At 41.4% G+C, this 71,295-nt stretch overlaps 2 protein-coding genes and 1 long non-coding RNA gene across 4 annotated transcripts; all 3 read left to right on the top strand.

Moving 5' to 3' along the window:
- Window positions 1–11,029: 11,029 nt before the first annotated feature.
- LOC310883925 (uncharacterized protein C6orf52) lies at window positions 11,030–53,935 on the top strand. 2 transcript variants are annotated; one of them, XM_083805012.1, is made up of 4 exons: window positions 11,030–11,171; window positions 15,672–15,867; window positions 16,394–16,439; window positions 17,258–17,684. In XM_083805012.1, exons 2-4 carry the CDS (start codon window positions 15,808–15,810, stop codon window positions 17,392–17,394), a joined length of 243 nt encoding a protein of 80 aa, XP_083661138.1. In that variant the 5' UTR covers window positions 11,030–11,171; window positions 15,672–15,807; the 3' UTR covers window positions 17,395–17,684. The 2 variants fall into 2 exon arrangements, with proteins under 2 accessions (XP_083661138.1, XP_083661139.1); XM_083805013.1 differs by lacking the exons at window positions 15,672–15,867; window positions 16,394–16,439; window positions 17,258–17,684 and adding exons at window positions 52,173–52,368; window positions 52,895–52,940; window positions 53,759–53,935 and having other exon boundaries at window positions 11,121–11,171.
- Window positions 35,351–52,260, top strand: LOC310884047 (uncharacterized protein; the record flags this gene model as incomplete). The annotated part of the gene is made up of 5 exons (XM_083805228.1): window positions 35,351–35,545; window positions 36,648–36,700; window positions 39,383–39,509; window positions 41,136–41,609; window positions 52,237–52,260. Exons 1-5 carry the CDS (start codon window positions 35,459–35,461, stop codon window positions 52,258–52,260), a joined length of 765 nt encoding a protein of 254 aa, XP_083661354.1. The 5' UTR covers window positions 35,351–35,458.
- Window positions 53,936–65,141: 11,206 nt separating the features above from the next.
- On the top strand, window positions 65,142–67,700 carry LOC310883929. Its single transcript, XR_014573941.1, has 3 exons — window positions 65,142–65,229; window positions 65,312–65,437; window positions 67,619–67,700. It is a non-coding gene; the product is annotated as an uncharacterized lncRNA (long non-coding RNA).
- The last annotated feature ends 3,595 nt before the right edge of the window (window positions 67,701–71,295 follow it).

The raw sequence follows: 71,295 nt of genomic DNA, 5'->3' as shown, positions 1-71,295 counted from the left end.
ATGACAGAAAACAGAAAAGTATGTCCCTTTTACGGGGTTGGTAAACACAAGTTTTGATGAAAACTCTCCCCCCCACACACACAATTTTTGTCATTTTGTTTAAAATAATTACTTTCTTTGTTAGAGGATTTGACAAATTTGATTTAGTGTTCTATCAGTTTGTCCTCAATGCTGAGTGAAGCAGTGTGCTTACTTTAGCCCCAAAATTTAACTGAACTGTACCCACAATGCTGAATTAGGGAACAACGTTAAGTAGGTGAGGTGTATTCAGGGCTATAAAATTAAAAATAAATAAATAAAATAAAAACCACAAAAAACCACATGAAGTGGTTGTTGGTACTTTGTGTATTCTGTACATATTCAGCTAAGTCTTGAACTAAACTTAACTTGCAGGGGATGAGAGAGAAGACTTTGCCTGCAGAACAGCGAGCAGAACCATCTGAAAGGTATGACATCTATTAATTTAAAACTTACTTGAAGAAAGAAAGAAATCTCCTTTTTCAGTACGGTCTGCACCTGAAAGGTGGTGACAGTTCTCAGTAAAAGGAATGGGAAATCCAATGAAAATTTTGTATTTTGAGGCAGCTGCAAAGTCTGGATTGTGTTTGAAGATCAATATAACTTTGAGAAAATTGTTGTTTTTATGAAAGGAAGGAAGATGAGCAAGAATAAAAGTACTGATACACCGCTTTTTATCCCAAGTTTATCTTCTGAGAAGGATACGAAGATGGGAAACGAAGCACGTTATAATGCTGTATCCACAGAAAGGATCTTTGCTATTGGAGGCCTTATTTTTTCCTTCTACAGGAAATATGGCTCATTTTGTAGTTTAACTAAATCTGTAGCGTTACAAATTTTGCTTTGACAGATATTTCATGGTTTATAACTCAGTTTACTTATAACAAAATAATTTGTCCCTCTTAATGTTCCCTAGGGGAAAAGCTATTAGTTTTAGCTATTTAATTGCTTGCAGTTTGAAAGCTCTGTCCTAATGGGATGATTCTTTCTGAAGCATTCTTTAGAAGGTGAAGTAGGCGAAGTGAGTTACAGTTCAGGAGGATGTTTATTGATGTGCTTTTTTCTTTATTTTTTAAGCAAAAACATGGAGGAAGATTTATGATTTATTATTCTTTTTTTTAATACTCCTTTCATGATGAAGTTAATTGTCTGCTTTGAGTTCACATGAAGACCATGTGTTCTTTAGAATCATTTGAGGCCAAATGCTAACTCATCTCTAAAATAAAAAAAATCCAGCAGAATTAATTGAATTTCTTCTTGAGGAGACTGCTTTGTGTTACACTGCTTTCTTGGTTTAGGTCAAATGAGTTATCCTCCAGATAATATTGATGGCTTTTCCTTCTGGGCAAATGGTGTTTTGGGTAATAATGCTTGAGTTAAGGGACTTTGCACTCGGTTTTTAGGGAGTCGCTCTTTTCAAAGAACAGTAGCAGGGAATTTTGTTGACTCTATGCTCATCTGCCAAGCAATTCTTAGGTGACCATGGGCATTCTTTGGCTTGCAGAAAGAACTCAACACTTTGTTTTGGCATCTAAAAGTTGGACTTCACAACAACCACCTTTTTAGGGGTGGAAGCGACTGGCTTTAAGGTTCTGGTACAGGTGCAATCAGGTGCTGGGTTTTAATTATGTTTTTTTCAAACTGTTCTAAATTGTCTTTGTTAGAACTCCTTTCTACTTCTCCATTTAGGAAGGAGATACAGAAAACTCACACTGCTTTTGATTTCGTTCACAAAGTTTATTGCAGTGCCCTACCTTTTGTTTGTAGAGTAGGTAGTGGTGGTAGTGTTTTTTGTGATGCTGGTCTCTGTTGGGTGCCATGTTCTGGAGCAGGAGCACCACACTGATCTGCTGGCAAGAGTCCCTTTGGACAGTTGAGTTGGAATACTCAGTAAATCTCTGGCCCACCAATGCTATATATCTATGCGTGTGTGTGTATATATATATATTTTATATCCTGAGTCCAATTGTAGATTAGACTTGCTTGAAGGCTGACAACTGTCGTTGCCCCCTTGAAGCTCACAGGTGTTAACAGAAAGAGGAATATGGGCTGTTATGGGCAAGCGATAGTTGTCTGAATGAAGATCTATTTTGATGTAAGACTTTTTTCAGAATTCTAATGGATTGACAGTTTGGATTAGAGAAAAGTCTGAGCATCTGCCTTAGGGATCTGTCTTCCTCTATGCAGTTACAGTGCTAAGCAGGCTGTTGTCAAGTATTTGACAAGTTTAGACCAGTTCTCCTCCTCAGTATTGTGGGAGTTTGACCTGGTGTCTTCCAGTGCGATCTAATGCACTTTTGTACTGACTGACTGATTGGCTGCAAGATAAGCTTTGAGGTCACGGTTTTTCCAGGCATACTTCATTTTCTTGCCATAGTACTTTTGTTAGAGTTATTCCCTATTCCACTTCTGGTTTGGGTTATTTTTTCCCCATTTGCTCTTGGATTAGGATATCTTTCTGGTTTTGAGCTAGGCTTTTTTAAGTACCAGAAAAACGCCTTTGTATGCCTTACAAAAGGGATCTGTATTCATGTCTGAAAAGACTTCTGGAATGTTGGCATACCCAAACACCTCTGCTGTTCCTGCTGATGGCCACATGAAAGCCAGAGCTGCTTCTGAAGCTTAGGCCATATTACCTTGCCACACAAGTCTAAGGCGTCCCTATTCTATCAGAGCTGTTGGCAGTGTTTCCCATGTGTATGTGTGCATATGTGCACTCTTTCTGTATTTTTGTGAGCTGTTCTTTTATATCCCTGCAAAAGATACACGTGCATCGCAGAATCAGAGAACCAGTCCTATTTAAAGGAAGCACTGGAAAATAACAATCTAAATCAGCTCTTCTATTTCAGGTCTTCTGGCTTAGTCATTGTTCCCATGTGAACGGTGCACTTATGTATGTCCTTTTCATTGCTGCTGTTAATAAAGTTTTTCCTATTTAGAACATCAAGTATTTACCAGCGTTTAGCAACTTGTGAGACAGCTTTAGTTTTTTTCTGATCAGCAGGTTTCAATTCTAGGACTAATAACAGCTCTAATATCTTGAAAAAAAATTTGGCTGGTGATTTTTTTTTCTCTTGTTTCCCCCAACTTCTGTACTGTCGTGTGCTAGCAATGTGACCAGCTACAAATTCAGTACTGCTGCGTCCAATGGTCTGTCTTCAGGAGTGAGTAGCGGAGGCGGCAAAATGAGAAGGGAAAGAGGAATACACTATTTATCAAGAGCTGTACAAGAACAGGTAAGTGACTCTTAAATTAATTGCTGTCACTGAGCTTACTGAAGTAACTAGCTAAGTGTGTCAGTTTTATTGCATCATAGTAAATTATAACAATACCGCTTTATTTTTGCATTGTTTTTGTTTTCTTGTGGGTTTCAGAGCAGGCTCCAATTGATTTCCTGTCTTTGAATACCTGAACTTTGCTTATGTAATTTTGAAATTTTTAATTCTCTTACCTTGGAGATTCTTCAAACTATAACATTTCTCGTTAGCAATTGAATGAATGAGTCCTAAGAAGAGAAGTAATGTTTTGGTGAAGGTTTGTATAGTTTTTCTACAGGAATGATACTTGAAACGAGTGCCAAGTATAAAAAGAAAAAAAAAAGCTTAATTTTTGGTTTCATATTTAAGTCATACAGAAAGATACAGGCCAAGAGTTTGAAAGAGTAGTAGAAGACAGCATTCTGCATGTCTGCTAACGATGACTCAGTTTTTGATACTCACCAAACTCATTGTGAGAGAGTTTTTTTCTCATTTTAATAGGAAAAATCTATTCCATAAAACTATGACCATGAATATTCAGATTAATTTTTCTTTTATTGGATGTTATATAAGCTGCCTGTAAGGTAATTTAAGTATTTATGTTAATATTAAGTATTTAATTAATATTAAGTTAATATTAAGTATTTAAGTTAATTTAAGTTTCAAATCATTAAATGGGACTTCAGGATGATGCAATATAAAGAAATCGTAAACACTGTTGTTTATTCCTGTAACACAAATAAAATAATGGTCCAAATATCAAAAGTTCCATAAACTTTTCAAATCAAAACTGTGAAACAGATGTAAGCTACAGGATGCACTGAATATCAGTAGTACCAACTTACATCCCTGCCTAGTCATTTCTAAGTAGATCATGATAGTACTGTACAAATTTTGGTCAGATTTCCTATGCCATTTAAAACATAACTCATCCAATCTTAGTAATCAAATAAAGTAAGTGGCAGGGATGAAAATTGAAGTTGTTAAGAGGCTGTTTTCTGATTTTTATATTTGCATCCTGATACATGGTATAGACTGTATTTACCAGAACACAATCTTCAGTGCTGCTAGTCTGACTTTCTTTGGTGCTTTTTGTGTTTAGTTTGGTTTTTGAACCTACCTGCTTCTTTAAACATTACCTTTTTCCACGTTCACTGCTGTAGTGACTTTAGAAACTTTGGCAGCTATCCTGCCTAATTTTGCAAGAGGAACACTTTCTCACTTGTCTTGAGAGTGTACTCTTAATTGAAGCCATGCGAGGGTAGTTAGAAAGGATGATGCTTCTCTAGAGCTTTGATGACTAAAGTACAGAGAAGAAAGAAAAAAAATGTGATCTGTGCATCTCTGTTCCGCACAGGTTTTGAGTTAACTTTCAGTGTTCTTGCTGTACAGTTGTTGAATAGAGTATAATGTGGAAGCAGGCCTGCCATAAATTAAAATGACGTGGTAGACAGAGGTGGGGAGATCGGGATTTCTTCTGGAAACTTGCTTTCTCTTAATTTGTATGGATTTTTGTTCTATTTAATTTTGTTAATAAATTGGGTGGGATGGGGTGAGAAAGTAGTATGTCTTGTATAAGAAAAATTAAAATTTGCAACTTTAGGAAGTGGAGGAACCAGTGCTACCGAAAATACCCCTACCCATCAGTGCTGCATCGCTGCCTCAGTTCAATTCCAGTTTCGTTGGTAGTAGCGCTGTCTCAGCGTCACCGAGCGCTGTTTCAACAGCAGCAATGAGCACGGCAACTCCAGCAGCTGCGACGGGCATGGCAAATCCATCAGAGGTGGAGGGCATGACAGATCCATCGGAGGTGGAGGACTTGACAGATCTATCAGAGGAGGAGGTGGAGGACATGATATATACAACGGCGACGTCAGGCATAACGTGTTCAACAGTGCCCTCAGGCTTGACATATCCAATAATGGCGGCGGGCATGCCATACCTGCTGATGACAAAGGACAAGGCAAAGTCAACAGTGGCAACGACAAGCGTGGCAAATTCAACGGAGGCGGCAGGCATGGCAGATGCAGCAGCGACGGCGGCGGGCAAGGTAAATCTTTATGCTATAAATAATGTTTACAATGAGTATACTGCTTTATTGCGAGTTGACTTTTTCTGTGGTGCTCATGAAACTAACAAATATTAGTTTCTACGCAGCTGAATGAATTGGGGTTGTATGCCAGTTTGGGGAAAAAGGCATAAATGTTTTGATTCTGCTTCTCTCAGTCTTAGAGCCTGCCAACTCCCATTTAACGTGATTGTATAACTGCTTCAAATGCTGTGGAAGTCTGCGGGGGAAGGGGGGTGTGGACTTTATGCCAAGTTATTTATAGTGGTTTTGGCAGGGGTAGAGTTAATTTTCTTCGTAGTAGATGATGCTGTGTTGCAGATTTGTGAGCAAAACAGTGTTGGTAAGGCACTGGTGTTTTAGCTGTTGCTGAGCAGTGCTTACACAGTGACAAGTCCTTTTCTGTTTCTCACGCTGCCCTGCCAGCGAGGAGGTCGGGGATGCACAAGAGGCTGGGAGGGCACTCAGCCAGGACAGCGGAGCCCAGAGGACCGAAGGGATATTCCACACCATTTAGCATCGTGCTCAGCAATAAATGCTGGGGGAAAGAAGGGGAAGGAGTGGGGAGTATGTACAGGGTTATGGCATTTGTCTTTCCAGGTAGCCATTACATGCGATGAGTCATTAATGCTACCTCAAATTTAACAACTTTACTTCTTTATTTCCAGTTCTTTTCCCTGTTCCACTTGGAGGGAGTGAGCGAGTGGCTGTGTGGTGCTTAGTTGCCTGCAATGGTTAAACCACAACTTTATTTAAGTTATTAAATTAGAGGTAACGTGGTCATATGAGCCTCACATAGAATGAGCCTAGGGTGCAATAATTGGCATATTATTGCAATAAAATAAACATTAATCTGTTCCAGAGTACTTGAAATATTTTTTGTACGGTTTGAAGTAGACAGCTGCTTTAACATGTTGAGGTGTTTGCTGAAGTTCTTGGAGTATCATTGGGCTGAGTTTGCCGTTCTTCAGCTTCCTGGCTTGCTTTTCCATGCATTTAGACCTAAGTAGCATCTCCAGCTTTTCCTCTCAGTTTCTGGAATTTGGTTTTGAAGATATTGTCCTATACCCACTTGGAAACTTCCCTGTGTTTTATTATTACTTTTATCTGCAAAATAACTCAAACATCAGGTTTTTCGACGTCACTGCGGGACTTCTGTTGGATAGTGAATTCAGGTAGTTGTTGCTCTTAAATATAAACCTTTAATTCTTTTGAAAATACAGATACAACCAACAAGTACTGTTAGCAGTCCTGAGTTTGCGTTTTCATCTCCAGTTGTGAAATCTACTGAGGCAGAAGTGCTACCTACGTCTTCTGTAAGTAAAATAATAAAGGAGCTTGACTTTTTTTCTTAGGCATTTAGTAGGCTGTTGCAGAACACTAAAGCAGAATCTGCCTTGATGGAGAAAAGTATGTAGGCTTCTGGCTTATAATTTGTCATTCAGCATGCGTGCTACAAATGTGAAGAGCAGCTTTCAGATTTGGTTTTGTGTGTGCATTCGATTGGAGTTCCTGTGGCTTGAGAATCTGAAAAACCTCTCTTGTTCATAGCAGATTGGGTTTACATTTAGTGTTCCCGTTGTAAAATCGGCAGAACTTTCTGGACCCAGTGGTACTCCAGTGACGCCCTTTCTTACCCTAGGTAACTGAAACTTTAGCACTTCAGATCTGAAGTGCTGATTTTCCTTTTTTTCTTTATTAAATCTTCAATCTGTCCTGTCTGCGCATGCTAGCAATTCCAGGCAGTGTTGGACTTCTGCAGTATTTTTCCAGTGACAGATCTGCTTTTATAATTTTTGTTTTGTTTTGTTGCTTTTTGTTTTGCTTGTAATCATAAAGCATTGCAAAGTAAGTAGAATTTGTGAAGATTCTTATGTGAGAAGCATGAAGCTGGAAATTCTTGTTTCTAACAAAAGTGAGTATAATCTGCTCTAACTAGGTCACATTGTGAAAGCTGTTTTTGTTTTCTTTTGTTTCAAAAGACACCACCACCTCAACCAACATCAACACACAGAAAGAGGAGGTCAAAGATTTTGCTGGTGGTCCCTTCACCACTGCCCACGTCTTAAAGGAAGGAAGCGTCTTAGACGTTCTAAAAAATCCTGGAGAGATAATGAACTCCTTTTAAAAAGATGCTGCAAAAAATACGCTAGCATTTTTTATTAAAAAAAAACCAACACACGACTTATGGTTAATAGAGTATCTGCTATAAATATGAATGTAGGAGAGCATTACATTAAGCGCTGCGTTTGTTAGGGTGCATCTGCCCCCTTCTATTCTAAGTGGTGTTTGTTGCTGGAAGTAAAACTGCAAGATGAAAAGCAGATGGGTTGCATCTCCTTTACGTGTTAGGATGTAATTGTAAATGAGGTACTAAGAGAATTAGCCAGATAATCGGTGTTTCATTTTAAGTAAATACAATTTGTGGAATTGAAAAGGAAATGTTTGTAAAACTCAACACTCCTGTCCCACCTTCAGCCCAGGTGAAGAAAGAATAGGAAAGAGCTTCAGTTCCAAATACATGGCGAAAGCTGCGAATCTTTGGGCCTTAGCTTACAATGGCTCCTGTGGATTAAAATTTAAACTGCAAACAGAAGTGGAGTGTTTTACGTTAAAAACCCTTTTCTGAATTTTGTTTTTAAGCAATTGCAATTGTTTTCAACAGTTTCATAAAGTGTGTCTGTGGAAAAGATATCTTTTAAGAAAAAGGGCTTTATTGAATTTGATCTTTTCCCAAAAGTCTTCTTCTAACTTACATACTTGTTAAGAAGGCAGCACATTTCTCTGTTGGAAAGAGCTAAGTGAGAGAAAATACATTGTGCATTTTGTTTAAGGAAAGACCTCTGAGTGAAGTGACATTCACTTTCTTTATCGGTTTAAAAGAAGCAGAATCTAAATCCACATTGTTCAAAGACTTCATTTTTGATTAAAAAAAACCAACAAACAAACCACAAAACAACTATGTTCAAGGTAGATTTACAAGCAACTTGAGCTGCTGTTTAAGATGCATTTCCTTTAGTCTTTCTGTATTAGTAGCTTGTCTTTTCTGTTAAAATTGCCACCTTTTAAATAAGGAGTTGTCCTAATTATAGAAAATTAGACAGTTGTTCAATTGTCTTGAGTTTTTATTATTTAATTAATATTCAGCATCTGTGGGAAAATACCGTATGGATTGCTGCTCCGAGTACAAACTTCTGTACAGTTACTGGAGTAGATTTGAGTCATCTGCTACGGAAGGAGGAGCTTTAGAAATCTGATTCGATTGGGCATCGCGTCTTAATCAAATTGTATTATTTCCATTCCACGTTGGACTGTCAGATTTCAGTCAGCTACTGTCTGTTTGTACTTGTATCGACCAGTGAAAATGTTGATTTAAAGCTTGCTTGGAAACAAAGAGTTAAATGAAGCTTTAACGAAATGTTCTGTTGTGACCCAGTGCAGCAGATGAAATTTCATCCGTTTAGATAAGATTTCTGGGGACTTCCTGTTGCGCTCGGTCTGAATGTCTAGTTGTAACCATTGGCACCTGAGTTGAAATTTTTGCCCTCTAGTAAAGTCACTTAGTTACATGTAGTGAGGTGCTGCGCTAACAGGAAGACTTTTTTTTCTTGCTTCCTAGACTTTGGATTGTTGAAAACACGCTCTTCTACGTCTGCACAACCTACAACAAGCACAGTGGTTTATACTAGGCCTGCAATAACAACTTTTTCTGCAGGTAAAGAGACTTCTAAACAAGCATCGTACTGGCAATCTGATACATGTGACCCTTTTCTGCAAAACAAAGACATAAAGGACAAATGTGTAACTTGTCAAGCTACTAAAGCGTCAACAGTTGAGAGTATGAAACAGACAGTAAGTTCAAGTCAATGCGACACCTCAAAGCCAGCAGCGCCCCCAGCAGGGATGCTGGGCTTTGGAGACAAATTCAAAACAGTACCTGGAACGTGGGATTGCGATACATGTCTTGTCCAAAACAAACCGGAAGCTACAAAATGTATAGCATGTGAGACACCAAAACCTGGAACGGGAGTAATGCCTGCTCTGACATGACCAGTGGTCACAGACAGCTCGGTGACAGTGACATCCTCCTCGAGCAGCACTGACACAACAGCCACTCTGGGCTTTGAAGACAAATTTAAGAAGGCGAAAGGCTCTTGGGACTGTGGAATATGCCTTGTACCAAATAAGACGGAAGATAACAAATGTGTAGCCTGTCAGTCTGAGAAACCAGGTATGGTCCTTTTTTTCCTGTTGTTTCCATCCTAGCCTCTGTGAATCTTGTACAGAATAAAAGTACGTTGCATATATGGAATATTTTAAGCAACACGATTCCCAGGTACGGTTGATGGGTTAGCGGCTGTCTGCAGGATTGGTTTACAGGCACTTCAGAGGTCTCAGCCCAGGTTCCAGCCTGTCGCATAAATTGAACTGATTGTGAAATGTATTAGTACGGAGCTGGATCAATGCAGATACCCCCGGCTTTGCAGCTGGTGAGGGAAGATGGCTGAAGTGGGTGACTTAATTTAAAAACAACATAGTGATTTTTCACTGGCGAAAATGAGAACTCCATAGAAAGAGTTAAAAATGACTGCGTTTTTCTCTTTCAAAAAATAAGTAAAAAAAATTACAGAATGTGGCCAAAATGCCTCTACTCACCGTTTGTATGTAATTGAGGGGAGATGTGAAGCCAGATTTCAAGACAGTGTAGTCTTAACTAGTCTTAAGCTAAAGCAGAGAGATGCCTATGAAGGTCAGTGGTAGGCTTCAAGAAAGCGAGTGACCCGCTGGGTAACTTCTTCAGGGCAGTACTGGGTTGTTTCCCATTGTGTGTGACCGTAATTGATTTTGAGCGTGGTTGTATTGTTTTTAAAATACGATTCTAATTCTAACTTTGACTCTAAATGTCATTTAACATGCCATTACATCGAAAAACACCTGTGCAAATATATCGTGGAAGAAACAAATTAAGATGGACTAGACCGGGCTTTTGTAATCATCCTGTGCGGTAAGACTGAAATTTCATGAGGTAAGATAATGGATTTCAGACAGAGTTGATTCTCTTGGACTTCCAACCTCTGAGCGGTCAGTCGGCATCTTTGTCTGAGGCTCTTGCCATTGCAAGGAGGAATTTTGGAAATGAGGGGTTTACTGTGACCATGGTGCAGTGAATTGCACGGTTACGTTGCACTTGTCAAGAGGAAGAGCGATGCAAGTAATACTAGGATAAAAGTTTTCTGCGTGTGCTGTGGAAGGGAAGAGCCATTCTTGTCTTTCCGGTTTTGAATTTGAAGCGTTATCTTCTGCTTCTCTCTTAAAAGGCACCTTTTTTTTAAAAGGCACCTGTCAGGCCTCTTTATGGAGGTTACACTGTGGTCAACAGCAGCAGAAGCTTGTGTGCTGAACAGAGTTGTGTGTTGTTTGGAAGCTTTGAGTTCCACTCTGGTTTTTTTGTTTGTTTGTTTGTTTCTTTGTGGGTTTTTGGTGGCTTTTATTTTTTTCAGGGGCGGGGGGGGGGGAGTTGCGGAGTAGTTTTGAACATTTCTGTGGGATTTGACAAATCAAATTTAAAAGTTAATGTTCATTTTATAGTTCATGTTCAAACAGGATGGTTAACTGTCTTGTTTGTCTCACAGAGGGTCCAACACCTGTGACCAGTAGCAGTGCATCTGCATTTTCTGCTCCTTCTGGAGAATTTCTGGATTTAGACAAATTCAAGAAGCCTGAAGGAAGCTGGGATTGGGAGACCTGCTTGGTTCAAAACAAAGCAGAGGCCACGAAGTGTGTAGCCTGTGAAAGTGCAAAGCCAAGCACCAAAGCAGAGCTCAAAGGTAATCCTTAATGATTAAAACGAGGATGCATATTCTGTGATTTATTTTTTGGTTTGCTCTGATTTTTTTTATTTTCTTACCTGTTAAGCACAATTATTTTTTCCTTTGAGGTGTGGCAAAATTATTCGTTTTTCCTCTAGGAATATTGCCTAGATAACATCTGTTTCCACACTTTTCCCCAAGAATAAGTTTATCCTTTTTAGAGAAAAGCTTTCATTAATGACGTGCTTGTTCTTTACATGCCCTACACGTTGTTCATTTGGAGTTCAGACTAAAAACATGATCTTTCAAAGAAGTTCGTATACTTTTTAAAGCCAGGTGGTGGGCAGAAAACACAATTGTGAAAAGTTTTATGTAGAGAGGAAGCATGGGGTTTTCTTGTTTGTTTTACTGTTTGGTGGGTTGTTTTTTAAACAGTTTTGACTGGAAAGATCAGGACTAGAATGTAGTTCAAACCTTCATGTACTTCAGGTAAACAGAATATCTTTTGTCTTCACTTGTGCGCTTATGTCCATCAAGTAAGACCTCTGAAACCATACTAGAAAAAATCTGCGGGATTTGATATGTTCATGTACTAGAGCTTTAGAAAAAGTTTAATTCCTATATGCAGCATGTCTTCTGTCCTGGTTATTGATACGTACGCAATTAGTAGCAATCCCTTTTTTGATCTCAACACTAGGTTTAGACAAAAAATTGCGACACCTTAAGGAACCTGTCCTGCATCTCATACAAGCACAGAAGTTGCAGTGTCTCAATGCTAGCAGTACAGTTGGTGGTAAAATCTTTAGTAGGGTGAAATAGAGGCCTCACACCTTTCAGAGAAAAAAAGAGATTATTCCCACGTACTTGCAACTATGCTGCAGAGTGTACTGCTGTTACTCTAGTGCTACAAAGGTCCAAAAATCACTGAACAGTTATTAGCCAGTTTTGTATTCCTTTAATTTGTTGAAAGACTGCAGTAGAGGATTGAAGTTTTTATTGAGGATCACTGTGTGGAAAAATTCTGATTGTTAAATGTCATTTGTATGACTTAAGAACCGCGTTTTGGAGTACAGAATTCAGTATTAATTCCAGAAGGGGTAAGGGAAAGGACATTAGCTAGTAATCCCGAACAAAAGCAGTGTATAGAGCTATACTGATTTTAATCGCAGTATTCTTACAGTTGGTCTGTTACTGAACAGATATGTTTTGGGGAGATATGGTGGCCAGGGAGGCGTGTGTGTTTGTGTGCTTCCTCTTCTAGTTAAGGTTCTGGGGTTTGGTTTAGTCAGGAAAATTCGATGAGGCACCTTGTGTAAAAGGAAATGTTAACCAGCATTTTTCAACACGGTGTAGTCCCTTAAAAGTGTCGTAGATGAAAAGAGGCCATAAACGCTGGGGGAAAAAGTTAGTGGGAAACTGAAAGCAGGATCACATTCAGTAGTGAGAGAGCAGCAGCCTAGGGAAAGCTGATGAATGACTGTAACAGATAGTTCTATTTTAAGTGTAAAACAACACTCAGTACTTTATAATGGTGGTCTTACCAGAGGGTTCTTCTCCATGGCTCCTAAAAGCACGTCTTGAAGGCATTCGAGTGCAGTGAACTTAAGCTGTAAGAGTTGGGCTGGTAAGCTTGGCCTGATTTGAAGCTGTAGGCATGGGGCTATAATTTCTGAACAGGCTACAAAAGAAACTGTACCACTGTGCTTTTCAGTGCTCCGTTTAGCAAAGCCATCAAATTGTTGCAGGCAATTGATGTTGTTCTTCTAAGAGCACCTGAAAGATATTTTTGTTTGAAGAGTTCAGAGGTACCGGTTAATACTGGTTCAGATAATTACAGCCAGCTCTTGGTGTTTGTGACCAATAAAGTTTGTGGCTCCAAAAGGAGTGGGTTAGTGCTAACTGATTAACTGCTGTATATGCAGAAATATGGAATCTGATTACTTACGCAGAGAGCACTTAAAATGTATTGTTTTGCTGGCTCTCAGTGAGTTGCATCTTAATGCTACCAAGGAATAAGCTTTTTGCTTCTGGCCCAAGTTTTTTAATTTGGTGAAAGCCTTTTCTGTGCACGTGCACATGCCAGAGAGGTTGCTTAAGTAATAGAAGCTATAGTAGCTGCTATCTTCTGTTTTTTGTAGAAGACAGAAACTGAATTTGTTAGCTTTGTAACTGTTATGCATACCAGAATTGGTTTTCTCCCTTTTGAAAATAGTAGAGGGTATGCCTATGTCAGATTTGGTGAGCAAGGTGATCAGATGAGGGCACTGCAAGACTGCCAGAACGCACCAGGTCTGGGGGGAAAAGGAATCCGGCTGAGCATAGGAATTTCTAAAAGGTAACCAAGGAGTTGTGCATTGATACAGTTATTCTAAATAATCAGATTCTTGTAGCTCTGCCTTTGGAAAGTCTGTGGCCCTTGCTGTAGTGGCTGTACACAGGATGCAGTCTACAAAACCAGAAATGCAGAAGTCCTATGTTTTGACTCCCTGGATTCATCAACCTGCTTCAGGATGGCTGGGGGAATCCAACTGTTAAGTCTAGCCAGACAGCGCAACTTGGGCTTAGCTGCCATTGTAACCAGCCTTGTTTCTCAACAGTAGCAAAGCTGAATGCATTGGTAAATATTTTCAGGTTTGGGCCTGCATAAGGTAGAAGGGACAAGAAGTGGTTTTATATGCTAGGGAGTTCTTGTTCTTAGAGCTTTCCCTCTAGTTTGAGAGAAGCACATAACTAGTTTTACAGTGGGTTGACAGGAAAGAAGTGGGGGGGAAAAATGGGAACGCAGGGAGATAGCCAAAGGCGTTATTACTAGAACAGGTTTAGAATGCTATTCTTTGCTTTTCATGAGCTTAGGGCAATGGGGAGTTTAAAGCTTAGCACTTCCTGAGAGGGTTTCTTACTCTACCGGCTCAGTTCTATCACTTATTTAAGGCAATTCAGGTCTCTGAACGGTTAAAGAATTGATACCAAATTTGATGAACTCTGATCCAGGATACTGACAAAACAGGACTTCATATAAACAATTTCAGTATGTTCATGAGGTTAGCTTGTGTGTTCTGTTAAATAGTAAAAAATGACACTTCTGTTTCTGTTTACCTAGCATAATTCTGCAAATGTTGCCTCCTTCTGCTTTAGAATGGAAATGCTCTTCTCCAAGAGAGCACTGTCCAAAATTCTTTGCCAAAATTTTTTGATTAAATTAATATTGTTTTATTTTGAAAACAAGAATAAGCCACAAACATGTTTTCTTGCTTCGGCTATCCAGAAGAACGTCAACAGTATTTTCAGATTTTCCTTCCCTACACAACTGTATGTAGGAAGAGTGCAGTTGGAAGCAGAAGACCTAAGATGATGTATCTTCTGTTTGTTTACTACAGTAACAAGACAATGGATTACCTCTTTATTAGAACTTGTGTAGCTTTGCAGTATTGAAACAAATGTAGGTATTAAAATACACATCAGTAATACGTTTCTGAATGGCTGAGTACCGTGCTCTCTTAGCATTGAAATACCCAGCCATTGGATTAGTTTGTCCCTCATGTTTGCTTAGTTTGGAAGCTATTTCAGAATGCCTTCAGCTTGTATTCTTCCCCAAAAGCATAGAACTCACTTCTCTGCATCCCCAATTCAAGTCAGAGAAACTGGGCACTGCAACCACAGGAGGTCTGCCTGTACAGAATCAGTGAAGACAAGTCTAAACAGCGGATTTTTTTGAATATGCAGCTGGGTTATCTGAATGTTCTTTATGCAGTGTACCTCAGTTTTAGTACAGATAGCACTTGTCTTGGTTCTTGTCATTAGTCTGAAGCTGCCCCTGAGAAAATCTTGAAAGGGAAAGTAGTGAAAGCTAATCAGCTGGCCCTTTCTTCTTAAGAACCAGTGTATTTTGTAATTCTCCCACTAATAATAAGGCGTCATGCTGGAGAATCGCGATTGTGTTGTTAAGCAAGACTGACTTCACCTGAGCGGTATAGTTGGCAGCTGTTGAATGTTTAATGGACTTTAAACAAACAAAAAAACTGAGCAGGTGGAGGTAGACATGGCAAACTGACAGGCAGCGTCAGATGCTTCTTTGAAATGGATAATCTGACTCCATTCACTTCTTTCTGGAAATAAGATCTAGTAATTAACCAAACAAAAGATAGAAGGGTTAAGACTGCATCTTTAAAGCAGCTGTGCTTGATAAATGTCTCTGGTCTTAAATCAATCTTTAGCAAAGCACAGAGACTTAGCAGCAGCTTGCTTATGCCAACGCTAAAAATACTTGATGTGTACAGGTAACCATGTCAAGGCTCTGGAGTTAATCCATGAGAACAATTCCTTCTGGTATTGGCAAAGGTGAGGATGCTTGCTTCTATAGAAATGAGGTTTTGAGCTGTGACTTAAGCTGTCACTTAGGTGACTGTTTAGGAAAGCTTCCTTTTAAGTTTTGAAGTATGTAAGCTGACAAATTGTTTAAGTTCAGAACTGGGTTTACAGTTTCTGTTCTCTGACTGTATGCAACTTCTCATGTTTCAGACTGAAAGCAGAATTGCAGCGGTACCAGTCATACAACTATAATGCTTATTGCCAAGATTACCAGAACTACCACTCGCAGAGGAGTTAAGATGCTCACGCTGACTACAACTACAGCTCCTATGCTCCCTATGACAGCATGCAAGCTGTTGGAGACTGCTCTTTAGGAGATTCTTTAATGGCTCCAGCTGTTTTTGAGGTAAAGATAGTGCACGCTTGCTGTAAAGAAAATATTTCACAGATAATACGTTGTACAGATTTGTGTGAATCAGCAAAAAGAATCCGAAGTTGAAAACATGCTTTCTGCTTAGTGTGAAGTTAAAAGAGCAGATTCCATTCAGAGGTGTTTGTATTTAAGTGCTTAAATAGTAAATCCATAGAATTAGTGATTTATACACCATTATTTGTTCACGCATACCAAAGAATGGTTTTGACAGCATAATTGCGTACGCTTCTTCTGTTCCTGTTCTTCTGATTTGCTTTGCTTAAAGCAAATTAAACAGTTGTTGTAAGTGGTCTTATCGTGGTCAATGTATTAGTTGTGACCTCCGGAGGTCCCTTCCAACCTGTACTGTAATATTGGCTTTCTTCTAAAAATAAGTAGATAAAATGCCATCTATCCTTGTAGTTGTAGGAAGAAGGAATGGGTTGAGACTGCAGCACTTTGAATCTGTGATGCTTTCTGAAATGAGTTATGATTAAACTTAGCCTTTTCTGTCTTTCAGGAATCTTCAGTTATGACTGCAATCGGTGATGACCTAATTACTGACGGTAATAAGGGTTCTATCATTGTCACTTGAGTTTAGCCATCCTTGTGCCTTTTAACAATACAAGCCAACCTCTACTGGATGAAGAACATCTTGAAAATTCAGCTGAGGTCAAACCTCTGTGGGGTTGATCTGCAATCAGCTGGGGTTTTAAAGCTGATACAGCATACACTGACCGCATCAAGTAAAACGGGACACTGTCAATGCTTCGCAGCAGGTTTCTTGTACCTGTGCCTTCATTCCCATTTGAAAATGGTCTAATACAGAATTTTGTTCTTTGTATTGGTTCCGCTAAACAGATTTTATATTAGAAACTCAGTAATATGCAAAAGCTTTGTTCTCCACCCTGAGGTAAAAGCTTATGTTGCAGATTCCAAAAGGAGGATTCAGCTTGCACTTACAAATACGGTACAAAACATATTTGTGTCCTGGAAGGTTTGCAAAGGTCCTCACGTGGAGGCATTTTGTGTTAGTGTTTAGAAACTATCCTATGTAACGTGTATTGCCGTAGAAGTGAATTAAATGACTCTTGGGAGGGTTTCATGGCTGATTATCCTTAAACGTTATCTTTACTATCTTAAACATTGTCTTTGTCTTTATCTTGAAAGACAGTTCTAGTCCCAGCCTTCTAATATACAAATTCCCAAAAGTTGGAGCTGTGAGGCTCAAAATTTTAGAGGACTAAATACCTCACTAAAATTAGTAGATCTAATAGCTTATTACACTTAGCTTAAAATACATTTTATTAGCCATTTCACGTGAAGTTTTTTTGTGCGCATGCCTCAGATTTGATACTTGGACTTACCAGGCTTTTATTTTCAGATCCACAGCTCTACTTGGATGTTGATGAAATGAACAGACAATTCACGGAGACAAGCGAAGAACTCTACGATTCACTCATGAATTGTCACTGGCAACCTCTGGATACGGTCACTTCTGAAATCCCCTCTGCTATTTAAGCGTCTTCTAGAGCATGACAGTTAGGACCAAAGTGCTAAAACTACATTTCTTCTACATTATTCTAGCTCATAAGTTTTAAAGCACAGTGATAGGTTGGGTTTTTTTTGCTATGCTTTTGACAGTTTCTGTAATCTTTTTGTTCATCACTCTCTTCTTGGAGCATCATGAAGTCATGTAAATATTCGAGAAATGTAAAGAGGTAAATGGGGTCTTATCTTAAAGATAAGACTTGCCTGTGTAAATAAAAAATTTGTATCTGCAAACCTGCCAGCAAGGGATTTTACTTGTACCTGTGTGCAGCACGTTCTCTTCCGGCTTATGGAATTTAACAAGGTAGTAAGGGTATTTCATCTGTCTTTATTTTTATATGGGCATTAGGACACAAGCAAAATCTAGCTTCCCCTTGTTTTCCTGGTTCCTTAGGTAAGCGACAAGCCAAGCCTTTCATGTGCTTGCTTAGACTGGAAGTATGTATGGGAGACACTCACAGGCCTTGCTATGGAAACACCTGTGCCCACTTTTTCCTGCAGGCTGCTGGCTCTAACTGTACTACTGATACATGCTAGGTCAGCTAAAATTGGCTTATAAATAGGGTATGTTAAGCATATGGAAGTGTAGACTTCAACTGCCATAGCTACAAACATCCCGTGGAATGAGGATGATGTCTGCTGGCACTCTCTGCATCAGCATTCAGTTCTCCCTTGCCCTTCTTACTGTTAGACTTCTCAGCTGACGCTTTACAGCGAAGAAATTGCTACAACATAATCCGTGTTCTTAAACCTAAAAAAAAAAAATCTTGGAGAAAACAACTTGCTGGTTTTCCCTCCTTGCTGGCAAGGAGAAAAATAGTCCACCAGGAACAACAAAAAAATCCTAGTAACAGCTCCTTAAGTTATACCCTCTGCTACCCTCTCTGATTGCTCTGGTCTTCCTTCATTCGTGGTAATGAAGTTTTTAAAGCTCTGGTAGAAGGATGACAGCACTCAAGTCAAAGGAGATGAGAGCAATGAGGAAAGCTTTGCTTTAAGCTAGAGCAGTCTTGCGAGTTGCTGCCTTTATGCTGTTCTTATCTTGAAGGGTACAGAGTCTTTTCCAGTCATAGGGACTCCATAACCCTATGAGTATGGAGAAATAGTTGCTAATTAACAGTGTGTATAATAAGTAAGTGAGGCTGGAAACAAAAGAATATTCCTCCAAGAAAAAAAAGGAAGCAGAAATTACTGTACTTAATAGCTGGGGAAGCTGTTAAAGCTAGTTGACACAGTTCTGGTACTGCCGTGTGTGTTTTGGGGGCAACATAAACCATAATTGCTGTGATGGCAGGTAAGAATCCAATTCTTTTTTATGGCTTAGTGTAGTCAGTGAAAGCAGTGGTCCTAAGCTGCATGCTGTTCTTAAATGTAATGCAAATTCTCTTTTGTGACTCCTCAGTACTTCCAGGTTACTTGTAGCTGATCACCAGCAACTGCTTCTGTTAGCTATTAGCTGTTGGGTTTTTGCTAGGAATACTTTCAGTCCTGAATTGAAATGATGACATCCTGAAACAGAAGAGGCTCTTGGAGTATTGTAGGAAGCACATTCTTCCTGGTTCTAGTGCAGGTGTAGACGTAGGAGGAGACAGAAGGCAAAGAACCTCACATAGGTGGAGGGGGTGAGGTGGCATCACAGTTAGAGCTGTTGCAGTTAACTCTTCCCAAAGCATGAAAGCAACGTGGCTGGGAACAGGGATTTGTTGGGTTGCTTCTTTGTGTGAGCCAGGGAGTCTTTTGAGGGGCAGATTAATAAGAATATGACACAAGGTAGAGGTGGAATAGATGAAGCAAAGAATCTGGGTGGGAAAAGGGTTGCTTGTACGTGTCTATGGAATTGTTTCAGGGGACTGAGCTGGGGCAAATTCAAGATGCAGCCTCCTTGAATTTGGATGGCAGTGCTGAAGCTTCAAAACCTTACAAGGTTTGATGCCACTTCAATTGCAGTGCATAGCTGTGGTACTTGAGCTCAGAAGTGCAAACTGCACAGGATTTTTTTATCTATTTTCTTCAATGTGAGCAGCAAAACATCTTCCAGGAATGTGCCTGGGTGCTACGCTGCTTTGACACGGCTTGCTTTGCATCACCAAACACAGTAGTTAGGTTGCATCGAGTACTTTGTGGAAACATTCATTGTGTTGTCACCCAGAAATGGGATGCTACAGATGTGTGTTGGCCCGGCAGTATCAGTGCTGGTTTTTGGCCTTTGAGAGGTTGGTCCATAACATGTGACCTGTGTAACGAGAGGCCCACATAGATTGGTGACTTCATTAAGTCTGATGCTGTGGTGGTGTGTGACCCAAGGCCCTGAACGTCAGAAAATCAGGCTGTGGCCACCTATTTTATGCAGACTTTGCCTATTAACAAGGTCTCTACACTGTACGTTAGAGACGTGCGCCTCCTTTTCCGGACTAGATAGCGAAAATACCAGTTTTGTAGTTCAGTGAATGAGATTGGTTGGGCTGTTTGTTCTCCAGAGCTGAAAAATGTTGGGAGTGTATTCTCTTGGAGTCCACAGAAATGAAAATGATGAGAGGAAGAGAACGTTGGTTGCAGCCCGTGTGCTGCTGTTATAAAGTAGTTCTCTGATGTCTTTTTCCCTCTGCTGAGACTTATCAGCCTATCGTCCTTTCCTGTTAGGAGCGCATACCTGGCTTGGGATGGTGTGCGCAGTGCAGATTCTTTACCGTAAGAGCACAGTGAATGCCAGACTTCTTCCTGTACTGCCGTGTTAACCGTGAGTCACAAATTCAGGAAGCAGTGATTGCATCGGAACTGCTAGAATGCTTTGCGGAGTCTTTTTACTGGGTAAACTTCACAGCTGCAGTTACAACTTCCAGCCTGTGTTAGCTGAACACATCGTACTGGTGCCCGCCATCAGTTTGACAAAGATGGGATTGCAGTAGGGACTTGCTTTCTTCCTTCTTTTTAATTAAACAAGTCTTTGAAGCAACTTTTCCAACACCGCCATACTTCACTTCTTCCAGTTATTTTCTGTTTTACTTAGCTGAAATGTTTTTTTTTCTTCCAAGCTTGAGGAAGTTTTCTACAAGAATGTCCCGTAATGATTTCATAAACTCTTTTCATTGTACCTAGCTGCAACAGAGAGTGCTTTTATTCAAAAACCTGCTGGTTTTCTCTTCCAAGAAGTAGTGGGGTTTTTCCTATCTCTTCACTGATGGGAAAGGCTGTAGGACAGTAGCTTGAGGGGCTGCTAATGCTGTCATCAGTGAGCCGGGAAGAGGCAGGAGTCCGAAACGGGTAAAAAGTACTTAAAAGGATACCAAAAGAGTAAACGGTACTTAAGCCGTGGATGTTTCTTTTTGCAGGGATGCTCTGGACCAACCGCTTCTTTCTAGCGCTACCTCAAAGTAACTTGCAGATAGAACTCACAGGGAAGGTTGATCAAATGGTGATGATCGCTGTCATTCTGCTGGACACGCAGATACTTGCCTTTCGTTTTGGCTCATTTTTAATACCAATTAACTTCAGTGCCTCGCGTTAATAGACACCGTTTGACTGCATCGGCAAATGTTTCTGAGTCGTGAGTGTCATTAAAGGCCTGTCACCCTATGGAAATCCTTCTAAATAAGAAAAATGGCATTTAAATAAATAAATAAAGCAGCGTTTGAACTTATGAGCAAACCTAGCGTAGCTGCCTTTGACGCTGATCTGGAGGAGAAAAATCACGTTATCACGCTACTATGGTTGCCTTAATAGGTTTGGTGTACATGAGGGAGGGAAGTATTATGTGATGTTTGCCTAGCTATTACATGGCCGATGCAGGAGGGGTTTTAGTCAGTTCCCTGAGCACGTATTGTTGCAGAAGTCGGTGATTTCACTGCCCAATGTCTGTTATTAAGGGCACGATTCATGTCCCGTTATCGTTTTTATTCTTTATTTATGTGTTTATTTTCTGGGGCGGCGATCTGTCACGATGCCCATCGTTCCCCTGCCGTGGGGTAGAATTTAGCGTGACGACTGCTTCCCGGACCAACGGGGCCACGAATCCGGCCTAAAACACTGCTTGTGCGTTGGTTGTCGGCGTGGGGGCTGTTGGTTGTCGGTGCGGGGGTATCGGTTGTCGGTGCGGGGCTTTTCTGACGAGCACTGTGGGCTCGGGGCGCCGTCCCACGCCCGGCGCGGTGCTGCGGCACACCAGCGGTCGGCGCCACGGCGCGGGGAGGCTCTGGAGGTGACTCCTAGCCCCGTGCTTACGGTGGCCGGGCCGGGGTTCATTATGGCGGCCGGGTCCTGAGGGCGGGAGCGGGAGGGCGGCGGGACCGGGACGGGACCGGGGCGGGGCGAGGAACGGGAGCGGCAGCGGGAGGGGGGGGCGCGCGTTCCCGTGAGGGGAGGGGGCGCGCGAGGGAGGGAGGGGGAGGGTGTGAGAAACACTCCGTAGCCAATAACTTGGGCTCAGGCGAGGAGCTCGGCGAAGCAGGAATTTATTCGCGATCGCAGTGGCGGGCGTCCCGTCCGTGCGAGGACTACCGCACACCAAATTTCCCTGGTGTATTGCCAAGCACTTCCCCGTGCAAGGGCTTACCATACACCACATTTCCCGAGACTCTTCCTTTCTCTCCCTTATCTCACGCTTCGTCCGTCTCCGGCCGCGCCCCTCGCGGAGCTGCGGAACCGCGGATCAGGACTCCACACTCGCTCCGTACAAAAGTACGTCTCAATCACACGGCACACAGAGTCTCACCCGACCCCCAAGGCAATACTTCCTATTTCTTACCTTGGTCTGTGCACAGAGTTACCGGATCAATTCTCAAAGCCGGAGTGCCTGCCTTCTTCCCTTCCCCACTCCTTCACGGATCCTGCCTCTTTCATCAGTCTCGGGCCCTCTGTCAGCTCTCCGCAGAACCGCCGCCGTCGATGCACAGGACCGCTGAAATCAGCGGGGCATGCCTTCCTGCTGCTGCGGCGGTGGGGCTCCCCAGTAGGCGACTGGCTCCCGGACGAGCCCCCAAATTGTGAGAAACACTCCGTAGCCAATAACTTGGGCTCAGGCGAGGAGCTCAGCGAAGCAGGAATTTATTCGCGATCGCAGTGGCGGGCGTCCCACGAGCAGGAGCGCCCCTGCTGGTTCCAAAACCCAGTTTATATACTTTTTGATGACGGGACCCTCCCCTGTTTCCCCGCTGAGGGGGTGATCCAGGCTCACAATCTGTCTGATGCTTCCCAGACAATGCATGGCCTTCAGTTGCCGGCCTGTTAAATTTCAAATTTGACTTTTTTACTGGTTGAAGCGGTAATGGTTCTTCACTTACCTGACTTGACTCAACACCGTGATTTTCCCCGAATTGTTCTACGGAGTCTGGTTGTCTGCATTTTACAAGGTCGCCTGCTAAGCGTTCTTATCGCTGCAAGCACACCTCGATACCCCATTCCTTACCTTTAAACAACGTAACTCTGCAAAAACAACATTTTTATTCCCACGAGGGGCAGGGCAGGCCCCGCGGCGCGTGGCGGCGGGGGGCGGGGGGGCCCCGTGACGGCACCGAACGCGGGGGGGGGGCGGTATGGCCTCGGGCGGCGCGACCGGTAGCGGCGCGACCGGCAGCGGCATGGCCGGCGGTGGCAGGGCCGGTGGCGGCGGGGCGCCGGGCGGCAGCCCAGGAGCCCGATCAGGAGGAGGAGGAGCAGGAGGAGGAGGAGGAGGAGGAGGAGCGGCCGGCGGCAAGGTGAAGAGGCGGCGCCACCGTTTGGGCGCCGCGAAGCCCCCCTGTGCCAGGAGCAAGCGGGTGAGGAGCGGCCCCCCCACAGCGGGCCCTTCCCCCTCAGCCCACCAGTTACCCCCTTACTTACCCCCTTACCTTACCCGCCCCTTTATCCCCTTAGTTACTCCCTACCCACCTCCTTACCCCCTTAGTTACCCCCTCGACCGCTTAGTTACCCCCTTAGTTACCCCCTCGACCGCTTAGTTACCCCCTTAGTTACCCCCTCAACGGCTTAGTTACCCCCTTAGTTACCCCCTCAACCGTTTAGTTACCCCCTTAGTTACCCCCTCAGCCCCTTACTAACCCCCTCAGTTACCCCCTCAGCCCCTTACTTACCCCCTTACCTTACCCGCCCCTTTATCCCCTTAGTTACCCCCTACCCACCTCCTTACCCCCGTAGTTACCCCCTCAACGGCTTAGTTACCCCCTTAGTTACCCCCCCAGCCCCTTCCTAACCCCCTCAGTTATCCCCTCAGCCCCTTACTTACCCCCTTACCCCTCTACCCAGCCCATTACCCCCCTCCTCCCCCTCCCCTTCACCCTCAGCCCGCTGCCCTCAGGACCCCCAGTGCCACCCCCAGGGCTTTCCCCGCTCCCTGCACCCCTCCTCAGCCCATCATCAATTCTCTGAACGTTACCTGCCAGGCTTTGCTTCTCGTTTGTGCTGTAGGGTACAGCAGGTTGACGGTGAAAGCGGTCCGTCAATTCGGGGTGTGAAAATCCCCGTGCTGGAGGGGGGACGCGCCGAGATCCCTCCCAGCAGCTCTTTGCTAAGAAATGTCAGGACGCCCAGAGAGATGCTCTGGAGATGCCCTCTGCACATGTTTGTTCAGCCAAAACCTCTCCGCTATTAAATGAGCAACGTAGCTGAGGGGATTGATTATCATATGCAAAACCAAGGGAGCGCTACGCATGGATAGCTGCTCAATTAGGTTTTTATCACTTGCAGAAATGCCAAGTCCCTTATACCACATATTGACAATCAATCTTGTCCATCTAAAGCTGGCCTGGAAGGGCAATGCAAACATTCCCCACGCTTACAGAGCAACCGTTGAAACCTCTGGCTTGAACAGTGCATTAATGTTGAAAGTGCCATAGCTTGCGTGTGCCGACACTGTGTAGCTAACTGATAAACCTTACACGTGGATTAAAAATAATCAGTGGAGATGGTTTTCTAACTTTTCCATTGTCTGTTATCTCTGCGTGTTTTCCAGTAGGTTTATTTAAAGAGTGTGCCAGAGCAAACACGTGCGTGGGGATATCTGGGGGATTCTGCACAGAGAATGGCTGCTGCACATCCAGCGCAGATCAAATTAACAGTAACTTATCGGGGAAGAATTTTAATGATTTGATAAATAGACAAACTGATAGGTGTTACATGTGTGCATTTATTATAGCAGTTAGCTTTGTAACCAGACGAATCGTGCAAATGTTCATAACGTAAAAGGACGAGCTTTGAGCAGATAGCTTGCTTAGAGCATTTGTCAATTAATTTCAGTTTATCTTCAATATCATGTCCACTCTGCAGAAGGTTCTGTGGCTTAATGTTAATTGTCTCTCAGTGATGCAGTTGGGGAGGCACGAAAGCGACCGATGCGATTTTGTGAGGTTATACCTCTGGTTCTGATCCCTACCCCGCTGTTTTTCTCATCCTTCCCCCTACAACTTTAGTCGATAAGTCGATTCTTAGAAATACTTAAATAGATGTGTTTTGTGTGCTTGTGATCCTAATTACAGCCCACCAAACCCTCTGTCTCTTACCATTAAGCTCTGAAGGTGCCTGGGCACTGTAGGCAGTATAGTTAGCAGCTTCAAAGTTCCTGGGAACTAGTCCTGGATCTAATTTACCTTTTTTTTTTCCCCCTGCCTGCAGGAGGGATGATTAGCAGGATGCCTAGCTCATGATTGTCAGCTTTCTGGATATTAATTTTTATTATTAATTTTTATTATTAATTATATTCATTTATATTAATTTATCTTTTATTTAACCGTAGTTCCTGGGGCTTTTGGTCAGGTGGGAATTCTCCGATCGTACCCGATGTATGCCGCAGAGTCAGTCTTCTACAAAATACAGCAACAGCTTTAGAAGGCTCTTGCAAGAGGAGGTGCTGGTGCTATAGCTATAGCTGTGTTTCTTCCAGGACATCTTCTGGGTTAGCCTGACTGTTGAGAGCAGAACTGTTTTTTGTGCGTATAGTCACTGCAATTCAGCATTACTAAAATTGAAAATATTTAGATTCACTGATTTTAATGGGTAGTATGGTCCTGACTGTCGCAGTAGATAATTGCTGAACTTCTGGTTTAGTTGGTTTTCACGGGAGGGTGCGAAGAGGAAGAGTCCTGGAACAAGTCTGTAGGTCAGGAGCTGTTCAGGCGTAGAGTTTCCTGATAGCCTTGCAGATTGACGACCTGCTGGTGAATTTTGGCAGAGGTTTCAAAACTTTGAACCTTGCCAAGGTCACTTGGAAGTGCAGAAAGTGATAGGTAGTTGTAAATCAATCTTAGGTGAATTTTAGGTTTACCAGAAGTGTAGCGATCCTATGCCAGGGATCAACCTCGTCGTCGTCTTCTGAATATTTGCTGTATAATATCTGTCTTCAAGGTCCGTGGAAGGTGGTATCGCAGCATATGCTGTTGACTGCGTTTCTGTAATTAAACAAGTGTTTTTTCTTTCAAGCAGGGAATAATTAGCAGAATGACAGAAACGGTGAAAAATATTGTACCGGCCTGGCTGCAGAAGTATTTCAATAAGCGTGAGGAGGAGTGTGTAGACAGAAATGAATCTGCAAACCAGGAGGAGACTCCGGTAAACTATCACCACGATTATTCAGATGAAGATACCATAATCGATGAGAGATTCACGCCTGAACCAGCAGGAATTAGTAGACGAGGTATGTGAAAAATCATTTGGAATTCTGGCCATCTGTATTTATTCACTGATTTCTAGTTTTGAATCTGAATTTCAAAAGGAAATTGGAATGAGGGTTTTGACAGAATGAAAGAAACCCAAAAAAAGTCAAAACAACTGTTTGTGAAACCGTCTTAGCTTTAAACTGTATACACAGTTACGAAGCATACATCTTATGCTCTTGGAAGGCATCAGTTAACTTTAGGTACTCTATTAGCCAGGTGCTAAATGCTGAAAATAAGTCATTTGCAAGTGTGCTGGGTTGCATTTTCCATCTTTTAAAAGATATGGAATGAAAATCTGTCTAATTGCCTAAGGCAATTAAAAAAATTAATTTGTTTTGCAGTCTTCGAAACAAAAGACTAGATGCTAGAATGGCAGAGGAAAATTCCGTCTCGTGTCCCGACTTTGTTTGTTTTGTTTTGTTTTTTTTTTGTTTTGGGCTTTGATCAATTTAGTAAAGTTCCTCGTTAACTTGATGGTGAACTGGGGAACTTGTGCACGGATGTGGTTTATGAGATTATTATCCTTAAAATATTCAATAACTTTAAGGTCTACGCGGGGGGAGGGGGTGTCTTTGAAAAGGTATTTGGACCGTTGGCAACGAGGTTTGCAACTCCTTTACCTCATGAAAGATTAATTTGTCTTATATCCAGTGCCCCTCACTGTTCCTGTAGTCCTGTTGTATAAATTTGCATCTATTCTTATTTGAGTTTCTCTTAAATTAGCTGTTTTGGGGAAGTCAGCTTTTAATAAGTAAAGAAGTTTTGTCTGAGCGTGCGTAGGTAACCATAGATAATGTGGAAAGTCAGTTGCTTCTGTTGTTGGCAGAATCAAAAAATAAGGAGGAAATATCTTTGCCTCCAATCTCATCTAATTGTAAACAAGGAGATTGATGGCTTTCTGTGTAGCTGTAGCTTGGGAATGAGTTTGGAGAAAAGAATAGAGAAGGTCTTCGTGACTGAGGAACACATGTTGGCTTTCCTATGTAACTGCGTGAAAGGAGCTTTCAGTAAGAACAGCTGCACTGCAAGCTTGCTAACTCCAGGAGATCAGGAGCAGGTGGACACCCTGGAACCTTTTGCAGCTTATGTTGCTGTCCGTGGGTGTTGCTTACTATGCTTAAGAATAAGATTATTTTTTTTAATTATTACTACATTTTGAAACCAATGTGTTTCTTCAGTTCTGAGGTATCAGTGTGCTGGAGCCTATATTGGGTGGCCTTCCGCCTGAAGAACTTTCTGTATCTCAAATGGTGCTGTCCTAAAAATCTGCTCATGGTTTGGAGAGCTAATTAGTGGTACTGCAGTGGTTATGAAGATTGAACTAACTAGTTTAAGCTTCAGTTCAAGTATCAAGAGGATAGTGGCTCAAAGTCATTTGAATTGCCCAGATTCCTGGGAGAGACAGTAGGCTTTCATCAGGCAAAATACCCATGAATAGTTCCATTCATTTAGCAAGATAGACTTCAAGGCCACCTATTCCAGGCCACTGGCATTGTTTGCAGACCCTTTGCTTCAAGAGGGAAAAATGCTCATCTGGTTACTTGGGTCAACATCCTTGTCCCTTGGGTCAAAATCCCAATAGTTAATGGGTAGGAGATGATGTTTTGCCTCTAACGTGAGCTGATATGGAAGAACTTGGGAAAAAAGTACTGCAAACGTTCATTTTCATGTTGTGTATTCAGATTAATGTAACCTTTGTTCCAATATTATGGAAGCTGCAGTGTTATCTGTAATTTACCGTGTAATCTCAAATTTTGTAAAGCTTATTGCAAGCTGTACATGGGAGAAGGAGTATATATGTTTGATTTAGTGAACGGCCAAGTCAGCGTTAGAGCATTTGAGCACGGGGTCAGAATGTGGTGTTGTAAAACCTCATAGTTAACTACTTCTGGATGCAACATTAATACTGTGTATCGCAAGCAGTGTTGTTGTTGTAGCCAGACAGTTAGATGCAACCGTATCTGGGTGAGGAAGAAGTTAAATTTGGCTTCTCTCTTTTTGCGCTTAGAACTTGGCAATAGCATGGCTGTCGATAGGAAACAGGTTTTGGCTTCTGTGAGCTTGTCTATAGCAAAGCTAATTATCTCCCTGTTCTTGTCTAGAACCATCCACAAGTAGATCAGCACTGAACTTCCCAGTTGTGTTAACAAGGCCCTCTCTTCATCGGAGCCGTCTGAATTATACCACGCTGGATTCTCCTGTCCCACCTTGTCAGCCCTCGACATCTTCTGTATTTGGCATTGGCAGTCCTAGGCTGTCCTTGATAAAAGAAATAGAAGATTCTACCTCTCAACAAGACGATGATAACATCTCAACAACCAGTGATTCCTCCTCTAGAGCATCTGATGAAGGTGATTTTTGTGTTCTCTGTTTAATTGACTTTTTTTTTAATGTGAAGTACCTTGCGTTCTTTAATATTCCACATCACCTTAGTAAATAAAATAGGTGAATGTCAACTTTGGATGCGAGAATTAAATTGAATTTTTAGTGTTTTAGAAGTATATAATCCTATCACCTTTTTAATAGAAGCGTGCTTTGGAATACGTTTATGATACCCTGATGTTAGAAAGAGTCAATGCTGAAATATACACATTCAGCTAGGTTATATGTAAATTTTGAACTGGGACGGTAGGAAATCAGGCTGACTTGCCGTAGCTTGACAACTAGGCTGATTGTCTAGAAGGAAGAGTGACTCAGAATATCTAACAGACAGCTGGTTAAATGTGAATAAGTGCAGGTGACAAATAGGAACACGAGATGTTTTCCTGTGTTTCAGCAAGAGAAGATAAAGAAACTACTCTGTCATAAGCTATAGGCTGTTTTTTGACCTTTCTTGGTAGAAGGCTTCAGCTGTCAATACTTTCATGTCTTTTGCCAAATTCATTGAGGAAAGCACACCATTTTAAAATAAAAAATAAGCATCGTGTCGATGTAGGTTGGTACGTAGGTCTTCTCGCTGAAAGGGCGAACAGCAGGTTTGCAGCTTTTTCTAGTCCCCCATATAGACAGGGACTGACGTGTGCTCAGCAGGTTTTGCAGAGAACTTTTGTACAGCTGAGAGTAGAGTTGCTGGGCTTTAGCAATATAACCTGAGTGCACTAGAACTTTCTGGTGTGTCTTCGTAAAACATACATGGGCAGAAGATCGTTAACTCTTAGAGCAGCCTTTGGGGAATCTTCCAGGTTTAAAACCTGTGCGATTATGATCTGTGCTGGCCTCCAGCCTTTTACCAACACAGAAAAAAGCTTTGTCCGTACAAATGCACTGATGTTTATGCGGTCCTCTTTTATCTTAGCCTGAAGGAAAAAAATATCTGCATTGGAAGCACAGTATTAACTTGGTAAGATTGCTGAAAACTACTTGCAGCTCTGTGAACAGTTTTCAAGTTTGTAGGTGATACTTGGTTTTCAGTCTGTACGTGAAGTTGATCTATTTAAAGAAGCTGAAGTCATGCTTATTTTTCTGTATTGAAGAACTTGAATTAGTGTGATCTTTATTGTTAAAGTTCTGTACGTACGAGAGGCATTTACATCTAGCATACGTCATTTTGGCAGATGTTGCAGTTTTAAAAAATACTTCATCGTCACTGCTCTGGCCCACACAAGATGAAAGAACTCATTCCCTCTCGCAGCATTCTGCAGCTAGCTCTAAGAAACCTGCATTCAGTTTATTTGTTTTTGGAGGACTGTGTCCTGTAAGTACTGCACAGTATTTCTTTTAATCAGTTTGAATGTGTACCTGTTTTTCTATCCACTTCTCATACTGTGTTTCCGTAGGTACGTGGAAGCACGTCTGTTTTTAAGCAAAACCAGCTTGGGTTTTCTCCATTTTACCCCGGAAAGACGGCCTATGCCGGTGGTGCAGCTGTAAGATCAAGGCAGCCAAAGACGGAACCTTATCAGGTATGAGAAAAGTAGTGTAGTGGGAAATAGTGATGGAAATAAAAAAAGCAGCACTGCCAAAGGAGCTTTGAGCAGGGAGCTGAATATGTGGTAACAGTTGCTCTTCTGCCCTCTTGGTCTACAAAAATAGACGTCTGAGATTGATTTCTGTTTAAATTCTTTAATGACAGTTTTTACCACAGGTAACACTTGTCAGAAAGAACAAGAATGACAGTTTGGGCTAGTTGTTGGTAGTTGGGGTTTCCTCTGTTGTTAGGTCTTTCAAAAAATTCCATTCAAGTGCCATTGTCTGCCTCTGACTACATTACGTTAAAATAACTTGATGCAAAAAAACCAATGACAGCATAACTTTGAAAACTTGTGTTTATGGTAGCAAAAGCTACAGTAGTCAAACCTGGCTAATATTTATCTGTGGATCTTCTTTTCCAAGCATGCCTACATTCATGCTATGGATATGTTGTATAAACCTGCAGTCTTTGAAAATATCTAAAATCAACTTTGCTGATCCTTTGTTCTTCTGGTACACAGAGGCATGCAGGACTAAATGCAGTCCCAAGATAAGCAGTAACATGCTTTCTGTTTTGAACGATTCATATAGTTCTTGGAGAGAGTTATTTGCCCCCAAGAGTTCTTGGAAATAGCAAATAAAAACTGCTGACAACTCTGATTAGCTAGAGCTGAATCGAAAAGGAAAGTCAAATCAGGTTTGGTAGGAATGTATTTAAATGAAAGTGACTTTTATCGATAAATCAAAAGGAATTTGAAGAAAATGAAAACGCGGGTTTGCTGGCTCTGTTCTGACAGTCCATTTGTGCAACGGAAAAAGGGCAGTACAAGTACCTCACTTACGGGAAACCTTGAAACCTTGTGGTGCAAAGCTGGGAACCCTCTTTGGTCGGCTATTTTTGTTTTTTACAATATTACTGCATTATGGTAAAAAGAGGAACCAAAATACTAGGCTTTTAAAGGAGAGAGTAGCTTGCTTCTTGCTGCTTGCTGTGAATGACAGCAAGGTACTAGAGAGTCCAGCGAAGGGCCACCAAGAAGATCAAGGGACTGGGAGCACCTCTCCTCTGAGGAGAGGCAGGGACTGCTGGGCCTGTTTAGCATGGAGGAGAGGAGGTTTGGGGGGATCTTATTGGTGTATATAAATACCTGAATGGATGGTGCAAAGAGCATAGAGAGCCATTGTGTTTTCAGCGGTGCCCAGTGCCAGGTCAAGAGGCAACAGGCACAAACTGAAACGTGAGGCTCTGTCTGAGCATCAGGAAATGCTTTTGCACTGTGCGGGTGATGGAGCCCTGGCACAGGTTGCCCGGAGAGGCTGTAGAGTCTCCCTCTTTGGAGGTCTTCAAGAGCTGACTTGACATGGTCCTGGGCAACCTGCTCGGGGTGGCCCTGCTTGAGCGGGGGGGTAGACCAGGCGATCTCTAGAGGTCACTTCCAACCTTAACCATTCTGTGGTTCTGTGAGTCTCACTTGTGTTTTTACATGCTGCGTGGTCTGCTTCCTGTCTTCACATCGTGTGATAAGCACAGTGTGGTTATTTGAGGGGTTTAACCTGGGAAGAAAAAAAGTCACACCAAAGGAAGTTTTTGACTGATATTTGAAGTTGGGTGGTGCAAATAAACAGTTTACTTTTTCAGTGTAATGTTTAGATCTGTTACAGTTTAAATCAGATCTTTATCTTTTAAGACAAAGATTTGCAGCCAACTTTAATCTTGGGGGAAGGGAGGAAGCAAGAGAGAAGTAAAACTAGTTCCTGGTTATGATTGTATACACTGATTTTAAGATGGTACACTTAGACCATCGTGAAACTCTGAGGTCTGTGTTGTTACTGAAAATGCTTTCTGTACCACAAGCCTTTTCTTGAGTTCTGTTTCCCTGATTACTGCTTCGGAGGCCTTAGCAGTCCTAGCATCATCCGTCTTGACCTTTTACAAGTACGGAGTTCTTTTATTGCTCGTGCAACAAGCACGTGCAAGATGCACTGAGGCCCAAGGTAAACTTCATTAAACTCCGAACGTATTCTCTTCTTTATGGCTTGAACTCCCAGTGACTGCATGTTTCTCTGTCATCAGAATATATTGATTGTATCATCAGTGTAGCCTTGGGACGTAAAAAACATGCCTCCTTAGCTGAGAATTGACCATTGTAACACTTAAAATGCTAATTTTTCAGGCACAAAAGAGAGCGAAAGCTAGAGAAGAAACTGTGCGGTCCCACGCTACCTTGAGTACCTCAGCGTGGTGCATCTTGGAGGCAGTGGAGAAGCTGTCAAGCCCTTTGTTGGTAAATAGCACTTCTTTTAATCTGTTTTTGCTTCATGTGTTTATAAAACTTAGTAAATGTGCCATCAAAGGATAAAGATAAAACTATTCTTCCTTACGTTGTGGCCGGTTTAATTTATTGCGCTGTTTTTTCAACAGGATGCTAAAAGAATGACATCTCTTTTGCCGCTGTGTTGTGTAAGTTGACCATGAACCCCCACATTTTTGTTGCAGGGAACCCTCTCTCTCAGGAGAAAAAAATTGCCCTCTAATATTTATGCTTTGTTTTTTCCCTCAGCCTCCGGACATAGATAAACCGGATATTACTGACTTCCAGTCCAAACGAAGAAAGGTAAGAACCAATAATGTCTTAAGCTGAGGTAGATAACTTTTTCAATGCTTTATCACTATTAGAAAAATTTTCTCAAACCTCAGTGACAACATAGACATCAAATCAAGTTAATATTGGCATGTATCCACAATAGATGATGGGCTGTGAAGATTACTCAGGTTAAGAATTATGTTATCTTTGTAAGTTGAGAGCAACAGCTCTAGAACACACCAAGTCGTTTTATCTTGTCCCCCAACTTGGGGTGAAGCTGCATATTAAAATTCCTCTTGAGGCAAGTTTTCTCTTGAAGAAATGATCACAAATAGAAAAATACTGCTTGAGTGGTCATATAGACTTTGTACAGACTTCCGTGTTCATTCGGGCACAGAAAACTAATTTTTCTGCTTTTTATCACCATTCAAAGTAAAGAGGAGGAAAATTGTTAATTTCCGACGCTATAAATCTTACGCTCCTAAATTCCTATTTGGAGGTAGCACAGAACTGGTGAGAATGCTGTGGTAAAGCATGATTTCCTTTCATTTTGTTTAAAAAATGAAAACTAGTCATCTTTTTTTGATGACTTTAGTTAGGGGTATCATTAAATTGCAAAACTGTACCAGGCACAATAGCTCTTGGTGTATTAAATGCCTAACTGGGGGAATTAATATTTTTCATTTTTACCTTTAAAACCAGCGATGAACCATCGTTGGAGTCTGATAAATTTTCCATAAAATTAAATGGGCATCTCTTTCTGCGAAAACATCTGTGTTTCCAGTATCAGTCTGAGTGTACAAATGACCACTTGTTAAGTGTATGGGCTTCTTAGGCTGGAAATCAAAGTGGACAGTAATACTGGTTGCTTATTGCTTTTAACTCTTTCAATCTCTGTATTGTTTAGCCAGCACAATCTCCATTTGGTAAAGTTCTAAAATGAATGTAGCAGCAACTGCTTAGTTTTTAGGGGGGTAGAGGTTTTTTTTTTTCTTTTTCTTTTCCGACGCTATAAATCTTACGCTCCTAAATTCCTATTTGGAGGTAGCACAGAACTGGTGATAATGCTGTGGTAAAGCATGATTTCCTTTCATTTTCTTTAAAAAATGAAAACTAGTCATCTTTTTTTGATGACTTTAGTTAGGGGTATCCTTGGGCTTATTAAATTGCAAAACCCTTAAATGACCACTTGAAGATCAGGTGACTGAAGGAAATAACAAGATGTGCAAACTTTTCATCTTCTGTTCTAATGAGAAAAGGGACAGTGTCTCAAGAAGTTTCTGTGCTAATTCCTTGACTGGATGGATGTATAATTAAGTTTACAATCACTTCAGAGTTTACAAACATCTCAGATTTCCTGGACCATCTTTTCACCATCTGCCAAATTACAAGGGCATGGAGAAGTGAAGTATATCATAAATATTATCCAAATAACTAAAACCAAATCTGGTGTGAATTCTCAGTTATATTATAGCAATACACCTGTGATAAGGCATTAAGAAAGATCTGCCAGATTTGCAACAGAGAGCCTGAAATTGTCAGCCACTAAATGAATGTTGCACGCAGCTGTCAGTGGGTGAAAGGAGATAGATTGTCTATTCATAATACTAGAATTCATAATGGTGGCGGGAGAAGGGTAGCCCGTGATGAGAAGCAATTATTTGCTGAGGAGACGATCGTGTGTTTTCCTGCTAAAGTGAACATGCGGTTGACGGAACACTTGTGCACTCGGGCTAAACTTCTGCAGTGGGTAGCAGTGATGTGGTATTTTTCTTATTTCAAGGAACTGTACCAGGCAGAATAGCTCTTGGTGTATTGAATGCCTAACTGGGGGAATTAATATTTTTCTTTTTTACCTTTAAAACCAGCAATGAACCGTCGTTCACTCGAAGTAGATTTGTGAACTTACATAAAACATGTCTTATTCAAGGTTTCAAACTGAATGTAATATTTTTTAGAAAGATGTATTTTTGTATACTTTAGAGAGAGTGTGAATCCTATTACTAAGAGCTGGGAGATACTGTGAAATTAAAGCTGCGGTGTAAACGATTTCCTGTTGGTATTGATTTGAACAATAGCATGCTTCCTAAGACTGTATTTTCTGATCCTTAAGACCGCAGGCGGAGCCATCGGTAAATCTTGTAGCCTTTAGGGTTTGTTTTCTGTCTGACAGTTCAGTTAAGTCAGTTTTGCAGAACACACAGTGGTCTGTGTTAAAAATTAACTCTGGTCTGTGAAAATGCTTTGAAAAGGGAAGTCAAACCCACTACTTGAAGTGCATCTAATGCACATGTAAAGCATTGGATCATATTTTAATGAATGAGATTATTGTAAGACTGACAAGTTGTTTTTTTTGAGTGTGTTCTATTGTTTGTGTAACTTTGAAGGGGGAAAATGTAGGGGATGTGAAGCCCAGAAGCCTGTATAATTAGTTGCTTATCACTTCAAATGTTAAATTAATGAATTAAGCTACTAAAAAAAAAAAATCACAGTGTGGGCAGAGGAAAAGATAGGAGCATATTCTAGGAACATGGATTATTTTAATTATGGTAGCATGAATTATTTTGTCTATGAAGCTAACTGCCAAATTTTGAAACGGAATTCAGTCAGACTTTGGCTACTTATATATAGCTTTATGGATTTCGTTACTGGTTTTCTGGTGATTTCCCTCTACAAGTTGAACGGTCTTCAGAATTTTCAAATTGTATTCACTGAGTGCCAAGACCGATGGGGGGAGGTTTATAGTTCTGTAATTTGTTTTCATCAATAAATATTGGAATTAATTTGGGTGGACATAAGGATAAATTGATTGCTGTTTCCCTTTCAAAGCTGGAATCCCAGAATGCATTCCAGCCTCCACCTGTTAAGAGACTTGTGACACCAACAGTAAACCGTCAGCCGATGCGTTATACGCGGTATTCTGAACCATCACCGACTTCAACTACTCAGTCCAGCAAAATTTGCCAGAGAGTAGACACAAAGTACCAAGTGAGTACATTTTTGAGTCCTTATGTGCCTGTTTTTTTTTTCCAGTCTTGGAATGTTTCTCAAACCAATTGTTATCCTATCTTTGCAAAAAGTACTGATAGTATGTTTGAGGCGAGCTTTAAGGCAGTGGGAACCATTGTGAAATAGATTGAGCTTTTATGGATTTAATTCTGTTTTTGGAACACTCAGTGTCTTGTGGTTGTTTTCACGATGTCATGATGTGCTATTGAGTCATCCTGTTGTCAGTGAAAGAATATTAAAAGACAGAAATGTTTTCCTTTTATATTCTCATGTACACAAAGCTGTCACTGATGAAACATGCTCGTGTTCTGTGTAAACTATTCCAGGTGAGCTATGTGCTCCAAGTGAGAGTTCTGACAATGTGCTGAGTTATCGGTTTTGATTGCTTTGGAGTAGATGGAGTCTGATAAATTTTCCATAAAATTAAATGGGCATCTCTTTCTGCGAAAACATCTGTGTTTCCAGTATCAGTCTGAGTGTACAAATGACCACTTGTTAAGTGTATGGGCTTCTTAGGCTGGAAATCAAAGTGGACAGTAATACTGGTTGCTTATTGCTTTTAACTCTTTCAATCTCTGTATTGTTTAGCCAGCACAATCTCCATTTGGTAAAGTTCTAAAATGAATGTAGCAGCAACTGCTTAGTTTTTAGGGGGGTAGAGTTTTTTTTTTTCTTGTTTGTTGATAAATGATAGAAAACAGAAAAGTATGTCCCTTTTACGGGGTTGGCAAACACAAGTTTTGATGAAAACTCTCCCCCCCACACACACAATTTTTGTCATTTTGTTTAAAATAATTACTTTCTTTGTTAGAGGATTTGACAAATTTGATTTAGTGTTCTATCAGTTTGTCCTCAATGCTGAGTGAAGCAGTGATGCTTACTTTAGCCCCAAAATTTAACTGAACTGTACCCACAATGCTGAATTAGGGAACAACGTTAAGTAGGTGAGGTGTATTCAGGGCTATAAAATTAAAAATAAATAAATAAAATAAAAACCACAAAAAACCACATGAAGTGGTTGTTGGTACTTTGTGTATTCTGTACATATTCAGCTAAGTCTTGAACTAAACTTAACTTGCAGGGGATGAGAGAGAAGACTTTGCCTGCAGAACAGCGAGCAGAACCATCTGAAAGGTATGACATCTATTAATTTAAAACTTACTTGAAGAAAGAAAGAAATCTCCTTTTTCAGTACGGTCTGCACCTGAAAGGTGGTGACAGTTCTCAGTAAAAGGAATGGGAAATCCAATGAAAATTTTGTATTTTGAGGCAGCTGCAAAGTCTGGATTGTGTTTGAAGATCAATATAACTTTGAGAAAATTGTTGTTTTTGTGAAAGGAAGGAAGATGAGCAAGAATAAAAGTACTGATACACCACTTTTTATCCCAAGTTTATCTTCTGAGAAGGATACGAAGATGGGAAACGAGGCACGTTATAATGCTGTATCCACAGAAAGGATCTTTGCTATTGGAGGCCTTATTTTTTCCTTCTACAGGAAATATGGCTCATTTTGTAGTTTAACTAAATCTGTAGCGTTACAAATTTTGCTTTGACAGATATTTCATGGTTTATAACTCAGTTTACTTATAACAAAATAATTTGTCCCTCCTAATGTTCCCTAGGGGAAAAGCTATTAGTTTTAGCTATTTAATTGCTTGCAGTTTGAAAGCTCTGTCCTAATGGGATGATTCTTTCTGAAGCATTCTTTAGAAGGTGAAGTAGGGGAAGTGAGTTACAGTTCAGGAGGATGTTTATTGATGTGTTTTTTTCTTTATTTTTTAAGCAAAAACATGGAGGAAGATTTATGATTTATTATTCTTTTTTTTAATACTCCTTTCATGATGAAGTTAATTGTCTGCTTTGAGTTCACATGAAGACCATGTGTTCTTTAGAATCATTTGAGGCCAAATGCTAACTCATCTCTAAAATAAAAAAAATCCAGCAGAATTAATTGAATTTCTTCTTGAGGAGACTGCTTTGTGTTACACTGCTTTCTTGGTTTAGGTCAAATGAGTTATCCTCCAGATAATATTGATGGCTTTTCCTTCTGGGCAAATGGTGTTTTGGGTAATAATGCTTGAGTTAAGAGACTTTGCACTCTGTTTTTAGGGAGTCGCTCTTTTCAAAGAACAGTAGCAGGGAATTTTGTTGACTCTATGCTCATCTGCCAAGCAATTCTTAGGTGACCATGGGCATTCTTTGGCTTGCAGAAAGAACTCAACACTTTGTTTTGGCATCTAAAAGTTGGACTTCACAACAACCACCTTTTTAGGGGTGGAAGCGACTGGCTTTAAGGTTCTGGTACAGGTGCAATCAGGTGCTGGGTTGTAATTATGTTTTTTTCAAACTGTTCTAAATTGTCTTTGTTAGAACTCCTTTCTACTTCTCCATTTAGGAAGGAGATACAGAAAACTCACACTGCTTTTGATTTCGTTCACAAAGTTTATTGCAGTGCCCTACCTTTTGTTTGTAGAGTAGGTAGTGGTGGTAGTGTTTTTTGTGATGCTGGTCTCTGTTGGGTGCCATGTTCTGGAGCAGGAGCACCACACTGATCTGCTGGCAAGAGTCCCTTTGGACAGTTGAGTTGGAATACTCAGTAAATCTCTGGCCCACCAATGCTATATATCTATGCGTGTGTGTGTATATATATATATTTTATATCCTGAGTCCAATTGTAGATTAGACTTGCTTGAAGGCTGACAACTGTCGTTGCCCCCTTGAAGCTCACAGGTGTTAACAGAAAGAGGAATATGGGCTGTTATGGGCAAGCGATAGTTGTCTGAATGAAGATCTATTTTGATGTAAGACTTTTTTCAGAATTCTAATGGATTGACAGTTTGGATTAGAGAAAAGTCTGAGCATCTGCCTTAGGGATCTGTCTTCCTCTATGCAGTTACAGTGCTAAGCAGGCTGTTGTCAAGTATTTGACAAGTTTAGACCAGTTCTCCTCCTCAGTATTGTGGGAGTTTGACCTGGTGTCTTCCAGTGCGATCTAATGCACTTTTGTACTGACTGACTGATTGGCTGCAAGATAAGCTTTGAGGTCACAGTTTTTCCAGGCATACTTCATTTTCTTGCCATAGTACTTTTGTTAGAGTTATTCCCTATTCCACTTCTGGTTTGGGTTATTTTTTCCCCATTTGCTCTTGGATTAGGATATCTTTCTGGTTTTGAGCTAGGCTTTTTTAAGTACCAGAAAAACGCCTTTGTATGCCTTACAAAAGGGATCTGTATTCATGTCTGAAAAGACTTCTGGAATGTTGGCATACCCAAACACCTCTGCTGTTCCTGCTGATGGCCACATGAAAGCCAGAGCTGCTTCTGAAGCTTAGGCCATATTACCTTGCCACACAAGTCTAAGGCGTCCCTATTCTATCAGAGCTGTTGGCAGTGTTTCCCATGTGTATGTGTGCATATGTGCACTCTTTCTGTATTTTTGTGAGCTGTTCTTTTATATCCCTGCAAAAGATACACGTGCATCGCAGAATCAGAGAACCAGTCCTATTTAAAGGAAGCACTGGAAAATAACAATCTAAATCAGCTCTTCTATTTCAGGTCTTCTGGCTTAGTCATTGTTCCCGTGTGAACGGTGCACTTATGTATGTCCTTTTCATTGCTGCTGTTAATAAAGTTTTTCCTATTTAGAACATCAAGTATTTACCAGCGTTTAGCAACTTGTGAGACAGCTTTAGTTTTTTTCTGATCAGCAGGTTTCAATTCTAGGACTAATAACAGCTCTAATATCTTGAAAAAAAAATTTGGCTGGTAATTTTTTTTTCTCTTGTTTCCCCCAACTTCTGTACTGTCGTGTGCTAGCAATGTGACCAGCTACAAATTCAGTACTGCTGCGTCCAATGGTCTGTCTTCAGGAGTGAGTAGCGGAGGCGGCAAAATGAGAAGGGAAAGAGGAATACACTATTTATCAAGAGCTGTACAAGAACAGGTAAGTGACTCTTAAATTAATTGCTGTCACTGAGCTTACTGAAGTAACTAGCTAAGTGTGTCAGTTTTATTGCATCATAGTAAATTATAACAATACCGCTTTATTTTTGCATTGTTTTTGTTTTCTTGTGGGTTTCAGAGCAGGCTCCAATTGATTTCCTGTGTTTGAATACCTGAACTTTGCTTATGTAATTTTGAAATTTTTAATTCTCTTACCTTGGAGATTCTTCAAACTATAACATTTCTCGTTAGCAATTGAATGAATGAGTCCTAAGAGGAGAAGTAATGTTTTGGTGAAGGTTTGTATAGTTTTTCTACAGGAATGATACTTGAAACGAGTGCCAAGTATAAAAAGAAAAAAAAAAGCTTAATTTTTGGTTTCATATTTAAGTCATACAGAAAGATACAGGCCAAGAGTGTGAAAAAGAGTAGTAGAAGAGAGCATTCTGCATGTCTGCTAACGATGACTCAGTTTTTGATACTCACCAAACTCATTGTGAGAGAGTTTTTTTCTCATTTTAATAGGAAAAATCTATTCCATAAAACTATGACCATGAATATTCAGATTAATTTTTCTTTTATTGGATGTTATATAAGCTGCCTGTAAGTTAATTTAAGTATTTATGTTAACATTAAGTATTTAATTAATATTAAGTTAATATTAAGTATTTAAGTTAATTTAAGTTTCAAATCATTAAATGGGACTTCTGGATGATGCAATATAAAGAAATCGTAAACACTGTTGTTTATTCCTGTAACGCAAATAAAATAATGGTCCAAATATCAAAAGTTCCATAAACTTTTCAAATCAAAACTGTGAAACAGATGTAAGCTACAGGATGCACTGAATATCAGTAGTACCAACTTACATCCCTGCCTAGTCATTTCTAAGTAGATCATGATAGTACTGTACAAATTTTGGTCAGATTTTCTATGCCATTTAAAACATAACTCATCCAATCTTAGTAATCAAATAAAGTAAGTGGCAGGGATGAAAATTGAAGTTGTTAAGAGGCTCTCTTCTGATTTTTATATTTGCATCCTGATACATGGTATAGACTGTATTTACCAGAACACAATCTTCAGTGCTGCTAGTCTGACTTTCTTTGGTGCTTTTTGTGTTTAGTTTGGTTGTTGAACCTACCTGCTTCTTTAAACATTACCTTTTTCCACGTTCACTGCTGTAATGACTTTAGAAACTTTGGCAGCTATCCCGCCTAATTTTGCAAGAGGAACACTTTCTCACTTGTCTTGAGAGTGTACTCTTAATTGAAGCCATGCGAGGGTAGTTAGAAAGGATGATGCTTCTCCAGAGCTTTGATGACTAAAGTATAGAAAAGAAAGAAAAAAAATGTGATCTGTCCGTCTCTGTTCTGCACAGGTTTTGAGTTAACTTTCAGTGTTCTTGCTGTACAGTTGTTGAATAGAGTATAATGTGGAAGCAGGCCTGCCATAAATTAAAATGACGTGGTAGACAGAGGTGGGGAGATCGGGATTTCTTCTGGAAACTTGCTTTCTCTTAATTTGTATGGATTTTTGTTCTATTTAATTTTGTTAATAAATTGGGTGGGATGGGGTGAGAAAGTAGTATGTCTTGTATAAGAAAAATTAAAATTTGCAACTTTAGGAAGTGGAGGAACCAGTGCTACCGAACATACCCCTACCCATCAGTGCTGCATCGCTGCCTCAGTTCAATTCTAGTTTCGTTGGTAGTAGCGCTGTCTCAGCATCACCGAGCGCTGTTTCAACAGCAGCAATGAGCACGGCAACTCCAGCAGCTGCGACGGGCATGGCAAATCCATCAGAGGTGGAGGGCATGACAGATCCATCAGAGGTGGAGGGCATGACAGATCCATCGGAGGTGGAGGACTTGACAGATCTATCAGAGGAGGAGGTGGAGGACATGATATATACAACGGCGACGTCGGGCATAACGTGTTCAACAGTGCCCTCAGGCTTGACATATCCAATAATGGCGGCGGGCATGCCATATCTGCTGATGACAAAGGACAAGGCAAAGTCAACAGTGGCAACGACAAGCGTGGCAAATTCAACGGAGGCGGCAGGCATGGCAGATGCAGCAGCGACGGCGGCGGGCAAGGTAAATCTTTATGCTATAAATAATGTTTACAATGAGTATACTGCTTTATTGCGAGTTGACTTTTTCTGTGGTGCTCATGAAACTAACAAATATTAGTTTCTACGCAGCTGAATGAATTGGGGTTGTATGCCAGTTTGGGGAAAAAGGCATAAATGTTTTGATTCTGCTTCTCTCAGTCTTAGAGCCTGCCAACTCCCATTTAACGTGATTGTATAACTGCTTCAAATGCTGTGGAAGTCTGCGGGGGAAGGGGGGTGTGGACTTTATGCCAAGTTATTTATAGTGGTTTGGGCAGGGGTAGAGTTAATTTTCTTCGTAGTAGATGATGCTGTGTTGCAGATTTGTGAGCAAAACAGTGTTGGTAAGGCACTGGTGTTTTAGCTGTTGCTGAGCAGTGCTTACACAGTGACAAGTCCTTTTCTGTGTCTCACGCTGCCCTGCCAGCGAGGAGGTCGGGGATGCACAAGAGGCTGGGAGGGCACTCAGCCAGGACAGCGGAGCCCAGAGGACCGAAGGGATATTCCACACCATTTAGCATCGTGCTCAGCAATAAATGCTGGGGGAAAGAAGGGGAAGGAGCGGGGAGTATGTACAGGGTTATGGCATTTGTCTTTCCAGGTAGCCATTACATGCGATGAGTCATTAATGCTACCTCAAATTTAACAACTTTACTTCTTTATTTCCAGTTCTTTTCCCTGTTCCACTTGGAGGGAGTGAGCGAGTGGCTGTGTGGTGCTTAGTTGCCTGCAATGGTTAAACCACAACTTTATTTAAGTTATTAAATTAGAGGTAACGTGGTCATATGAGCCTCACATAGAATGAGCCTAGGGTGCAATAATTGGCATATTATTGCAATAAAATAAACATTAATCTGTTCCAGAGTACTTGAAATATTTTTTGTACGGTTTGAAGTAGACAGCTGCTTTAACATGTTGAGGTGTTTGCTGAAGTTCTTGGAGTATCATTGGGCTGAGTTTGCCGTTCTTCAGCTTCCTGGCTTGCTTTTCCGTGCATTTAGACCTAAGTAGCATCTCCAGCTTTTCCTCTCAGTTTCTGGAATTTGGTTTTGAAGATATTGTCCTATACCCACTTGGAAACTTCCCTGTGTTTTATTATTACTTTTATCTGCAAAATAACTCAAACATCAGGTTTTTCGACGTCACTGCGGGACTTCTGTTGGGTAGTGAATTCAGGTAGTTGTTGCTCTTAAATATAAACCTTTAATTCTTTTGAAAATACAGATACGACCAACAAGTACTGTTAGCAGTCCTGAGTTCGCGTTTTCATCTCCAGTTGTGAAATCTACTGAGGCAGAAGTGCTACCTACGTCTTCTGTAAGTAAAATAATAAAGGAGCTTGACTTTTTTTCTTAGGCATTTAGTAGGCTGTTGCAGAACACTAAAGCAGAATCTGCCTTGATGGAGAAAAGTATGTAGGCTTCTGGCTTATAATTTGTCATTCAGCATGCGTGCTACAAATGTGAAGAGCAGCTTTCAGATTTGGTTTTGTGTGTGCATTCGATTGAAGTTCCTGTGGCTTGAGAATCTGAAAAACCTCTCTTGTTCATAGCAGATTGGGTTTACATTTAGTGTTCCCGTTGTAAAATCGGCAGAACTTTCTGGACCCAGTGGTACTCCAGTGACGCCCTTTCTTACCCTAGGTAACTGAAACTTTAGCACTTCAGATCTGAAGTGCTGATTTTCCTTTTTTTCTTTATTAAATCTTCAATCTGTCCTGTCTGCGCATGCTAGCAATTCCAGGCAGTGTTGGACTTCTGCAGTATTTTTCCAGTGACAGATCTGCTTTTATAATTTTTGTTTTGTTTTGTTGCTTTTTGTTTTGCTTGTAATCATAAAGCATTGCAAAGTAAGTAGAATTTGTGAAGATTCTTATGTGAGAAGCATGAAAGCTGGAAATTCTTGTTTCTAACAAAAGTGAGTATAATCTGCTCTAACTAGGTCACATTGTGAAAGCTGTTTTTGTTTTCTTTTGTTTCAAAAGACACCACCACCTCAACCAACATCAATACACAGAAAGAGGAGGTCAAAGATTTTGCTGGTGGTCCCTTCACCACTGCCCACGTCTTAAAGGAAGGAAGCGTCTTAGACGTTCTAAAAAATCCTGGTGAGATAATGAACTCCTTTTAAAAAGATGCTGCAAAAAATACGCTAGCATTTTTTATTAAAAAAAAACCAACACACGACTTATGGTTAATAGAGTATCTGCTATAAATATGAATGTAGGAGAGCATTACATTAAGCGCTGCGTTTGTTAGGGTGCATCTGCCCCCTTCTATTCTAAGTGGTGTTTGTTGCTGGAAGTAAAACTGCAAGATGAAAAGCAGATGGGTTGCATCTCCTTTACGTGTTAGGATGTAATTGTAAATGAGGTACTAAGAGAATTAGCCAGATAATCGGTGTTTCATTTTAAGTAAATACAATTTGTGGAATTGAAAAGGAAATGTTTGTAAAGCTCAACACTCCTGTCCCACCTTCAGCCCAGGTGAAGAAAGAATAGGAAAGAGCTTCAGTTCCAAATACATGGCGAAAGCTGCGAATCTTTGGGCCTTAGCTTACAATGGCTCCTGTGGATTAAAATTTAAACTGCAAACAGAAGTGGAGTGTTTTACGTTAAAAACCCTTTTCTGAATTTTGTTTTTAAGCAATTGCAATTGTTTTCAACAGTTTCATAAAGTGTGTCTGTGGAAAAGATATCTTTTAAGAAAAAGGGCTTTATTGAATTTGATCTTTTCCCAAAAGTCTTCTAACTTACATACTTGTGAAGAAGGCAGCACATTTCTCTACTGGAAAGAGCTAAGTGAGAGAAAATACATTGTGCATTTTGTTTAAGGAAAGACCTCTGAGTGAAGTGACATTCACTTTCTTTATCGGTTTAAAAGAAGCAGAATCGAAATCCACATTGTTCAAAGACTTCAGTTTTGACTAAAAAAAAACCAACAAACAAACCACAAAACAACTATGTTCAAGGTAGATTTACAAGCAACTTGAGCTGCTGTTTAAGATGCATTTCCTTTAGTCTTTCTGTATTAGTAGCTTGTCTTTTCTGTTAAAATTGCCACCTTTTAAATAAGGAGTTGTCCTGTGTCCGATGCATTTTGAAAAAGATTATAGAAAATTAGACAGTTGTTCAATTGTCTTGAGTTTTTATTATTTAATTAATATTCAGCATCTGTGGGAAAATACCGTACGGATTGCTGCTCCGAGTACAAACTTCTGTACAGTTACTGGAGTAGATTTGAGTCATCTGCTACGGAAGGAGGAGCTTTAGAAATTTGATTCGATTGGGCATCGCGTCTTAATCAAATTGTATTATTTCCATTCCACGTTGGACTGTCAGATTTCAGTCAGCTACTGTCTGTTTGTACTTGTATCGACCAGTGAAAATGTTGATTTAAAGCTTGCTTGGAAACAAAGAGTTAAATGAAGCTTTAACGAAATGTTCTGTTGTGACCCAGTGCAGCAGATGAAATTTCATCCGTTTAGATAAGATTTCTGGGGACTTCCTGTTGCGCTCGGTCTGAATGTCTAGTTGTAACCATTGGCACCTGAGTTGAAATTTTTGCCCTCTAGTAAAGTCACTTAGTTACATGTAGTGAGGTGCTGCGCTAACAGGAAGACTTTTTTTTCTTGCTTCCTAGACTTTGGATTGTTGAAAACACGCTCTTCTACGTCTGCACAACCTACAACAAGCACAGTGGTTTATACTAGGCCTGCAATAACAACTTTTTCTGCAGGTAAAGAGACTTCTAAACAAGCATCGTACTGGCAATCTGATACATGTGACCCTTTTCTGCAAAACAAAGACATAAAGGACAAATGTGTAACTTGTCAAGCTACTAAAGCGTCAACAGTTGAGAGTATGAAACAGACAGTAAGTTCAAGTCAATGCGACACCTCAAAGCCAGCAGCGCCCCCAGCAGGGATGCTGGGCTTTGGAGACAAATTCAAAACAGTACCTGGAACGTGGGATTGCGATACATGCCTTGTCCAAAACAAACCGGAAGCTACAAAATGTATAGCATGTGAGACACCAAAACCTGGAACGGGAGTAATGCCTGCTCTGACATGACCAGTGGTCACAGACAGCTCGGTGACAGTGACATCCTCCTCGAGCAGCACTGACACAACAGCCACTCTGGGCTTTGGAGACAAATTTAAGAAGGCGAAAGGCTCTTGGGACTGTGGAATATGCCTTGTACCAAATAAGACGGAAGATAACAAATGTGTAGCCTGTCAGTCTGAGAAACCAGGTATGGTCCTTTTTTTCCTGTTGTTTCCATCCTAGCCTCTGTGAATCTTGTACAGAATAAAAGTACGTTGCATATATGGAATATTTTAAGCAACACGATTCCCAGGTACGGTTGATGGATTAGCGGCTGTCTGCAGGATTGGTTTACAGGCACTTCAGAGGTCTCAGCCCAGGTTCCAGCCTGTCGCATAAATTGAACTGATTGTGAAATGTATTAGTACGGAGCTGGATCAATGCAGATACCCCCGGCTTTGCAGCTGGTGAGGGAAGATGGCTGAAGTGGGTGACTTAATTTAAAAACAACATAGTGATTTTTCACTGGCGAAAATGAGAACTCCATAGAAAGAGTTAAAAATGACTGCGTTTTTCTCTTTCAAAAAATAAGTAAAAAAAATTACAGAATGTGTCCAAAATGCCTCTACTCACCGTTTGTATGTAATTGAGGGGAGATGTGAAGCCAGATTTCAAGACAGTGTAGTCTTAACTAGTCTTAAGCTAAAGCAGAGAGATGCCTATGAAGGTCAGTGGTAGGCTTCAAGAAAGCGAGTGACCCGCTGGGTAACTTCTTCAGGGCAGTACTGGGTTGTTTCCCATTGTGTGTGACCGTAATTGATTTTGAGCGTGGTTGTATTGTTTTTAAAATACGATTCTAATTCTAACTTTGACTCTAAATGTCATTTAACATGCCATTACATCGAAAAACACCTGTGCAAATATATCCTGGAAGAAACAAATTAAGATGGACTAGACCGGGCTTTTGTATTCATCCTGTGCGGTAAGACTGAAATTTCATGAGGTAAGATAATGGATTTCAGACAGAGTTGATTCTCTTGGACTTCCAACCTCTGAGCGGTCAGTCGGCATCTTTGTCTGAGGCTCTTGCCATTGCAAGGAGGAATTTTGGAAATGAGGGGTTTACTGTGACCATGGTGCAGTGAATTGCACGGTTACGTTGCACTTGTCAGGAGGAAGAGCGATGCAAGTAATACTAGGATAAAAGTTTTCTGCGTGTGCTGTGGAAGGGAAGAGCCATTCTTGTCTTTCCGGTTTTGAATTTGAAGCGTTATCTTCTGCTTCTCTCTTAAAAGGCACCTTTTTTTTAAAAGGCACCTGTCAGGCCTCTTTATGGAGGTTACACTGTGGTCAACAGCAGCAGAAGCTTGTGTGCTGAACAGAGTTGTGTGTTGTTTGGAAGCTTTGAGTTCCACTCTGGTTTTTTTGTTTGTTTGTTTGTTTCTTTGTGGGTTTTTGGTGGCTTTTATTTTTTTCAGGGGCGGGGGGGGGGGAGTTGTGGAGTAATTTTGAACATTTCTGTGGGATTTGACAAATCAAATTTAAAAGTTAATGTTCATTTTATAGTTCATGTTCAAACAGGATGGTTAACTGTCTTGTTTGTCTCACAGAGGGTCCAACACCTGTGACCAGTAGCAGTGCATCTGCATTTTCTGCTCCTTCTGGAGAATTTCTGGATTTAGACAAATTCAAGAAGCCCGAAGGAAGCTGGGATTGGGAGACCTGCTTGGTTCAAAACAAAGCAGAGGCCACGAAGTGTGTAGCCTGTGAAAGTGCAAAGCCAAGCACCAAAGCAGAGCTCAGAGGTAATACTTAATGATTAAAATGAGGATGCATATTCTGTGATTTATTTTTTGGTTTGCTCTGATTTTTTTTATTTTCTTACCTGTTAAGCACAATTATTTTTTCCTTTGAGGTGTGGCAAAATTATTCGTTTTTCCTGTAGGAATATTGCCTAGATAACATCTGTTTCCACACTTTTCCCCAAGAATAAGTTTATCCTTTTTAGAGAAAAGCTTTCATTAATGACGTGCTTGTTCTTTACATGCCCTACACGTTGTTCATTTGGAGTTCAGACTAAAAACATGATCTGTCAAAGAAGTTCGTATACTTTTTAAAGCCAGGTGGTGGGCAGAAAACACAGTTGTGAAAAGTTTTATGTAGAGAGGAAGCATGGGGTTTTCTTGTTTGTTTTACTGTTTGGTGGGTTGTTTGTTAAACAGTTTTGACTGGAAAGATCAGGACTAGAATGTAGTTCAAACCTTCACGTACTGCAGATACACCGTGGGTTACGGACTTGACATTCACTTATTTCTGCAGGTTTTGGTGCTGCGGCTGCGTCCACAAAATGCTGCCTTGCCATCATTTACATTCGGTGTTCACTCAGAGTGTTCAGGTGCAGAGTCTGCAGCTGCCTCACAGTTTATTTTGGGAAGGACAGAAGAGAAGCAGTACTTGCAAACCAGTACTTCAGGTAAACAGAGTATCTTTTGTCTTCACTTGTGCGCTTATGTCCATCAAGTAAGACCGCTGAAACCATACTAGAAAAAATCTGCGGGATTTGATATGTTCATGTACTAGAGCTTTAGAAAAAGTTTAATTCCTATATGCAGCATGTCTTCTGTCCTGGTTATTGATACGTACGCAATTAGTAGCAATCCCTTTTTTGATCTCAACACTAGGTTTAGACAAAAAATTGCGACACCTTAAGGAACCTGTCCTGCATCTCATACAAGCACAGAAGTTGCAGTGTCTCAATGCTAGCAGTACAGTTGGTGGTAAAATCTTTAGTAGGGTGAAATAGAGGCCTCACACCTTTCAGAGAAAAAAAGAGATTATTCCCACGTACTTGCAACTATGCTGCAGAGTGTACTGCTGTTACTCTAGTGCTACAAAGGTCCAAAAATCACTGAACAGTTATTAGCCAGTTTTGTATTCCTTTAATTTGTTGAAAGACTGCAGTAGAGGATTGAAGTTTTTATTGAGGATCACTGTGTGGAAAAATTCTGATTGTTAAATGTCATTTGTATGACTTAAGAACCGCGTTTTGGAGTACAGAATTCAGTATTAATTCCAGAAGGGGTAAGGGAAAGGACATTAGCTAGTAATCCCGAACAAAAGCAGTGTATAGAGCTATACTGATTTTAATCGCAGTATTCTTACAGTTGGTCTGTTACTGAACAGATATGTTTTGGGGAGATATGGTGGCCAGGGAGGCGTGTGTGTTTGTGTGCTTCCTCTTCTAGTTAAGGTTCTGGGGTTTGGTTTAGTCAGGAAAATTCGATGAGGCACCTTGTGTAAAAGGAAATGTTAACCAGCATTTTTCAACACGGTGTAGTCCCTTAAAAGTGTCGTAGATGAAAAGAGGCCATAAACGCTGGGGGAAAAAGTTAGTGGGAAACTGAAAGCAGGATCACATTCAGTAGTGAGAGAGCAGCAGCCTAGGGAAAGCTGATGAATGACTGTAACAGATAGTTCTATTTTAAGTGTAAAACAACACTCAGTACTTTATAATGGTGGTCTTACCAGAGGGTTCTTCTCCATGGCTCCTAAAAGCACGTCTTGAAGGCATTCGAGTGCAGTGAACTTAAGCTGTAAGAGTTGGGCTGGTAAGCTTGGCCTGATTTGAAGCTGTAGGCATGGGGCTATAATTTCTGAACAGGCTACAAAAGAAACTGTACCACTGTGCTTTTCAGTGCTCCGTTTAGCAAAGCCATCAAATTGTTGCAGGCAATTGATGTTGTTCTTCTAAGAGCACCTGAAAGATATTTTTGTTTGAAGAGTTCAGAGGTACCGGTTAATACTGGTTCAGATAATTACAGCCAGCTCTTGGTGTTTGTGACCAATAAAGTTTGTGGCTCCAAAAGGAGTGGGTTAGTGCTAACTGATTAACTGCTGTATATGCAGAAATATGGAATCTGATTACTTACGCAGAGAGCACTTAAAATGTATTGTTTTGCTGGCTCTCAGTGAGTTGCATCTTAATGCTACCAAGGAATAAGCTTTTTGCTTCTGGCCCAAGTTTTTTAATTTGGTGAAAGCCTTTTCTGTGCACGTGCACATGCCAGAGAGGTTGCTTAAGTAATAGAAGCTATAGTAGCTGCTATCTTCTGTTTTTTGTAGAAGACAGAAACTGAATTTGTTAGCTTTGTAACTGTTATGCATACCAGAATTGGTTTTCTCCCTTTTGAAAATAGTAGAGGGTATGCCTATGACAGATTTGGTGAGCAAGGTGATCAGATGAGGGCACTGCAAGACTGCCAGAACGCACCAGGTCTGGGGGGAAAAGGAATCCGGCTGAGCATAGGAATTTCTAAAAGGTAACCAAGGAGTTGTGCATTGATACAGTTATTCTAAATAATCAGATTCTTGTAGCTCTGCCTTTGGAAAGTCTGTGGCCCTTGCTGTAGTGGCTGTACACAGGATGCAGTCTACAAAACCAGAAATGCAGAAGTCCTATGTTTTGACTCCCTGGATTCATCAACCTGCTTCAGGATGGCTGGGGGAATCCAACTGTTAAGTCTAGCCAGACAGCGCAACTTGGGCTTAGCTGCCATTGTAACCAGCCTTGTTTCTCAACAGTAGCAAAGCTGAATGCATTGGTAAATATTTTCAGGTTTGGGCCTGCATAAGGTAGAAGGGACAAGAAGTGGTTTTATATGCTAGGGAGTTCTTGTTCTTAGAGCTTTCCCTCTAGTTTGAGAGAAGCACATAACTAGTTTTACAGTGGGTTGACAGGAAAGAAGTGGGGGGGAAAAATGGGAACGCAGGGAGATAGCCAAAGGCGTTATTACTAGAACAGGTTTAGAATGCTATTCTTTGCTTTTCATGAGCTTAGGGCAATGGGGAGTTTAAAGCTTAGCACTTCCTGAGAGGGTTTCTTACTCTACCGGCTCAGTTCTATCACTTATTTAAGGCAATTCAGGTCTCTGAACGGTTAAAGAATTGATACCAAATTTGATGAACTCTGATCCAGGATACTGACAAAACAGGACTTCATATAAACAATTTCAGTATGTTCATGAGGTTAGCTTGTGTGTTCTGTTAAATAGTAAAAAATGACACTTCTGTTTCTGTTTACCTAGCATAATTCTGCAAATGTTGCCTCCTTCTGCTTTAGAATGGAAATGCTCTTCTCCAAGAGAGCACTGTCCAAAATTCTTTGCCAAAATTTTTTGATTAAATTAATATGTTTTATTTTGAAAACAAGAATAAGCCACAAACATGTTTTCTTGCTTCGGCTATCCAGAAGAACGTCAACAGTATTTTCAGATTTTCCTTCCCTACACAACTGTATGTAGGAAGAGTGCAGTTGGAAGCAGAAGACCTAAGATGATGTATCTTCTGTTTGTTTACTACAGTAACAAGACAATGGATTACCTCTTTATTAGAACTTGTGTAGCTTTGCAGTATTGAAACAAATGTAGGTATTAAAATACACATCAGTAATACGTTTCTGAATGGCTGAGTACCGTGCTCTCTTAGCATTGAAATACCCAGCCATTGGATTAGTTTGTCCCTCATGTTTGCTTAGTTTGGAAGCTATTTCAGAATGCCTTCAGCTTGTATTCTTCCCCAAAAGCATAGAACTCACTTCTCTGCATCCCCAATTCAAGTCAGAGAAACTGGGCACTGCAACCACAGGAGGTCTGCCTGTACAGAATCAGTGAAGACAAGTCTAAACAGCGGATTTTTTTGAATATGCAGCTGGGTTATCTGAATGTTCTTTATGCAGTGTACCTCAGTTTTAGTACAGATAGCACTTGTCTTGGTTCTTGTCATTAGTCTGAAGCTGCCCCTGAGAAAATCTTGAAAGGGAAAGTAGTGAAAGCTAATCAGCTGGCCCTTTCTTCTTAAGAACCAGTGTATTTTGTAATTCTCCCACTAATAATAAGGCGTCACGCTGGAGAATCGCGATTGTGTTGTTAAGCAAGACTGACTTCACCTGAGCGGTATAGTTGGCAGCTGTTGAATGTTTAATGGACTTTAAACAAACAAAAAAACTGAGCAGGTGGAGGTAGACATGGCAAACTGACAGGCAGCGTCAGATGCTTCTTTGAAATGGATAATCTGACTCCATTCACTTCTTTCTGGAAATAAGATCTAGTAATTAACCAAACAAAAGATAGAAGGGTTAAGACTGCATCTTTAAAGCAGCTGTGCTTGATAAATGTCTCTGGTCTTAAATCAATCTTTAGCAAAGCACAGAGACTTAGCAGCAGCTTGCTTATGCCAACGCTAAAAATACTTGATGTGTACAGGTAACCATGTCAAGGCTCTGGAGTTAATCCATGAGAACAATTCCTTCTGGTATTGGCAAAGGTGAGGATGCTTGCTTCTATAGAAATGAGGTTTTGAGCTGTGACTTAAGCTGTCACTTAGGTGACTGTTTAGGAAAGCTTCCTTTTAAGTTTTGAAGTATGTAAGCTGACAAATTGTTTAAGTTCAGAACTGGGTTTACAGTTTCTGTTCTCTGACTGTATGCAACTTCTCATGTTTCAGACTGAAAGCAGAATTGCAGCGGTACCAGTCATACAACTATAATGATTATTGCCAAGATTACCAGAACTACCACTCGCAGAGGAGTTAAGATGCTCACGCTGACTACAACTACAGCTCCTATGCTCCCTATGACAGCATGCAAGCTGTTGGAGACTGCTCTTTAGGAGATTCTTTAATGGCTCCAGCTGTTTTTGAGGTAAAGATACTGCACGCTTGCTGTAAAGAAAATATTTCACAGATAATATGTTGTACAGATTTGTGTGAATCAGCAAAAAGAATCCGAAGTTGAAAACATGCTTTCTGCTTAGTGTGAAGTTAAAAGAGCAGATTCCATTCAGAGGTGTTTGTATTTAAGTGCTTAAATAGTAAATCCATAGAATTAGTGATTTATACACCATTATTTGTTCACGCATACCAAAGAATGGTTTTGACAGCATAATTGCGTACGCTTCTTCTGTTCCTGTTCTTCTGATTTGCTTTGCTTAAAGCAAATTAAACAGTTGTTGTAAGTGGTCTTATCGTGGTCAATGTATTAGTTGTGACCTCCGGAGGTCCCTTCCAACCTGTACTGTAATATTGGCTTTCTTCTAAAAATAAGTAGATAAAATGCCATCTATCCTTGTAGTTGTAGGAAGAAGGAATGGGTTGAGACTGCAGCACTTTGAATCTGTGATGCTTTCTGAAATGAGTTATGATTAAACTTAGCCTTTTCTGTCTTTCAGGAATCTTCAGTTATGACTGCAATCGGTGATGACCTAATTACTGACGGTAATAAGGGTTCTATCATTGTCACTTGAGTTTAGCCATCCTTGTGCCTTTTAACAATACAAGCCAACCTCTACTGGATGAAGAACATCTTGAAAATTCAGCTGAGGTCAAACCTCTGTGGGGTTGATCTGCAATCAGCTGGGGTTTTAAAGCTGATACAGCATACACTGACCGCATCAAGTAAAACGGGACACTGTCAATGCTTCGCAGCAGGTTTCTTGTACCTGTGCCTTCATTCCCATTTGAAAATGGTCTAAGACAGAATTTTGTTCTTTGTATTGGTTCCGCTAAACAGATTTTATATTAGAAACTCAGTAATATGCAAAAGCTTTGTTCTCCACCCTGAGGTAAAAGCTTATGTTGCAGATTCCAAAAGGAGGATTCAGCTTGCACTTACAAATACGGTACAAAACATATTTGTGTCCTGGAAGGTTTGCAAAGTTCCTCACGTGGAGGCATTTTGTGTTAGTGTTTAGAAACTATCCTATGTAACGTGTATTGCCGTAGAAGTGAATTAAATGACTCTTGGGAGGGTTTCATGGCTGATTATCCGTAAACGTTATCTTTACTATCTTAAACATTGTCTTTGTCTTTATCTTGAAAGACAGTTCTAGTCCCAGCCTTCTAATATACAAATTCCCAAAAGTTGGAGTTGTGAGGCTCAAAATTTTAGAGGACTAAATACCTCACTAAAATTAGTAGATCTAATAGCTTATTACACTTAGCTTAAAATACATTTTATTAGCCATTTCACGTGAAGTTTTTTTGTGCGCATGCCTCAGATTTGATACTTGGACTTACCAGGCTTTTATTTTCAGATCCACAGCTCTACTTGGATGTTGATGAAATGAACAGACAATTCACGGAGACAAGCGAAGAACTCTACGATTCACTCATGAATTGTCACTGGCAACCTCTGGATACGGTCACTTCTGAAATCCCCTCTGCTATTTAAGTGTCTTCTAGAGCATGACCGTTATGGCCAAAGTGCTAAAACTACATTTCTTCTACATTATTCTAGCTCATAAGTTTTAAAGCACAATGATAGGTTGGGTTTTTTTTGCTATGCTTTTGACAGTTTCTGTAATCTTTTTGTTCATCACTCCCTTCTTGGAGCATCATGAAGTCATGTAAATATTCAAGAAATGTAAAGAGGTAAATGGGGTCTAAAGATAGACTTGCCTGTGTAAATAAAAGATTTGTTTCTGCAAACCTGCCAGCAAGGGATTTTACTTGTACCTGTGTGCAGCACGTTCTCTTCCGGCTTATGGAATTTAACAAGGTAGTAAGGGTATTTCATCTGTCTTTATTTTTATATGGGCATTAGGACACAAGCAAAATCTAGCTTCCCCTTGTTTTCCTGGTTCCTTAGGTAAGCGACATGTTGGGGGCAACATAAACCATAATTGCTGTGATGGCAGGTAAGAATCCAATTCTTTTTTATGGCTTAGTGTAGTCAGTGAAAGCAGTGGTCCTAAGCTGCATGCTGTTCTTAAATGTAATGCAAATTCTCTTTTGTGACTCCTCAGTACTTCCAGGTTACTTGTAGCTGATCACCAGCAACTGCTTCTGTTAGCTATTAGCTGTTGGGTTTTTGCTAGGAATACTTTCAGTCCTGAATTGAAATGATGACATCCTGAAACAGAAGAGGCTCTTGGAGTATTGTAGGAAGCACATTCTTCCTGGTTCTAGTGCAGGTGTACACGTAGGAGGAGACAGAAGGCAAAGAACCTCACATAGGTGGAGGGGGTGAGGTGGCATCACAGTTAGAGCTGTTGCAGTTAACTCTTCCCAAAGCATGAAAGCAACGTGGCTGGGAACAGGGATTTGTTGGGTTGCTTCTTTGTGTGAGCCAGGGAGTCTTTTGAGGGGCAGATTAATAAGAATATGACACAAGGTAGAGGTGGAATAGATGAAGCAAAGAATCTGGGTGGGAAAAGGGTTGCTTGTACGTGTCTATGGAATTGTTTCAGGGGACTGAGCTGGGGCAAATTCAAGATGCAGCCTCCTTGAATTTGGATGGCAGTGCTGAAGCTTCAAAACCTTACAAGGTTTGATGCCACTTCAATTGCAGTGCATAGCTGTGGTACTTGAGCTCAGAAGTGCAAACTGCACAGGATTTTTTTATCTATTTTCTTCAATGTGAGCAGCAAAACATCTTCCAGGAATGTGCCTGGGTGCTACGCTGCTTTGACACGGCTTGCTTTGCATCACCAAACACAGTAGTTAGGTTGCATCGAGTACTTTGTGGAAACATTCATTGTGTTGTCACCCAGAAATGGGATGCTACAGATATGTGTTGGCCCGGCAGTATCAGTGCTGGTTTTTGGCCTTTGAGAGGTTGGTCCATAACATGTGACCTGTGTAACGAGAGGCCCACATAGATTGGTGACTTCATTAAGTCTGATGCTGTGGTGGTGTGTGACCCAAGGCCCTGAACGTCAGAAAATCAGGCTGTGGCCACCTATTTTATGCAGACTTTGCCTATTAACAAGGTCTCTACACTGTACGTTAGAGACGTGCGCCTCCTTTTCCGGACTAGATAGCGAAAATACCAGTTTTGTAGTTCAGTGAATGAGATTGGTTGGGCTGTTTGTTCTCCAGAGCTGAAAAATGTTGGGAGTGTATTCTCTTGGAGTCCACAGAAATGAAAATGATGAGAGGAAGAGAACGTTGGTTGCAGCCCGTGTGCTGCTGTTATAAAGTAGTTCTCTGATGTCTTTTTCCCTCTGCTGAGACTTATCAGCCTATCGTCCTTTCCTGTTAGGAGCGCATACCTGGCTTGGGATGGTGTGCGCAGTGCAGATTCTTTACCGTAAGAGCACAGTGAATGCCAGACTTCTTCCTGTACTGCCGTGTTAACCATGAGTCACAAATTCAGGAAGCAGTGATTGCATCGGAACTGCTAGAATGCTTTGCGGAGTCTTTTTACTGGGTAAACTTCACAGCTGCAGTTACAACTTCCAGCCTGTGTTAGCTGAACACATCGTACTGGTGCCCGCCATCAGTTTGACAAAGATGGGATTGCAGTAGGGACTTGCTTTCTTCCTTCTTTTTAATTAAACAAGTCTTTGAAGCAACTTTTCCAACACCGCCATACTTCACTTCTTCCAGTTATTTTCTGTTTTACTTAGCTGAAATGTTTTTTTTTCTTCCAAGCTTGAGGAAGTTTTCTACAAGAATGTCCCGTAATGATTTCATAAACTCTTTTCATTGTACCTAGCTGCAACAGAGAGTGCTTTTATTCAAAAACCTGCTGGTTTTCTCTTCCAAGAAGTAGTGGGGTTTTTCCTATCTCTTCACTGATGGGAAAGGCTGTAGGACAGTAGCTTGAGGGGCTGCTAATGCTGTCATCAGTGAGCCGGGAAGAGGCAGGAGTCCGAAACGGGTAAAAAGTACTTAAAAGGATACCAAAAGAGTAAACGGTACTTAAGCCGTGGATGTTTCTTTTTGCAGGGATGCTCTGGACCAACCGCTTCTTTCTAGCGCTACCTCAAAGTAACTTGCAGATAGAACTCACAGGGAAGGTTGATCAAATGGTGATGATCGCTGTCATTCTGCTGGACACGCAGATACTTGCCTTTCGTTTTGGCTCATTTTTAATACCAATTAACTTCAGTGCCTCGCGTTAATAGACACCGTTTGACTGCATCGGCAAATGTTTCTGAGTCGTGAGTGTCATTAAAGGCCTGTCACCCTATGGAAATCCTTCTAAATAAGAAAAATGGCATTTAAATAAATAAATAAAGCAGCGTTTGAACTTATGAGCAAACCTAGCGTAGCTGCCTTTGACGCTGATCTGGAGGAGAAAAATCACGTTATCACGCTACTATGGTTGCCTTAATAGGTTTGGTGTACATGAGGGAGGGAAGTATTATGTGATGTTTGCCTAGCTATTACATGGCCGATGCAGGAGGGGTTTTAGTCAGTTCCCTGAGCACGTATTGTTGCAGAAGTCGGTGATTTCACTGCCCAATGTCTGTTATTAAGGGCACGATTCATGTCCCGTTATCGTTTTTATTCTTTATTTATGTGTTTATTTTCTGGGGCGGCGATCTGTCACGATGCCCATCGTTCCCCTGCCGTGGGGTAGAATTTAGCGTGACGACTGCCTCCCGGACCAACGGGGCCACGAATCCGGCCTAAAACACTGCTTGTGCGTTGGTTGTCGGCGTGGGGGCTGTTGGTTGTCGGTGCGGGGGTATCGGTTGTCGGTGCGCGGCTTTTCTGACGAGCACTGTGGGCTCGGGGCGCCGTCCCACGCCCGGCGCGGTGCTGCGGCACACCAGCGGTCGGCGCCACGGCGCGGGGAGGCTCTGGAGGTGACTCCTAGCCCCGTGCTTACGGTGGCCGGGCCGGGGTTCATTATGGCGGCCGGGTCCTGAGGGCGGGAGCGGGAGGGCGGCGGGACCGGGACGGGACCGGGGCGGGGCGAGGAACGGGAGCGGCAGCGGGAGGGGGGGGCGCGCGTTCCCGTGAGGGGAGGGGGCGCGCGAGGGAGGGAGGGGGAGGGTGTGAGAAACACTCCGTAGCCAATAACTTGGGCTCAGGCGAGGAGCTCGGCGAAGCAGGAATTTATTCGCGATCGCAGTGGCGGGCGTCCCGTCCGTGCGAGGACTACCGCACACCAAATTTCCCTGGTGTATTGCCAAGCACTTCCCCGTGCAAGGGCTTACCATACACCACATTTCCCGAGACTCTTCCTTTCTCTCCCTTATCTCACGCTTCGTCCGTCTCCGGCCGCGCCCCTCGCGGAGCTGCGGAACCGCGGATCAGGACTCCACACTCGCTCCGTACAAAAGTACGTCTCAATCACACGGCACACAGAGTCTCACCCGACCCCCAAGGCAATACTTCCTATTTCTTACCTTGGTCTGTGCACAGAGTTACCGGATCAATTCTCAAAGCCGGAGTGCCTGCCTTCTTCCCTTCCCCACTCCTTCACGGATCCTGCCTCTTTCATCAGTCTCGGGCCCTCTGTCAGCTCTCCGCAGAACCGCCGCCGTCGATGCACAGGACCGCTGAAATCAGCGGGGCATGCCTTCCTGCTGCTGCGGCGGTGGGGCTCCCCAGTAGGCGACTGGCTCCCGGACGAGCCCCCAAATTGTGAGAAACACTCCGTAGCCAATAACTTGGGCTCAGGCGAGGAGCTCAGCGAAGCAGGAATTTATTCGCGATCGCAGTGGCGGGCGTCCCACGAGCAGGAGCGCCCCTGCTGGTTCCAAAACCCAGTTTATATACTTTTTGATGACGGGACCCTCCCCTGTTTCCCCGCTGAGGGGGTGATCCAGGCTCACAATCTGTCTGATGCTTCCCAGACAATGCATGGCCTTCAGTTGCCGGCCTGTTAAATTTCGAATTTCTTTCGACTTTTTTACTGGTTGAAGCGGTAATGGTTCTTCACTTACCTGACTTGACTCAACACCGTGATTTTCCCCGAATTGTTCTACGGAGTCTGGTTGTCTGCATTTTACAAGGTCGCCTGCTAAGCGTTCTTATCGCTGCAAGCACACCTCGATACCCCATTCCTTACCTTTAAACAACGTAACTCTGCAAAAACAACATTTTTATTCCCACGAGGGGCAGGGCAGGCCCCGCGGCGCGTGGCGGCGGGGGGCGGGGGGGCCCCGTGACGGCACCGAACGCGGGGGGGGGGCGGTATGGCCTCGGGCGGCGCGACCGGTAGCGGCGCGACCGGCAGCGGCATGGCCGGCGGTGGCAGGGCCGGTGGCGGCGGGGCGCCGGGCGGCAGCCCAGGAGCCCGATCAGGAGGAGGAGGAGCAGGAGGAGGAGGAGGAGGAGGAGGAGCGGCCGGCGGCAAGGTGAAGAGGCGGCGCCACCGTTTGGGCGCCGCGAAGCCCCCCTGTGCCAGGAGCAAGCGGGTGAGGAGCGGCCCCCCCACAGCGGGCCCTTCCCCCTCAGCCCACCAGTTACCCCCTTACTTACCCCCTTACCTTACCCGCCCCTTTATCCCCTTAGTTACCCCCTACCCACCTCCTTACCCCCTTAGTTACCCCCTCGACCGCTTAGTTACCCCCTTAGTTACCCCCTCAACGGCTTAGTTACCCCCTTAGTTACCCCCTCAGCCCCTTCCTAACCCCCTCAGTTACCCCCTCAGCCCCTTCCTAACCCCCTCAGTTACCCCCTCAGCCCCTTACTTACCCCCTTACCCCTCTACCCAGCCCATTACCCCCCTCCTCCCCCTCCCCTTCACCCCCAGCCCGCTGCCCTCAGGACCCCCAGTGCCACCCCCAGGGCTTTCCCCGCTCCCTGCACCCCTCCTCAGCCCATCATCAATTCTCTGAACGTTACCTGCCAGGCTTTGCTTCTCGTTTGTGCTGTAGGGTACAGCAGGTTGATGGTGAAAGCGGTCCGTCAATTCGGGGTGTGAAAATCCCCGTGCTGGAGGGGGGACGCGCCGAGATCCCTCCCAGCAGCTCTTTGCTAAGAAATGTCAGGACGCCCAGAGAGATGCTCTGGAGATGCCCTCTGCACATGTTTGTTCAGCCAAAACCTCTCCGCTATTAAATGAGCAACGTAGCTGAGGGGATTGATTATCATATGCAAAACCAAGGGAGCGCTACGCATGGATAGCTGCTCATTTAGGTTTTTATCACTTGCAGAAATGCCAAGTCCCTTATACCACATATTGACAATCAATCTTGTCCATCTAAAGCTGGCCTGGAAGGGCAATGCAAACATTCCCCACGCTTACAGAGCAACCGTTGAAACCTCTGGCTTGAACAGTGCATTAATGTTGAAAGTGCCATAGCTTGCGTGTGCCGACACTGTGTAGCTAACTGATAAACCTTACACGTGGATTGAAAATAATCAGTGGAGATGGTTTTCTAACTTTTCCATTGTCTGTTATCTCTGCGTGTTTTCCAGTAGGTTTATTTAAAGAGTGTGCCAGAGCAAACACGTGCGTGGGGATATCTGGGGGATTCTGCACAGAGAATGGCTGCTGCACATCCAGCGCAGATCAAATTAACAGTAACTTATCGGGGAAGAGTTTTAATGATTTGATAAATAGACAAACTGATAGGTGTTACATGTGTGCATTTATTATAGCAGTTAGCTTTGTAACCAGACGAATCGTGCAAATGTTCATAACGTAAAAGGACGAGCTTTGAGCAGATAGCTTGCTTAGAGCATTTGTCAATTAATTTCAGTTTATTTTCAATATCATGTCCACTCTGCAGAAGGTTCTGTGGCTTAATGTTAATTGTCTCTCAGTGATGCAGTTGGGGAGGCACGAAAGCGACCGATGCGATTTTGTGAGGTTATACCTCTGGTTCTGATCCCTACCCCGCTGTTTTTCTCATCCTTCCCCCTACAACTTTAGTCGATAAGTCGATTCTTAGAAATACTTAAATAGATGTGTTTTGTGTGCTTGTGATCCTAATTACAGCCCACCAAACCCTCTGTCTCTTACCATTAAGCTCTGAAGGTGCCTGGGCACTGTAGGCAGTATAGTTAGCAGCTTCAAAGTTCCTGGGAACTAGTCCTGGATCTAATTTACCTTTTTTTTTTCCCCCTGCCTGCAGGAGGGATGATTAGCAGGATGCCTAGCTCATGATTGTCAGCTTTCTGGATATTAATTTTTATTATTAATTTTTGTTATTAATTATATTCATTTATATTAATTTATCTTTTATTTAACCGTAGTTCCTGGGGCTTTCGGTCAGGTGGGAATTCTCCGATCGTACCCGATGTATGCCGCAGAGTCAGTCTTCTACAAAATACAGCAACAGCTTTAGAAGGCTCTTGCAAGAGGAGGTGCTGGTGCTATAGCTATAGCTGTGTTTCTTCCAGGACATCTTCTGGGTTAGCCTGACTGTTGAGAGCAGAACTGTTTTTTGTGCGTATAGTCACTGCAATTCAGCATTACTAAAATTGAAAATATTTAGAGTCACTGATTTTAATGGGTAGTATGGTCCTGACTGTCGCAGTAGATAATTGCTGAACTTCTGGTTTAGTTGGTTTTCACGGGAGGGTGCGAAGAGGAAGAGTCCTGGAACAAGTCTGTAGGTCAGGAGCTGTTCAGGCGTAGAGTTTCGTGATAGCCTTGCAGATTGACGACCTGCTGGTGAATTTTGGCAGAGGTTTCAAAACTTTGAACCTTGCCAAGGTCACTTGGAAGTGCAGACAGTGATAGGTAGTTGTAAATCAATCTTAGGTGAATTTTAGGTTTACCAGAAGTGTAGCGATCCTATGCCAGGGATCAACCTCGTCGTCGTCTTCTGAATATTTGCTGTATAATATCTGTCTTCAAGGTCCGTGGAAGGTGGTATCGCAGCATATGCTGTTGACTGCGTTTCTGTAATTAAACAAGTGTTTTTTCTTTCAAGCAGGGAATAATTAGCAGAATGACAGAAACTGTGAAAAATATTGTACCGGCCTGGCTGCAGAAGTATTTCAATAAGCGTGAGGAGGAGTGTGTAGACAGAAATGAATCTGCAAACCAGGAGGAGACTCCGGTAAACTATCATCACGATTATTCAGATGAAGATACCATAATCGATGAGAGATTCACGCCTGAACCAGCAGGAATTAGTAGACGAGGTATGTGAAAAATCATTTGGAATTCTGGCCATCTGTATTTATTCACAGATTTCTAGTTTTGAATCTGAATTTCAAAAGGAAATTGGAATGAGGGTTTTGACAGAATGAAAAAAAAAAACAAACAATCAAAAAAGTCGAAACAACTGTTTGTGAAACCGTCTTAGCTTTAAACTGTATACACAGTTACGAAGCATACATCTTATGCTCTTGGAAGGCATCAGTTAACTTTAGGTACTCTATTAGCCAGGTGCTAAATGCTGAAAATAAGTCATTTGCAAGTGTGCTGGGTTGCATTTTCCATCTTTTAAAAGATATGGAATGAAAATCTGTCTAATTGCCTAAGGCAATTAAAAAAATTAATTTGTTTTGCAGTCTTCGAAACAAAAGACTAGATGCTAGAATGGCAGAGGAAAATTCCGTCTCGTGTCCCGACTTTGTTTGTTTTGTTTTGTTTTGTTTTTGTTTTGGGCTTTGATCAATTTAGTAAAGTTCCTCGTTAACTTGATGGTGAACTGGGGAACTTGTGCACGGATGTGGTTTATGAGATTATTATCCTTAAAATATTCAATAACTTTAAGGTCTACGCGGGGGGAGGGGGTGTCTTTGAAAAGGTATTTGACCGTTGGCAACGAGGTTTGCAACTCCTTTACCTCATGAAAGATTAATTTGTCTTATATCCAGTGCCTCTCACTGTTCCTGTAGTCCTGTTGTATAAATTTGCATCTATTCTTATTTGAGTTTCTCTTAAATTAGCTGTTTTGGGGAAGTCAGCTTTTAATAAGTGAAGAAGTTTTGTCTGAGCATGCGTAGGTAACCATAGATAATGTGGAAAGTCAGTTGCTTCTGTTGTTGGCAGAATCAAAAAATAAGGAGGAAATATCTTTGCCTCCAATCTCATCTAATTGTAAACAAGGAGATTGATGGCTTTCTGTGTAGCTGTAGCTTGGGAATGAGTTTGGAGAAAAGAATAGAGAAGGTCTTCGTGACTGAGGAACACATGTTGGCTTTCCTATGTAACTGCGTGAAAGGAGCTTTCAGTAAGAACAGCTGCACTGCAAGCTTGCTAACTCCAGGAGATCAGGAGCAGGTGGACACCCTGGAACCTTTTGCAGCTTATGTTGCTGTCCGTGGGTGTCGCTTACTATGCTTAAGAATAAGATTTTTTTTTTTAATTATTACTACATTTTGAAACCAATGTGTTTCTTCAGTTCTGAGGTATCAGTGTGCTGGAGCCTATATTGGGTGGCCTTCCGCCTGAAGAACTTTCTGTATCTCAAACGGTGCTGTCCTAAAAATCTGCTCATGGTTTGGAGAGCTAATTAGTGGTACTGCAGTGGTTATGAAGATTGAACTAACTAGTTTAAGCTTCAGTTCAAGTATCAAGAGGATAGTGGCTCAAAGTCATTTGAATTGCCCAGATTCCTGGGAGAGACAGTAGGCTTTCATCAGGCAAAATACCCATGAATAGTTCCATTCATTTAGCAAGATAGACTTCAAGGCCACCTATTCCAGGCCACTGGCATTGTTTGCAGACCCTTTGCTTCAAGAGGGAAAAATGCTCGTCTGGTTACTTGGGTCAACATCCTTGTCCCTTGGGTCAAAATCCCAATAGTTAATGGGTAGGAGATGATGTTTTGCCTCTAACGTGAGCTGATATGGAAGAACTTGGGAAAAAAGTACTGCAAACGTTCATTTTCATGTTGTGTATTCAGATTAATGTAACCTTTGTTCCAATATTATGGAAGCTGCAGTGTTATCTGTAATTTACCGTGTAATCTCAAATTTTGTAAAGCTTATTGCAAGCTGTACATGGGAGAAGGAGTATATATGTTTGATTTAGTGAACGGCCAAGTCAGCGTTAGAGCATTTGAGCACGGGGTCAGAATGTGGTGTTGTAAAACCTCATAGTTAACTACTTCTGGATGCAACATTAATACTGTGTATCGCAAGCAGTGTTGTTGTTGTAGCCAGACAGTTAGATGCAACCGTATCTGGGTGAGGAAGAAGTTAAATTTGGCTTCTCTCTTTTTGCGCTTAGAACTTGGCAATAGCATGGCTGTCGATAGGAAACAGGTTTTGGCTTCTGTGAGCTTGTCTATAGCAAAGCTAATTATCTCCCTGTTCTTGTCTAGAACCATCCACAAGTAGATCAGCACTGAACTTCCCAGTTGTGTTAACAAGGCCCTCTCTTCATCGGAGCCGTCTGAATTATACCACGCTGGATTCTCCTGTCCCACCTTGTCAGCCCTCGACATCTTCTGTATTTGGCATTGGCAGTCCTAGGCTGTCCTTGATAAAAGAAATAGAAGATTCTACCTCTCAACAAGACGATGATAACATCTCAACAACCAGTGATTCCTCCTCTAGAGCATCTGATGAAGGTGATTTTTGTGTTCTCTGTTTAATTGACTTTTTTTTTAATGTGAAGTACCTTGCGTTCTTTAATATTCCACATCACCTTAGTAAATAAAATAGGTGAATGTCAACTTTGGATGCGAGAATTAAATTGAATTTTTAGTGTTTTAGAAGTATATAATCCTATCACCTTTTTAATAGAAGCGTGCTTTGGAATACGTTTATGATACCCTGATGTTAGAAAGAGTCAATGCTGAAATATACACATTCAGCTAGGTTATATGTAAATTTTGAACTGGGACGGTAGGAAATCAGGCTGACTTGCCGTAGCTTGACAACTAGGCTGATTGTCTAGAAGGAAGAGTGACTCAGAATATCTAACAGACAGCTGGTTAAATGTGAATAAGTGCAGGTGACAAATAGGAACACGAGATGTTTTCCTGTGTTTCAGCAAGAGAAGATAAAGAAACTACTCTGTCATAAGCTATAGGCTGTTTTTTGACCTTTCTTGGTAGAAGGCTTCAGCTGTCAATACTTTCATGTCTTTTGCCAAATTCATTGAGGAAAGCACACCATTTTAAAATAAAAAATAAGCATCGTGTCGATGTAGGTTGGTACGTAGGTCTTCTCGCTGAAAGGGCGAACAGCAGGTTTGCAGCTTTTTCTAGTCCCCCATATAGACAGGGACTGACGTGTGCTCAGCAGGTTTTGCAGAGAACTTTTGTACAGCTGAGAGTAGAGTTGCTGGGCTTTAGCAATATAACCTGAGTGCACTAGAACTTTCTGGTGTGTCTTCGTAAAACATACATGGGCAGAAGATCGTTAACTCTTAGAGCAGCCTTTGGGGAATCTTCCAGGTTTAAAACCTGTGCGATTATGATCTGTGCTGGCCTCCAGCCTTTTACCAACACAGAAAAAAGCTTTGTCCGTACAAATGCACTGATGTTTATGCGGTCCTCTTTTATCTTAGCCTGAAGGAAAAAAATATCTGCATTGGAAGCACAGTATTAACTTGGTAAGATTGCTGAAAACTACTTGCAGCTCTGTGAACAGTTTTCAAGTTTGTAGGTGATACTTGGTTTTCAGTCTGTACGTGAAGTTGATCTATTTAAAGAAGCTGAAGTCATGCTTATTTTTCTGTATTGAAGAACTTGAATTAGTGTGATCTTTATTGTTAAAGTTCTGTACGTACGAGAGGCATTTACATCTAGCATACGTCATTTTGGCAGATGTTGCAGTTTTAAAAAATACTTCATCGTCACTGCTCTGGCCCACACAAGATGAAAGAACTCATTCCCTCTCGCAGCATTCTGCAGCTAGCTCTAAGAAACCTGCATTCAGTTTATTTGTTTTTGGAGGACTGTGTCCTGTAAGTACTGCACAGTATTTCTTTTAATCAGTTTGAATGTGTACCTGTTTTTCTATCCACTTCTCATACTGTGTTTCCGTAGGTACGTGGAAGCACGTCTGTTTTTAAGCAAAACCAGCTTGGGTTTTCTCCATTTTACCCCGGAAAGACGGCCTATGCCGGTGGTGCAGCTGTAAGATCAAGGCAGCCAAAGACGGAACCTTATCAGGTATGAGAAAAGTAGTGTAGTGGGAAATAGTGATGGAAATAAAAAAAGCAGCACTGCCAAAGGAGCTTTGAGCAGGGAGCTGAATATGTGGTAACAGTTGCTCTTCTGCCCTCTTGGTCTACAAAAATAGACGTCTGAGATTGATTTCTGTTTAAATTCTTTAATGACAGTTTTTACCACAGGTAACACTTGTCAGAAAGAACAAGAATGACAGTTTGGGCTAGTTGTTGGTAGTTGGGGTTTCCTCTGTTGTTAGGTCTTTCAAAAAATTCCATTCAAGTGCCATTGTCTGCCTCTGACTACATTACGTTAAAATAACTTGATGCAAAAAAACCAATGACAGCATAACTTTGAAAACTTGTGTTTATGGTAGCAAAAGCTACAGTAGATAAACCTGGCTAATATTTATCTGTGGATCTTCTTTTCCAAGCATGCCTACATTCATGCTATGGATATGTTGTATAAACCTGCAGTCTTTGAAAATATCTAAAATCAACTTTGCTGATCCTTTGTTCTTCTGGTACACAGAGGCATGCAGGACTAAATGCAGTCCCAAGATAAGCAGTAACATGCTTTCTGTTTTGAACGATTCATATAGTTCTTGGAGAGAGTTATTTGCCCCCAAGAGTTCTTGGAAATAGCAAATAAAAACTGCTGACAACTCTGATTAGCTAGAGCTGAATCGAAAAGGAAAGTCAAATCAGGTTTGGTAGGAATGTATTTAAATGAAAGTGACTTTTATCGATAAATCAAAAGGAATTTGAAGAAAATGAAAACGCGGGTTTGCTGGCTCTGTTCTGACAGTCCATTTGTGCAACGGAAAAAGGGCAGTACAAGTACCTCACTTACGGGAAACCTTGAAACCTTGTGGTGCAAAGCTGGGAACCCTCTTTGGTCGGCTATTTTTGTTTTTTACAATATTACTGCATTATGGTAAAAAGAGGAACCAAAATACTAGGCTTTTAAAGGAGAGAGTAGCTTGCTTCTTGCTGCTTGCTGTGAATGACAGCAAGGTACTAGAGAGTCCAGCGAAGGGCCACCAAGAAGATCAAGGGACTGGGAGCACCTCTCCTCTGAGGAGAGGCAGGGACTGCTGGGCCTGTTTAGCATGGAGGAGAGGAGGTTTGGGGGGATCTTATTGGTGTATATAAATACCTGAATGGATGGTGCAAAGAGCATAGAGAGCCATTGTGTTTTCAGCGGTGCCCAGTGCCAGGTCAAGAGGCAACAGGCACAAACTGAAACGTGAGGCTCTGTCTGAGCATCAGGAAATGCTTTTGCACTGTGCGGGTGATGGAGCCCTGGCACGGGTTGCCCAGAGAGGCTGTGGAGTCTCCCTCTTTGGAGGTCTTCAAGAGCTGACTTGACATGGTCCTGGGCAACCTGCTCGGGGTGGCCCTGCTCGAGCGGGGGGGTAGACCAGGCGATCTCTAGAGGTCATTTCCAACCTTAACCATTCTGTGGTTCTGTGAGTCTCACTTGTGTTTTTACATGCTGCGTGGTCTGCTTCCTGTCTTCACATCGTGTGATAAGCACAGTGTGGTTATATGAGGGGTTTAACCTGGGAAGAAAAAAAGTCACACCAAAGGAAGTTTTTGACTGATATTTGAAGTTGGGTGGTGCAAATAAACAGTTTACTTTTTCAGTGTAATGTTTAGATCTGTTACAGTTTAAATCAGATCTTTATCTTTTAAGACAAAGATTTGCAGCCAACTTTAATCTTGGGGGAAGGGAGGAAGCAAGAGAGAAGTAAAACTAGTTCCTGGTTATGATTGTATACACTGATTTTAAGATGGTACACTTAGACCATCGTGAAACTCTGAGGTCTGTGTTGTTACTGAAAATGCTTTCTGTACCACAAGCCTTTTCTTGAGTTCTGTTTCCCTGATTACTGCTTCGGAGGCCTTAGCAGTCCTAGCATCATCCGTCTTGACCTTTTACAAGTACGGAGTTCTTTTATTGCTCGTGCAACAAGCACGTGCAAGATGCACTGAGGCCCAAGGTAAACTTCATTAAACTCCGAATGTATTCTCTTCTTTATGGCTTGAACTCCCAGTGACTGCATTTTTCTCTGTCATCAGAATATATTGATTGTATCATCAGTGTAGCCTTGGGACGTAAAATACATGCCTCTTTAGCTCAGAATTGACCATTGTAACACTTAAAATGCTAATTTTTCAGGCACAAAGGAGAGCGAAAGCTAGACAAGAAACTGTGTGGTCCCGCGCTACGTTAAGTACCTCAGCACGGCGCATCTTGGAGGCAATGGAGAAGCTGTCAAGCCCTTTGTTGGTAAATAGCACTTCTTTTAATCTGTTTTTGCTTCATGTGTTTATAAAACTTAGTAAATGTGCCATCAAAGGATAAAGATAAAACTATTCTTCCTTACGTTGTGGCCGGTTTAATTTATTGCGCTGTTTTTTCAACAGGATGCTAAAAGAATGGCATCTGTTTTGCTGCTGTGTTGTGTAAGTTGACCATGAACCCCCACATTTTTGTTGCAGGGAACCCTCTCTCTCAGGAGAAAAAAATTGCCCTCTAATAGTTATGCTTTGTTTTTTCCTCAGCCTCCGGACATAGATAAACCGGATATTACTGACTTCCAGTCCAAACGAAGAAAGGTAAGAACCAATAATGTCTTAAGCTGAGGTAGATAACTTTTTCAATGCTTTATCACTATTAGAAAAATTTTCTCAAACCTCAGTGACAACATAGACATCAAATCAAGTTAATATTGGCATGTATCCACAGTAGATGATGGGCTGTGAAGATTACTCAGGTTAAGAATTATGTTATCTTTGTAAGTTGAGAGCACCAACTCTAGAACACACCAAGTCGTTTTATCTTGTCCCCCAACTTGGGGTGAAGCTGCATATTAAAATTCCTGTTGAGGCAAGTTTGCTCTTGAAGAAATGATCACAAATAGAAAAATACTGACTGAGTGGTCATATAGACTTTGTACAGACTTCCGTGTTCATTCGGGCACAGAAAACTAGTTTTTGTGCTTTTTATCACCATTCAAAGTAAAGAGGAGGAAAATTGTTAATTTCCGACGCTATAAATCTTACGCTCCTAAATTCCTATTTGGAGGTAGCACAGAACTGGTGAGAATGCTGTGGTAAAGCATGATTTCCTTTCATTTTCTTTAAAAAATGAAAACTAGTCATCTTTTTTTGATGACTTTAGTTAGGGGTATCATTAAATTGCAAAACTGTACCAGGCACAATAGCTCTTGGTGTATTAAATGCCTAACTGGGGGAATTAATATTTTTCATTTTTACCTTTAAAACCAGCGATGAACCATCGTTGGAGTCTGATAAATTTTCCATAAAATTAAATGGGCATCTCTTTCTGCGAAAACATCTGTGTTTCCAGTATCAGTCTGAGTGTACAAATGACCACTTGTTAAGTGTATGGGCTTCTTAGGCTGCAAATCAAAGTGGACAGTAATACTGGTTGCTTATTGCTTTTAACTCTTTCAATCTCTGTATTGTTTAGCCAGCACAATCTCCATTTGGTAAAGTTCTAAAATGAATGTAGCAGCAACTGCTTAGTTTTTAGGGGGGTAGAGGTTTTTTTTTTTCTTTTTCTTTTCCGACGCTATAAATCTTACGCTCCTAAATTCCTATTTGGAGGTAGCACAGAACTGGTGATAATGATGTGGTAAAGCATGATTTCCTTTCATTTTCTTTAAAAAATGAAAACTAGTCATCTTTTTTTGACGACTTTAGTTAGGGGTATCCTTGGGCTTATTAAATTACAAAACCCTTAAATGACCACTTGAAGATCAGGTGACTGAAGGAAATAACAAGATGTGCAAACTTTTCATCTTCTGTTCTAATGAGAAAAGGGACAGTGTCTCAAGAAGTTTCTGTGCTAATTCCTTGATTGGATGGATGTATAATTAAGTTTACAATCACTTCAGAGTTTACAAACATCTCAGATTTCCTGGACCATCTTTTCACCATCTGCCAAATTACAAGGGCATGGAGAAGTGAAGTATATCATAAATATTATCCAAATAACTAAAACCAAATCTGGTGTGAATTCTCAGTTATATTATAGCAATACACCTGTGATAAGGCATTAAGAAAGATCTGCCAGATTTGCAACAGAGAGCCTGAAATTGTCAGCCACTAAATGAATGTTGCACGCAGCTGTCAGTGGGTGAAAGGAGATAGATTGTCTATTCATAATACTAGAATTCATAATGGTGGCGGGAGAAGGGTAGCCCGTGATGAGAAGCAATTATTTGCTGAGGAGACGATCGTGTGTTTTCCTGCTAAAGTGAACATGCGGTTGACGGAACACTTGTGCACTCAGGCTAAACTTCTGCAGTGGGTAGCAGTGATGTGGTATTTTTCTTATTTCAAGGAGCTGTACCAGGCAGAATAACTCTTCGTGTATTGAATGCCTAACTGGGGGAATTAATATTTTTCTTTTTTACCTTTAAAACCAGCAATGAACCATCGTTCACTCGAAGTAGATTTGTGAACTTACATAAAACATGTCTTATTCAAGGTTTCAAACTGAATGTAATATTTTTTAGAAAGATGTATTTTTATATACTTTAGAGAGAGTGTGAATCCTATTACTAAGAGCTGGGAGATACTGTGAAATTAAAGCTGCAGCGTAAACAAAAATTTCCTGTTGGTATTGATTTGAACAATAGCATGCTTCCTAAGACTGTATTTTCTGATCCTTAAGACCGCAGGCGGAGCCATCGGTAAATCTTGTAGCCTTTAGGGTTTGTTTTCTGTCTGACAGTTCAGTTAAGTCAGTTTTGCAGAACACGCAGTGGTCTGTGTTAAAAATTAACTCTGGTCTGTGAAAATGCTTTGAAAAGGGAAGTCAAACCCACTACTTGAAGTGCATCTAATGTACATGTAAAGCATTGGATCATATTTTAATGAATGAGATTATTGTAAGACTGACAAGTTGGTTTTTTTGAGTGTGTTCTATTGTTTGTGTAACTTTGAAGAGGGAAAATGTAGGGAATGTGAAGCCCAGAAGCCTGTATAATTAGTTGCTTAACACTTCAAATGTTAAATTAATGAATTAAGCTACTAAAAAAAAAAAATCACAGTGTGGGCAGAGGAAAAGATAGGAGCATATTCTAGGAACATGGGTTATTTTAATTATGGTAGCATGAATTATTTTGTCTATGAAGCTAACTGCCAAATTTTGAAATGGAATTCAGTCAGACTTTGGCTACTTATATATAGCTTTATGGATTTCGTTACTGGTTTTCTGGTGATTTCCCTCTACAAGTTGAACGGTCTTCAGAATTTTCAAATTGTATTCACTGAGTGCCAAGACCGATGGGGGGAGGTTTATAGTTCTGTAATTTGTTTTCATCAATAAATATTGGAATTAATTTGGGTGGACGTAAGGATAAATTGATTGCTGTTTCCCTTTCAAAGCTGGAATCCCAGAATGCATTCCAGCCTCCACCTGTTAAGAGACTTGTGACACCAACGGTAAACCGTCAACCGATGCGTTATACGCGGTATTCTGAACCATCACCGACTTCAACTACTCAGTCCAGCAAAATTTGCCAGAGAGTAGACACAAAGTACCAAGTGAGTACATTTTTGAGTCCTTATGTGCCTGTTTTTTTTTTCCAGTCTTGGAATGTTTCTCAAACCAATTGTTATCCTATCTTTGCAAAAAGTACTGATAGTATGTTTGAGGCGAGCTTTAAGGCAGTGGGAACCATTGTGAAATAGATTGAGCTTTTATGGATTTAATTCTGTTTTTGGAACACTCAGTGTCTTGTGGTTGTTTTCACGATGTCATGATGTGCTATTGAGTCATCCTGTTCTCAGTGAAAGAATATTAAAAGACAGAAATGTTTT

This window comes from Anser anser, assembly GCF_964211835.1.
Source record: "Anser anser genome assembly, chromosome: 19".
NCBI lineage: Eukaryota > Metazoa > Chordata > Aves > Anseriformes > Anatidae > Anser > Anser anser.
This window is presented reverse-complemented; position numbering and strand designations above follow the sequence as displayed.

Bases quoted from the DNA above. Each gene is read 5' to 3' on its own strand.
- LOC310883925 (XM_083805013.1), top strand. From the start codon at position 52,309: ATGCAAGCTGTTGGAGACTGCTCTTTAGGAGATTCTTTAATGGCTCCA. The intron at 52,369-52,894 runs GTAAAGATACTG...TCTGTCTTTCAG, and splicing joins TGGCTCCAGCTGTTTTTGAG to GAATCTTCAGTTATGACTGC. The intron at 52,941-53,758 runs GTAATAAGGGTT...TTTTATTTTCAG, and splicing joins TGATGACCTAATTACTGACG to ATCCACAGCTCTACTTGGAT.